Source organism: Triticum aestivum, chromosome 2B (assembly GCF_018294505.1).
Source record: "Triticum aestivum cultivar Chinese Spring chromosome 2B, IWGSC CS RefSeq v2.1, whole genome shotgun sequence".
In the NCBI taxonomy this organism is placed as follows: Eukaryota; Viridiplantae; Streptophyta; class Magnoliopsida; order Poales; family Poaceae; genus Triticum; species Triticum aestivum.
Window position 1 is genome coordinate 40,133,274 of NC_057798.1, and position 72,089 is coordinate 40,205,362.

Genomic DNA, 72,089 nt, shown 5'->3' on the forward strand with positions numbered 1-72,089 from the left:
AAAGATGGCATGATGTAGAGGGATAAACTCAAGCAATATGATATAAACCCCATCTGTTTATCCTCGATGGCAACAATACAATACATGCCTTGCAACCCTTTCTATCACTGGGTAAGGACACCGCAACATTGAACCCAAAGCTAAGCACTTCTCCCATGGCAAGGAAGATCAATCTAGTAGGCCAAACCAAACTGATAATTCGAAGAGACTTGCAAAGATAACTCAATCATACATAAATGAATTCAGAGAAGATTCAAATATTTCTCATAGATAAACTTGATCATAAACCCACAATTCATCGGATCTCGACAAACACACCGCAAAAAGAGTTTACATCGAATAGATCTCCACAAGAGAGGGGGAGGACATTGTATTGAGATCCAAAAAGAGAGAATAAACCATCTAGCTAATAACTATGGACCCGAAGGTCTGTGGTGAACTACTCACAACTCATCGGAGGGGCTATGGTGTTGATGTAGAAGCCCTCCATGGTCGATTCCCCCTCCGACGGAGCGCCGGCTAAGGCTCCAAGATGGGATCTCGCGGATATAGAAGGTTACGGCGGTGGAAATTGTGTTTCGGTGGCTCCCTGGATGTTTTCGGGGTACGTAGGTATATATAGGAGGAAGAAGTACGTCGGTGGCCGCTCGAGGGGCCTAGGAGACAGGGGCGCGCCCAGGAGAGGTGGGCGCACCATCCTATCTCCTGGCCGCCTCGATTGCTTCTTGACTTGCACTCCAAGTCATATGGATCGCGTTCGTTCCAAAAATCACACTCCCGAAGGTTTCATTCCGTTTGGACTCCGTTTGATAGTCCTTTTCTTCGAAATACCGAAATAGGCAAAAAAAATAGCAATACGGGTTGGGCCTCCGGTTAGTAGGTTAGTCCCAAAAATGATATAAATGTGTAAAATAAAGCCCATAAACATCCAAAAGGGGTAATATAATACATGGAACAATAAAAAATATAGATACGTTGGAGACGTATCAAGAAACCCCAAGCTTAATTCCTGCTCGTCCTCGAGTAGGTAAATGATAAAAACAGAATTTTTGATGTGGAATGCTACCTAGCATAATTTTCAATGTAATTTTCTTTATTGTGGCATGAATGTTCAGATCCAAATGATTCAAAATAAAAGTCATATTGATAAAAGAAATAGTTACACTTCAAGCATACTAATCAAAGCAATCATGTCTTCTCAAAATAACATGGCCACTAGTAGAAAAAGGCTCAAATGTGAAGCACATTAGTGCCGGTTCCAACGGCTAGGCGGGCGGACATCATTAGTACCGGTTCGTGGGCAACAATTAGTACCGGTTCATGCCACGAACCGGTACTAATGATGTTGTGTCAAGTTGTGGCCCCACGAACACCTTTAGTACCGGTTCATGGCATGAACCGGTACTAGAGTTTCTTATTAAGCTGATTTTTAGTCCCACCTCGCTAGGAGAGAGGCAGTAGGAGCGGTTTATAAGCCGTGAGTGCAGAGACAATGAAGTAGAGGCGCAATGCTCACCTGCAGGTTGCTTAGTTTCAAGCCTTTCGGAATAGAATAGATTGCACGGAGCTATGTGCAGTGTAGTCTAACCTATTCCGAAAGGCTTGAAGCTAATTAACGAGCATTGCGCCTTTTTTATTTTTAATAACTTATTAGAACTCCGGACTTCTTGTGGACAATCTCTTTCGAAGTATCAGGGCCGGTTTCGGATGATCAATGTATTTTTTATGTACTTCTCTGTAGCAGTAGCGCGTTTTGGCTGAAAGGCGGTACTGGTCAATGTAATTTTTTTGTTCAGTAGCATTTGGTCTTCCAACACGTTCTGACATCATTTGCTGTTTTTCAGTCACCGATTTGTTTAGATCAGAGCTAAATGACCGTGAAAATGAAAATCACTACAAAACAAACTCTAAAAATGTTGAAGGTATCATCATTTCACCCACATAGCATGTGCGAAAGAGTAGAGAGGGTCACGAAAAAAAAGAAAAAACTATATAAAAAGATTACTCAAAAATAAATGGAAGAAAACAAATAAAGCAGAAAAGAAAAAACTATATAAAAAATTACTCAAAAATTAATATAAGAAAATAAATAATGCAGAAAAGAAAAAAATTATATAAAGCAAAAATATTCACAAAGAAATTAAATACAGCAAAAAAATTACTCAAAAATAAATAGAAGAAAACAACTAAAGCAGAAAAGAAAAAACTATATAAAACAATTACTCAAAAATAAATACAAGAAAATAAATAATGCAGAAAATAAAAAAATTATATAAAACAAAAATATTCACAAAGAAACTAAATATAGCAAAAAAACTACTCAGAAATAAATAGAAGAAAACAAATAAAGCAGAAAAGAAAAAACTATATAAAAAATTACTCAAAAATAAATACAAGAAAATAAATAATGCAGAAAAGAAAAAATATAAAAAAATTGTTGGGGCGCTGCCCGATGGGCCTACCAGACCTAGGGTGTGCAAATTCAGGCCCATAAGGACCAGCAGGCTCACAGGGCAGCGCGCCGGAGTTAGGCCCAGAAGCCTGATATATAGAGGAGTTCGAAAGGGTAGCCGCGGCTGGGTTTAAAAATCAGTGCGGCTGCCCTTCGCTCGGCGGGTGGCAGCGCACGGCCTTTAGTACCGGTTGGTGGCTCCAACCAATACTAATGGAGGGGCCTTTAGTACCGGTTGGAGCCACCAACCGGTACTAAAGGCCCTCGTTTCCCGCCGCTTGGCCTGGCCAAAATTGGCCTTTAGTACCGGTGAATGGCTCCAACCGGTACTAAAGGCCCCTCTTATGTATATGGCACTTACGAAAAATCAGTTCCATCGACACTTCTTCTCCACTTCTCTCGCGCGATGACATCTATCGTCGACACCGCCACGCCGTCGCCCCCGCCGCCCTCGGTCGCCGCCCCCGCCGCCCTTGCCGCCCCCGCCGCTCGTCGTCGCCGTCCCCGTCGTCCCCGCCCCCGCCGCCCGTCGTCGCCGCCCCCGCGCCGCGCCCGCGTCGGCCCCGCCGCCGTTGTCACCGTGCCGCCGCCCCCGCCGCCCGTACGCCCGCTCGATCGTACCCACACACACACACACATACACACACACACACACACACACACACACACACACTATACACACACATGTACGTACACACATACACACACAGCCCGCCCGCTCGATCTTACTTATTTTTTGTTTTTAGATATATGAGATTATTTGAACTAGTTGAATTAATAGAACTAGTTTACTTTTAGTAAGAAAATTTAGGTATATGAGATTATTTGTACTAGTTAAATTAATAAAACTAGTTTATTTTTAGTAAGAAAATTTAGGTATATGAGATTATTTGAACTAGTTGAATTAATATAACTAGTTTATTTTTAGTAAGAAAATCTAGGTATATGAGATTATTTGAACTAGTTGAATTAATATAACTAGTTTATTTTTAGTAAGAAAATTTAGGTATATGAGATTATTTGAACTAGTTGAATTCATATAACTAGTTTATTTTTAGTAAATGCTTAGTTGAACTAGTTCAATTAATAGAACTAGTTTATTTTTAGTAAATGCTTAGTTGAACTAGTTGAATTAATAGAACTAGTTTATTTTTAGTAAGAAAATTTAGGTATATGAGATTATTTGAACTAGTTGAATTAATAGAACTAGTTTATTTTTAGTAAGAAAATTTAGGTATATGAGATTATTTGAACTAGTTGAATTAATAGAACTAGTTGAAAATTTAGTAAATGCTTAGTTGAATTAGTTGAATTAATTGAATTAGTAAGTGTTTAATGTTTCGCCTATATGAACATATATAGGAAATGTCGTCTGACGACGGGAAAAATTTCATTATGTGCGAATACTGTGAAGATCAGCGCGGCCTATGCGACAGAAATTTCCTTGTTGATGATAGGCGATTCAGCATCAAGCTGGATGAGACCTTAGAATTCGATACAGTAAGTCACAACAACAAGTCTGTTTTCGTAATTAAGCATGACTTATATATGCTTTATTTGCCTAACTTATAATTTTTGTCTTGGATAAGATAGGTTTCAATGATATGGAAACTATGGAGGTAAAGATAGTTTACCTGAAAACTGAGCATGGTTATACTTTGAACGTCATAGTATACAATGCAAAGACGTACACCTATTTTGAATGCAAAACTTGGCAAGCACTATGCAAGGCTTATGCATTTGAGCCTGATATGGTTATCACCTTTGATATTCGTCCGGAAGATGATATTGAAGGTAATAGAGACATATGGGTCGATGTGCAGACGCCTCCAGTTCTACCATTATGTGAGTTCTTGTCAACTATATTTTTGTCTTTGATATTGCTTATTCAAAAATAATTGACAACTAATTTCTCTTGACGGCTTATTTCCATTCAAGCAAACATGTCCGGCGCTTGGTAGACAGGACCTACTACTGTCCCGAAGCTGAACTTAACTGCGAGGAGATAAGTCATTATGTTTCATGGCTTGAGGATCTTCATACTGTCAAGACAAATTTTCTTCCTGGACTTAGAAATGTTAGTACTCAAAACGTGCGACCAATAGTGATCGTATTGAACTACGGTCACATCTATTTAGGAATGATGGTAAGATTTTTACTATTTGTCCCCAGTGCATCTTTTGCATACATAATTTCTTTGCTAAACTTTCATTGCTAAGTATATTAATTAATTATGTACTATATGATGTTCTTCAACAGGGACTCCCGATGACAGTTGTGCCTCAGGGGATCGAGACTAAAGGTCGTATGTCAATTGTTAGCTTATGACCAAGATATCCTGCATTGCACATGAGTGCATTCAGGATTTCTAGAAGCGATGAATCCTTAATAGTGAAAGATTGGAGGGAAATTGTTAACGATCGCAGAGAAGTACTAGGGGGCAGCTATGAGAAGCGCAGCCCATGATTAGGAGATAGGTTCATCTGCATGCTCCAGTATGATGAATCAGGAGAGCTATACATGTTCTATGCTATTTTACCTGAGAGAGAGCAGCAGGAGTGATTTAGCTAGTTCATGCTCTTAGTACTTGTCCTTTCATGCTCGTGTTCTTCGTTCTGAACTTAATCTCCAAGAGTGATTTGCTTTTGTGGTGTTATATATGAACGATTATAATATCATGGCAATCATGTTGAACTCGATGATATTTTTTCTTCTGGTACAAGTGAATATTTCTTCTTTAAGCTAGTGTTGGTGGTGATTATATAGCGGTAATGACTATGATGATTAAATAGTGATAATGACAACTACGATGATTGTTAGCTACCTAGCTAGAGTATATATATATGCCATATCCATATATATTATATATACTTGATCACCTAATTAGGTGATCAAGTATAATATGGATATGGATTTAACAACTCATTATAATGTAAAACAATCACTAAATTAAACTGATAACACAAAATTAAAGGAAAAATAAAAAAACCAAACATTTAGTACCGGTTGGTGTTACTAACCGGTACTAAAGCCCTACGCGCACCCGGGCCTGGCTCGTGCCACGTGTTTGCACTTTAGCGCCGGTTCGTGAGGAACTGGTACTAAAGGGGGGCCTTTAGTCCCCACTCTTTAGTGCCGGTTGGCGAACCGGCACTAAAGGACGTCACGAACCGGCACTAAAGGCCGGTTCTGCACTAGTGGGCTAAAGAAAGTTCATCCCTACAAAATCATATAGTTAGGCTATGCTTCATTTCGTCACACAAAGATGTTCCCAAATTCTACACCCCCGATGACATGCCAAGCAATTGTTTCATAGTTAAATAAACTCAAACTTTTTCAACCTTCACGCAATACATGAGCGTGAGCCATGGATATAGCACTATGGGTGGAATAGAATATGATAATGGGGATTGTGTGGAGAAGACAAAAAAAGAGAAAGTCTCACACTGACGAGGATAATCAACGGGCTATGGAGATGCCCATCAATTGATGTCAACATGAGGAGTAGGGATTGCCATACAACGGATGCACTAGAGCTATAAATGAATGCTCAACAAAAGAAAACTAGTGGGTGTGCATCCAACTTGCTTGCTCATGAAGACCTAGGGCATTTGAGGAAGCCCATCGTAGGAATATACAAGCCAAGTTCTATAATGAAAAATTCCCACTAGTATATGAAAGTGACAACATATGAGACTCACTATATGAAAAACATGGTGCTACTTTGAAGCACTAGATATGAGACTCACTACATGAAGAACATGGTGCTAATTTGAAGAACAAGTGTGGAAAAAGAGATAGTAACATTGCCCCTTTTATTTATTTTCTTTTTTCTTTTTTTTTCTTTGGCCTTTTTTTGGCCTTTCTTCTTTTTTTTCTTTTTTTTCTTTTTGGGCAATGCTCTAATAATGATGATCATCACACTTTCATTGATTACAACATATGAATTACAACTCGAAACTAGAACAAGATATGACTCTATATGAATGCCTCCGGCGGTGTACCGGGATGGTGCAATGAATCAAGAGTGACATGTATGAAAAATTATGCATGGTGGCTTTGCCACAAATACGATGTCAACCACATGATCATGCAATTGCAATATGACAAAAGTAAAGTATGTCATGATGATGAACGGAACGGTGGAAAGTTGCATGGCAATATATCTCGGAATGGCTATGGAAATGCCATAATAGGTAGGTATGGTGGCTGTTTTGAGGAAGATATAAGGAGGTTTATGTGTGATAGAGCGTATCGTATCACGGGGTTTGGATGCACCGGTGAAGTTTGCACCAACTCTCAAGGTGAGAAAGGGCAATGCACGGTACCGAAGAGGCTAGCAATGGTGGAAGGGTAAAAGTGCGTATAATCCATGGACTCAACATTAGTCATAAGAACTCATATACTTATTGAAAAAATTTAGAAGTCCTCAAAAATCAAGCACTACACGCATGCTCCTAGAGGGATAGATTGGTATGAAAAGACCATCACTCGTCCTCGACCGCCACTCATAAGGATGCACAAGCCAGGTACACTTCATGTTTCAAATTTGTTACACAACTTTAACCATACGTGCATGCTACGGGACTTGCTAACTTCAACACAAGCATTCTTTAAATTCATAATCATCCAACTAGCATGACTTTAATATCACTACCTCCATATCTCAAAACAGTTATCAAGTATCAAATTGGTCATAGCATCCAATTCACTTCCTATGATAGTTTTTATTATACCCAACTTGGATGCCTACCATTCTAGGACCAATTTTATAACCATAGCAAATACCATGCTGTTCTAAAAGACTCTCAAAATAATATAAGTGAAGCATGAGAGACTAGCAATTTCTACAAAATTAAGCCACCGTCGTGCTCTAAAAGATATAAGTGAAGCACTAGAGCAAAAGCTATCTAGCTCAAAAGATAAAAGTGAAGCACATAGCATATTCTAATAAATTCTAATCAAATAGGCTTCTCCCAAAAGGTGTGTACAGCAAGGATGATTGTGGTAAACTAAAAAGCAAATACTAATGTAATACATGACGCTCCAAGCAAAACACATATCATGTGGCGAATAAAAATATAGCTCCAAGTAAAGTTACCAATGAACGAAGACGAAAGAGGGGATGCCTTCCCGGGGCATCCACAAACTTAGGATTTTGGCTATTCTTGAATATCTTGGGGTGCCTTGGGCATCCCCAAGCTTAGGCTTTTGCCACTCCTTATTCCATAGTCCATCAAAGCTTTACCCAAAACTTGAAAACTTCACAACACAAAACTCAACAGGAAATCTCATAAGCTTCGTTGGTGAAAGAAAACAAAACCACCACATAAGGTACTGTAATGAACTCATTCTTTATTTATATTGGTGTTAAACCTACTGTATTCCAAGTTCTCTATGGTTCATACCACTTAATACTAGCCATAGATGCATCAAAATAAGCAAACACCACACAAAAAACAGAATATGTCAAAAACGGAACAGTTTGTAGCAATCTGTAACTAACGCAAACTTCTCGAACTCTACAAATCCTACCAAAATAGGAAGTCCTGGACAATTTTTTATTGATCAGCAGAAAAAAGAATCAACGCAAAAGCACGTTTCTGTGATTTATTGAAACTAATTTCGTGCGTGCAAAGTTTCTGTTTTTCAGCAGAATCAAATCAACTATCATCATAGGTTATCCTATAGGTTCTACTTGGGACAAACACTAATTAAAACATAAAAACACATCTAAACAGAAGGTAGATGCAAAATTTATTACTAAATAGGAACAAAAACAAAAAACACAAAGAAAATTGGGTTGCCTCCCAACTAGCGCTATCATTTAACGCCCCTAGCTAGGCATAAAACCGAAGATAGATCTAAGTAGTGCCATCTTTGGCACTTGATTCATAGGTAGCTCGCATGATATATTCATAAAGTAATTTGACTTTCTTTCTTGGAAATTGCTCCATGCCTTTCTTTAATCGAAATTGGAATCTAATATTCCCTTCCTTCATATCAATAATCGCACCAATCGTTCTAAGGAAAGGTCTACCAAGAATAATAGGGCAAGAAAGATTGCAATCTATATCAAGAACGATAAAATCTACGGGCACCAAATTTCTATTTGCAACAATGAGGGCATCATTGATCCTTCCCATTGGGTTTTTAATGGTGGAATCCGCAAGGTGCAAATTTAAAGAGCAATCATCAAGATCATGGAAACCTAGAATATCACATAAAGTTTTCAGAATCGTGGAAACACTAGCACCCAAATCACACAAAGCAAAACACTCATGATCTTTAATTTTAATCTTTATAGTAGGTTCCCACTCATCATTAAGTTTTCTAGGTATAGAAACTTCCAAATTAAGTTTTTCATCAAAAAATTGCATCAAGGCATCAACGATATGTTTGGTAAAAGCTTTATTTTGACTATAAGCATGAGGAGAATTAACAACGGATTGCAACAAGGAAATACAACTTTCTAAAGAATAATTATCATAATCAAATTCCTTGAAATCCGATATAGTGGATTCAATACTATTTAAAGTCATGACCTCTCCAATACCACTTTTACCAAATTTAGCATCAAGATCTAAAAACTCCGAATTGTTGGGACGCCTTCTAAATAAAGTTGACTCATCTCCAGTTCCAAAAATCAGGCTCCCGAAGGTTTCATTCCGTTTGGACTCCGTTTGATATTACTTTTCTTCGAAATACTGAAATAGGCAAAAAACAGTAATACGGGCTGGGCCTCCGGTTAGTAGGTTAGTCCCAAAAATGATATAAATGTGTAAAATAAAGCCCATAAACATCCAAAAGGGGTAATATAATAGCATGGAACAATAAAAAATTATAGATACATTGGAGGCGTATCACTCTCCACTGGCTACCATCTACAAGGTGTCTTAGCTTCCGATCATCTCCATCGTCGGGCTTATTCCTCTCCGCGTGCCAGCGCATGAACTTTGCTTCCTTAGGATCTACGAAATACTGCTACAGATGTGGAGTGATCGGAAAGTACCATACAACTTTATGAGGAGCTTTCTTTCCTGCCTTCTTGTATCGAGAAGCATTGCACATTGGACAGCTGGTTTTTTCCGCGTGCTCCCTGATAGATGATGCAATCGTTGATGCATGTGTGGTACCTAATATGCGGCAAATCAAAAGGGCAAACAATTTTCTTGGCCTCCTCGACACTAGTAGGACACATGTTCCCCGTAGGAAGAACTTTATTATGTAGATACTTCAAATACTCATCAAGGCTTTTGTCTGTCCATTTGTTTTTGGCCTTCGTCTTTAGAAGTTTGAGCATGAAACTCAAGCAAGTCACCTCGAGATCACAACCGTCATACAATGGAGTCTTCAATTCTACTTCAAGTTGCGCCGGCTTGGCCTCCTCTCTAGAAGCAGCTATCCCGCTAGTTGTACTCATGTGAAGGAGGTCTCGGGTCCTGCACGACTGCACTTAGTAGCATCAAAGACTGTGATGTGACCGCCGCCTCTTCCCCACCATGTACGGACTCTTCTTCGTGTGCCTGGAATTTTCTCCGCCGCTGTCATTTCTGGACCCTTCCCCGCCGCCATGTCCGGCGCCATCGTTTTCGCGTCGATCAGTCATCTCTTCATGTAGCCCCATGTTGTTATTCCCTGCCATGTGGACGTCCTCATCATCTTCTTCTTCTTCACTTATCCACCGAGTATAGCCATCCATGAAACCATTCATCAGCAGGTGCGCCTTCAAAGTGCCACGATCAAAAGGGTACAAAAGGACTCCTTCTTTGCATCTTGCACACGGACATCTAATCCTAGTCCGATTATTTTCATACTTGTCCATCACCGCGGATTGCATGTATCGCTCCATGTTCCATCCACTCACCTTCATGACCAACTGCACGGTATAACAAGCAAAAGGGTTATAAACAAAATGCATGCATGCATCAATGTCATATAAAAATTTGGCATGACCTTGCCTAAAAATAAGACATATCAAGTTTGCTCGAAATTCATCGAAGCGGACATAAATTGACACTTCGGAAAAACATAAGAAACTCGGGGGCATGTCATTCGCACAAATCTCTCCATATCCCAAACACACATATTCCCATTCACACACATATTCCCATTCTTGAAATGAACAGCTTTCTAATCACCTATATATCTCCTGAGAGAGACCGAGCATGGTTAGATGAGGCCTTTCGCTACCTATAGGGGTCGAAAGTGTGGATGGCTAAATAGCTAGCTAGATCTTGTTGTTGGGGAGGAAAGATGACTCTAGCTAATTAATGGAGAGGGAGTTATGGTGGAGGGGGCATTAATGGGGAGACAAGAGAGGTAGGAGGAAGAGAGAGATGAGAAGGCCATTTATGGAGGAGAGTTATGATGGAGGGGGACATTAATGGGGAGAGAAGAGGGTAGGAGAAAGAGAGAAGATGGGCAACAATGGCGGAGAGGGGGGAAAGGAGGGGAGAGAGGGCAAAGGGGGAGGAGGGGGAGGGGGTGAAAAGGTGGCACCAGCCGCAACTAACAGTAGCGCTGCTACCTAGAAAGCACTGCTGCTATGGTACTTAGCAGTAGCGCTTTCCAGGAAGAGCGCTACTATTAACTGGGTCCCATTAGCAGTACCGGTGCTGTAAAATAAAGCACTACTGCTAAAATCTTAGTAGTAGCACTGTTGTCTGGACAATGCTGTTACTACCGCTAGCGTCGGTGGGAGCATTGGGTCCCACTTAGTAGTAGCGCTTTTTCTGTTTCCAGCGCTACTGCTAAAGCATTACTTGTAGCGCTTCCCCGAAACAGCGCTACTTCTAATTAGCAGTAGCGCATGCTTTTTTCCAGCGCTACTACTGATGTCCTACCTATAAGCATTTCCCTAGTAGTGCTTGTGTAGTTGGTGCACCACTAAACCTAGACAAATCTTGAGGAAAATATAGCTTGGAGGTCGATCTTGGAGAGGAGAAACCTTAAGTGTGGCTCGGGCATTTCATCAAACACCTCAGGTGCACATGTAGGCAAAAAACAGAGTAGCACACACCTCCACCCTTCCACGGCCAAAACACAGAGGAGATGGGGGGGGCATGATGAATATATATAGGCAAAACTTTAATCCCAGTTTGTGTCTAAAACCGGGTCTCATGGCCTACCCTTTAGTACCGGTTCCTGACTCCAACTAGGAGTAAAGGGCAGCTAACCCTTTAGTCCCAGTTGGTGGCTGGAACTAGGACTAAAGGTCCCAGCCGACCCGGGACTGATGCCTGCCGAGGTCTGACCGTTGTCCTAGCCTCTCGAACCAGGACTGATGCTCCCATTAGTCCCGGATCGTAACACGACCAGGACTAATGCTCTGATCTGGCCATGACCAAAGCCCTGTTTTCTAATAGTGTTAAACCGTTTTACGGTGCAAAACTCGGCAAAAAATTAGATACCGTATTACAAACTGTATCCAAAATGATACAACAAGCAATCATTCCGCTTCGGTCAAACCCGTCCGGCTCCTTCCGCGCTCCCCACGGCTGCGCCGCACATCGGCCAAGCCCAGCCCGACCGCCACCCACCTCTGCTCGTCCAATCTCGGCCATGCACGCCCTAGCACGGCCGCGCCCTGTACCCGGCCATGCCCACCCCGACCACACGCCGCCGTCGTGCTCCGCCTAGGCCATGCCCTCTGCTATCGCACCTCCCGCGCCCCGACTGTGCCTCTCTCGCCCCTCTCCAGGTGCCGCCCGACTTGATTCGGGCTGGCGGCAGCCTTCTCCACCCCGCCTGTGGCCGGCCTCGCCTTGGCGGTGAAGGTTGAGTCGTCCACAATTTGGACCGGTAGAGAAAAATTCCGGCGTGCGGCGACCTTTTCCGATGTGCGGCAACGGATTCCCTTGGGTTTCAGGTTAATTCCAGCCAGTTCCGCGGCGGCACATCTGCTTCGACAAGGTTTGACCGTCTACGGGTTGAACTATATACTGCCTTCCAATCTGTACATATGGGGTTCTCGCAGATGGATTCCCGGTGCCCCTTCAAATTTTGATGGGTCGATCGAAGTTTACGGGATTTGCTAGGACTTTTTTTCATCCAAAACTGCAAATGCCTTTTTTATTAGTTTTACCGTCTTTACGAGGTCTGCCAGAGATGCTCTAAGGGCATCTCCAAGGCAACCCCACAAACCTCCCGTACTCGTCCGGACTGCGCTGTCCGGACCGCGGAAGCCATCATACACGGCCATAACCCGGTCCGCGAGGCGGTCCAAACATGATTTCTCCCGCAAAATAGAGACAAAATTGGGGGAGGTTGGCGGGAGTCCAGACACGCGAAACGTATGAATCCAACACCCCAGGCCCACCCAAAATCCTTCTCGGACCCCGCGACTCGATCCTTCACATTTTCTCTCATTCCTTCTTTCTCTTTTGATGTCGCCGCTGCTCCACCACCCCGGCCACCATGCACCACCCCTGCCAGAAATCTGCGTCTTCGCCACCTTCGGCCATCCAGTAGAGCTCCCCGTTACTTCTCCCTCGTCTTCATTCAACCCCCTGTCCTCCGACCGCCCCGCCAGGTAGCATCCTCTACCATGCCCGACAACTGTTCGATGAATCGCGGAAGCTGAAGACAGCTATTCAGAAAAAGGCTCACTTTGCCCAAAGACAAGAAGCAGCTAGAAAGGATGTCGAGAGGGCATTCGGAGATCTTCAGGCCTGTTTTGCAGTTGTTCGTGGACCTGCAAAACAATTTGATCTGAAGACATTGTGTGAGATGAATTTTTTTTCGAAACGGAGGCAAAAGATTTGCCTCATATATTAAATAAGGAGAAGATAGAGTTGTTACAAGAGCCGAACACACGGCATGACAATTATTCTCGCAATATAATGTCCCCTAGCTTTCTCGCACCCGTAGTGACCCAAAGCTTTGTCTCATCGATGACCATTTGAAGAAGGATGGTCGGTGGAGCACTCTTGTGGCGGAAGACTCTAGCATTCCTCTCGTTCCAAACGGACCAGGAGACGAGCATAGTGAGAGAGGACATTGCTCGTCTATTAGGATTCTGCAAGTTGGTTCGCTTCTCCCACCACTCCTTCATCGAGCCAGCAAGATGCCAAGTGGTGGTGTCCATGTGCACAAGTCCCAACTTGTCAATGAGCATCCTCCAAAGCCTAAGAGTGTAGCAGCACTTGAAGAAAAGATGGACGCCAGACTCTTGCTCCCTTTTGCAAAGTTGGCAAAGGCCGCAGTTGGGCCAGCCACGCCTGGCCAACCTGTCTACAGTCCAAATCCGGTCTTGTAGGGCCAGCCATGGGAAGAATTTAACTTTCGGTGGAGCCCAAGCTTTCCACACCATGAAATCCATAGGGGAGAGAATCAACCCAAGGAATTGAGCCTTGTAGGCAGAGGATGCCGAGTAAATCCCATCGCCGGAGTGCTTCCAGGTGATATCATCCTCGGCATGCTCGTCAAGGTGGACCTCATTCACGAGCACCCAAAGAGAGAAGAACTCGTGAACGTGGGCAGCGGTGACGGGCGTGTCAATCTTGATCTTCAGGATCCATGCATTCCCTTTAAGGGCCTCACGCACCTTCCAATTCTTTCTCCTAGAGGCACCGAAGATTAGCGGGGCAATGTCCCTGGGTTTGCGCCCAAGCAGCCAAGGAGAGTCCCAAAAAGGCGTTTTGTCAGATGATTACATCTTATGTGATCATGCACAACATGATCGTCAAGGATGAGGGTGATGATACTGCCGCAGCTCTGGAATTTAAGAACATGGGTGATCCTATCCGACTTTCGGACCAGAACCCGGCCATATTTGAGGAGTTTATTCAAATGCATCAACAAATTTATCACCGGCCAACAAATGAGCAGCTCAAGGATGATATGATTGAGTATTAGTGGACTGTGAAAGGGGGCAACAATGTTGGCGTGTAAAATATTTGAACTTTTTAAAATTTAAACTAGTGTTGCATGCGGCTATTTGAACTTCTATGCCCTGTGCATGCGGCTACTTGATCGTGCGGACAGAGATTTTTTTTTCCAAAAGGCTGGATGTATGCGGCTATGGTTGAATGACTGCCTTCTGCATCTGTGTCTATTGACTGGTCTTTTCTTATCCGGGGACGAATGCGGGAGGTTTTTGTGTGGGTTTAGATGTTTTATGTGGACAAGGAAATTGAAGCTGCATGTGACCATCCACCATCATTTTGTATGCCTGGTGCGGCCAGGAGAAAGCCATGTGCAGCCTCGTGTATGCACGCAGTCTCCGACAAGATTCACTGGAGCCTTGTGCGGCCAGGACAAAGCCATGTGAGCGGCACGTTCATCGCACGCGTCCAGCAAATGTAAGCAATCATTGAAGAGTGACGTTTTAGCTTCTAGGTGCATATGCATCTATTGTCGAAATACACATTTTGAAAAATTGAAAAATTCGAAACAAAAATTTCACATGTATATTCGGACATTTTATGTGCGTTCACAAAGTTTCGTTGAAAAACGATGTTTTTTGTGGCTTGTGTAAAAAAGATAAAGAAATGCCTCGTGAATAGTTAGAATGAAGCATTAGAGATTGTCTTTTTTACACAAACCACAAAAAATATCGTTTTTCACTGAAACCTTAGGCACGCACATAAAATGTTCGAATGTACATGTGGAATTTTTGTTTCGAATTTTTTAACTTTTCAAAATGCGTATTTCGATAATAGATGCATATGCACCTAGGAGCCAAAGGCAATTACCGCTCATCATATAGCCTTCTCTTTAGGGAAAAAGGTGTGTATATATCTATATATAAAATAAAATCAGGTAGTACGTTCCATCACCGCACCAACCGGCTGCTGCAGAAAATGTAAACAATATAGCCAGCCTCAACATCACCCTCCTACAAGCAAAGTAGCATACATTGGGCAAACTAGGCCAGCTTCGCCTCCCCTCCCACATCAGCCATGGCTGCTCAAGCAGTAGTAGCTCCATCCATGATGAGTGATCCAGAGAGTACTACTGCCAAGAGTTCAACAACACAAGAAGAAGAAGATGTCCTCCCACCCAAGGATTTCGTAGCCGCACTTCCAGTAAGAGAGGGGTGGTCTGAACCACTGGTTCAATACAAGAACTACTGGTTCAGGCCGAGGCTCCTGGAGCAGATCCTGCTCGTCCAGCACGCCTTCGTGCCCCGCGCCGACGACATCATCCTCGCCACGCAGCCCAAATGCGGCACCACCTGGCTCAAAGCCCTCGCCTTCACCATCGCCAACCGGTCCCGCTACGGCTTCAGCGACCACCCGCTCCGCACACGCCACCCACAGCATGTCGTGCCGTTCATCGAGATCCCGGGCGCCGGCCCGAACCACACCGACATCCATACACTTCCGCCTCCGAGGCTTCTCGCCACGCACATGCCCATGTCGTTGCTCCCGCCGGGCACGAGATCGGTCGGCTGCCGGGTCGTGTACCTGTGCCGGGACCCCAAAGACGCCCTCGTGTCAAGGCTGCATTTCGAGAACAAGGCGTTCCAGGGCACCAATCTGTCCATGGACAATGCTTTCAGCATGTTCTGCGAGGGGTTCTCGCCCTATGGCCCCTTCTGGGATCACTGCCTTGGGTACTGGAGGGAGAGCATAGCAAGGCCGGACAACATCCTCTTCTTGAAGTATGAAGAGATCAAGTCCGATCCTGTGCCCGTGGTGAGGAAGCTGGCGAAATTTCTCGGCATCCCGCTGACCGAGGAGGAGGAGAGCTCTGGTGTTGCTCAAGAGGTGGTGAAGTTGTGCAGCTTTGAGACGCTTACCAGCCTGCAAGTGAATCAGGTCGGCGGCGTTCGTCACGGTGATAAATTTTTCTTGAGTAACTCTGTGTTTTACAGAAAAGGAGAAGTAGGGGACTGGGCAAACCACATGAGCCACGTGATGGGGGAGGAGTTGGATCGCATCGTCCAACAAAAGCTTGAGGGATCTGGGCTTGTGTTTTGAGTTGTTGTTATCTGTTCATTTCTCCTTTCCTCACCATGTACGCGGTATTGCACATTCCAATAAGAGGAGTTGTTTTCTTTTAAGTCTATGTCCATTGTGGTTTAATTAACGAAAATGTACATGGCAAATTGAAAGATATTCATATAGGATGTTAAATTTAGTTTGCAAGCATGTCAAGTTCCTAACAAAAAATGAACGAAGCTGGATTTGCCATGCTCACCAACAATCAGATCACATCTTGATGTTGTGCGTAAAGCAATCAGATCACATTTTGATGTTGTGTGCGAAATGAAAAACTAGCGGTACCAGTTTCTGCCGGGTATCGCAGAGGCGTCGGATCCATCCGGCGATTCGTGCGTACAAATCATTCTTGTACCATAGTCAATGTATCAACAGTGGCAGATTGATTTTTTGTTGTGTGTATTCACACACATACAGTGGAGCCCACTCCCGTACTTAACTCATTGTGTCCATCTTCCCCCCCCCCCCCCCCCCCCCCCCCCCCCCCCTCGTTAATTAATGAAATTGAAGAGTGAGCTTTCTTTATAAAAAAGAACACAGGAATGAATCGTACTCGAATGAATAATTAGGCGGTAAATGGGCCAAACTGTGATTTATTGTGATATTTTTGTTGTTTTATAGTATATGTGTATTTCCCAAAATATATTAAAGATTCGGATTGATTGTCAACATAGTATATTACTCGAGTCCATAAAAAAACATATATTACTCGTGGATATGTTTTAGGTGGGCCATCCACCATCCTTTGCATGCGTCTCGTGCACGCACGCGGTCCTGTCGATGTCTCGTGCGGCCAGGAAAAGGCCATGAGAGTGTCACGTTCATCGCATGCATACATAAAACGTCAGCAATCATGCAGCCTTCTCTTTGGATAGAAAATGTTTATATATAAAAATAAACTCATGGTAGTACGTTCCATCACTGCACCAACAGGCTGCTGCAGAAAATGTAATCAGTATTTGGCCTTTATAGCCAGCCTCAACATCTCCCTCCTACAAGGAAAGTAGCATACATTGGGCAAATTAAGCCATCCTCGCCTCCCCTCCCACCTCAGCCATGGCTGCTCAACCAGTTGTAGCTCCATTGATGATGAGTGATCCAGAGAGGGCTACTACCGAGAGTTCAACAACACAAGAAGAAGATGTCTTACCCAAAGATTTGGTAGCCACGCTTCCAGCTAGAGAAGGGTGGTCTGAACCACTCGTTCAATACCACAACTACTGAATCATTTAGCGGCAACATGCTCAAACAGCTATAGCGGGGCTATAGCCGGCTATTTAAAACTATGGTTCAATACCACAACTACTGGTTCAGACCGTGGCACCTCAAGCGGATCCTGCTCGTGAAGCAGGCACCACCTGGCTCAAAGCCCTCGCCTTCACCATAACCAACCGATCCCGCTACGGCTTCAGCGACCACCCGCTCCTCACACACCACCCTCAGCATCTCGTGCCGTTCATCCAGATCCCTGGTGTGGGCCACACCGACATCGACCCCTTTGGGTTCCCGAGGCTTCTCGCGACGCACACGCCCATGTCGTTGCTCCCGCCAGGCATGAGATCACTCGGTTGCCGAGTCGTGTACCTGTGCCGGGACCCCAAGGACGCTCTTGTCTCAAGGCTGCACTTCGAGAACAAGGCGTTTCCGGGCACCGACCTATCCATGGACGGATGTTTCAGCATGTTCTGCAAGGGATTCTCGCCTTATGGCCCCTTCTGGGATCATTGCCTCGAGTACTGGAGGGAGAGCATGGCAAGGCCGGACAGCGTCCTCTTCCTTAAGTACGAAGAGATCAAGTCCGATCCAACGCTGGTTGTGAGGAAGCTGGCGAAATTCCTCGGCATCCCACTGACCGAGGAGGAGGAGAGGTCCGGTGTTGCTGAGGAGGTGGTGAGGCTGTGCAGCTTTGAGGCACTTACCAGCCTGCAAGTCAATCAGGTCGGCCGCGTTCATTTCAGTGATAACATTGTCATGAGTAACTCTGTGTTTTACAGAAAAGGAGAGGTAGGGGACTCGGTAAACCACATGAGCCAGGAGATGGGGGAGGAGTTGGACCGCATCGTCCAACACAAGCTTGAGGGATCTGGGCTTGTGTTTTGAGTTGTTATTATCTGTTCGCTTCTCCTCTCCTCACCATGTACGTTGCATTGCACATTTCAATAAGAGAAGTTTGTTCCTTTGAAGTCTATGTCCATTTTGATTTAATTGATGTTGGACATTTCATTAAGAGGAGCTTGTTTCTTTCAAGTCTACTATGTCAATTGTGTTTTAATTAACGAAAATGCTAAAATCTGATGTGTGAATTTTAGCCATGGCAAATCGAACGATTTTCATCGTAATTTATAGGATGGCAAATTTATTTGCAAGCACCTGAATTATGTGCAAAAAATTAAACCGAGGTGGATTTTTCATGGTCATCAACTAAACTTCTCTTCCTTGATGAACATAACTTGTCATTAAAAACGTTTAATTTGTCATGCCTAAAAATCTGACGTTCGATGGATATTTGAAGCGACAACCATGGCGGGGCGGCATGGCCAAGATGCGGCTACTGGTGCCATGAATGCCTACATCGGGATTCCCTTCCCCATAGATCAAGCAGGTCAGGCGACTCCTAGATTCTTGACGGCCGCAACGGTGCTCATGGCTGGGAGAGGAGGCAGCAATTTTCCTCCCCTTCTCTCGGTCTGGTGTAGTGTTGTGGGAGACGACGAGGTATGTGGTGACTCCACCTCCCATGGCGGCGACAATATAGAAGCTGCAGGTCTAGTGCTTGCCTAGGGGTGGGGAAGCACATTTTTTTCTATTGTAGATTCTGCACAGGCGACGAGGAGAGGGACCGGTTGCTCCGTGCTCCTTCGAACCTGCTGCTAGTGCGATGCCATGGAGGTTCTCTCGCCCCTCTAGCCTCTCCTCTCTTTCTCTATGTGATGTGTTGCGACAGATCCTGATCAATCTTTCCTCCCTCAAGAGGAAATCAACACCGTGGGCACCACTGCCATCAGCGCCAAAGCATCGAGCTTTTGCTTTGTAGCTCACCCTCCAGATTCAGATCTAGGTGCCGCCACTTCAAATGCCGGAGAGTGAGCCCAAGCCACCCGCCGGTACAACCCTCGCCACACAAATGACCAAGACCACAACCACAGTCACCACAACCGACATGGAGCCCGGAAAATTGGTAACCATGCGGACCGCCATCCAAGGAAGCCGCTCCGGCATCCATGTCCCTAGACACCGCAAGCCGTCCATATCACAACGCATCCACCATGATAGGAAGAGTGGAAGGCATCTCCTTCCACTCCTAGTCCAGTCTTAGCCATTGGATCTGAGTCAACGCCTTAGCGTCGCCCGCTGAACCTAGTCGGGCATGCCCGACACCATCGACACGGATTGCACCGCGGCCAAACCGCAGCAATCGGCCCACCCCATCACTGCCCTTAGGATCCCGAGCAACATCAGGCCCACCCTTCCCTAGATCTACACCGATCCGAGGTGCCCCACATGCACCGCTAAGCACCACCAAAATGGTAGATCGGGGAGGGGGGGAGGGGAGGTCGTCGCCGGCCGCCGTGGCTAACACCTGATGAGGCAAGCTTGCATCGACACGCAGCCCATTACACGCAACCCATCACCATCACGCGTCGGACTTGCCATTGCTCGCCTAACTGTGTGTCCAGCCGCCAGCCGAGAGCCCCACCTGACGTCGGCTAGCCCCTCCGCAGCCTTTGGCTGCGGCAGAGGAGGAGGTAGGCAGTAGCTATGGTTCCTCCCGTCTCCTTGCGGCGACGTCGCGGGAGGGGTGAGGGAGGGATGGGATTTTTTTCAGTTTCCTTGCTTTGCTTTCTCATGTTTTCCTCTTTTTTAACAAGACATTTGTTAATTAGAGAAATCGAAGAGTGAGCTTTCTTTATCAAACAGCAAAACATATATGAATTGTACTCGAATGAATAATTAGGTGGTAAATGGGCCAAACTTTGATTTATTGTGATATTTTTGTTGTTTTATATATGTGTGTGTGTGTTTCCCAAAGAATATATGGAAGATTCAGCTTGATTGTCATAGCTGACAACATATATTACTCGTGTCCATACAAAAATATTACTCGTGGATATGTTTTAGGTGGGAATGGAGCATTGGAGCTGCATGAGGCCATCCACCATCTCGTGCACGCACGCAGTCCTGTCGGTGTCTCGTGTGGCCAGGAAAAGGCCATGTGAGTGCCACGTTCATCGCATGCATACAGAAAATGTAAGCAATCACGCAGCCTTCACTTTGGATAGAAAATGTGTATATATGTATATAAAATAAAATCATGGTAGTACGTTCCGTCACCGCACCAACCGGCTGATGAAGAAAATGTATTCAATATGTTGCCTTCACAGCTAGCCTAAACATGCCCTTTTTACAAGGTAAGTAAGTAGCATACATTGGGCAAATTAAGCCATCTTCGCCTCCCCTCCCACCTCAGCCATGGCTGCTCAACCAGTAGTAGCTCCACTGATGATGAGTAATCCAGAGAGTGCTACTACCGAGAGTTCAACAGACACAAGAAGATGTCTTACCCAAAGATCCCGTAGCCACACCTCCAGCAAGAGAGGGGTGGTCTGAACCATTCGTTCAATACAATGTTTTAAATAGCGGGCTATAGCATATAGCGGTGACCATTAAAAACAGCTATAGCTGGGCTATAGCGGTAAATTGTACATGAAATCATTTAGCGGCAACATGCTCAAGCAGCTATAGCGGGGCTATAGCCGGCTATTTAAAACTATGGTTCAATACCACAACTACTGGTTCAGACCGTGGCACCTCGAGCGGATCCTGCCGGTGAAGCAGCCCTTCGTGCCCCGTGCCGATGACATCATCCTCGCCACGCAGCCCAAATGCGGCACCACCTGGATCAAGGCCCTCGCCTTCACCATCACCAACGTAACCAATCCCGCTACGGGTTCAGCGACCACCCACTCCTCAAACACCACCCTCAGCATCTCGTGCCGTTCATCCAGACCCCTGGTGCCGTCACGAGCCACACGGACATTCACCACCTTGCGTCTCCTAGGCTTCTCGCCACGCACAGGCCCATGTTGTTGCTCCCGCCAGGCATAGATCACTCGGTTGCCGAGTCGTGTACCTGTGGCGGGACCCCAAAGACGCTCTCGTGTCAAGGCTGCACTTCAAGAACAAGGCGTTTCCGGGCACCGACCTATCCATGGACGGATCTTTCAGCATGTTCTGCGAGAGGTTCTCGCCTTATGGCCCCTTCTGGGATCACTGCCTCGAGTACTGGAGGGAGAGTGTGGCAAGGCCGGACAGCGTCCTATTCTTGAAGTACGAAGAGATCATGTCCGATCTGGCGCAGGTCGTGAGGAAGCTGGTGAAATTCCTCCGCGTCCCGCCGACCGAAGAGGAGGAGAGCTCCGGCGTTGCTCAGGAGGTGGTGCGGCTGTGCAGCTTTGAAACGCTCACCAGCTTGCAGGTGAACCAGGTCGGTGGCATTCGTCACGGTGACAGCGGTTCCATTGGTAGTTCGGCGTTTTATAGAAAAGGAGAAGTCCAAGTGGGGGACTGGGCAAACCACATGAGCCACGAGATGGGGGACAAGTTCAACCGCATCGTCCAACACAAGCTTGAGGGGTCTGGGCTTGTGTTTTGACTTTTGAGTTGTTGTTATATGTTCCCTTGTCCTTTCGTCACCATGTACGTCGCGTTGCACATTTCAATAAGAGGAGTTTGTTTCTTTTACGTCTATATGTTCATTGTGGTTTAATTAATGTTGCACATTTCAATAAGAAGAGTTTGTTCTTTCAAGTCTATGTTCATTGTGGTTAAATTAATGTTGCACATTTCAGAAAGAGGAGTCTGTTTCTTTCAAAAAATTATGATCATTGTGGTTTAATTAACAAAAAAGCTAAATAAACGACATTAGATTTTCAGACATGGCAAATCGAATGATTTTCATGGCAATTTATAGGATGACAAATCTAGTTTGCAAGGATGTAAGTTTCCTGGCAAAAAAAGGCGAATTTGTCTTGCTCGCCAACTAAACTTGCCATGAAAAGACGTTCGATTTGTCATACTTCCAAAATCTGAGGTTTGCTGGATATCCGGAGCGACAACCATGGTACTATGGTAGGGCTCGCAGCTGCGGGGCGCGGGAGGGCCAAGATGCGCCTGCCAGTGCTATGGATGCCTACACCGGGATTCCCTTCCCAACAAGTCGAGCAGGCTAGGAAGATCCGCGTCAGCAGCAATGGTGATCATGGTAGGAGAGAAGGAAGGAACATTCCTCCCCTTCTCCCGATCAGGTGCAGTGTTTTGGGAGCCGAGAGATATGTGGCTACTCCGCCTCCTGCAATGGCAGCAAAAAGAGAGGAGTTGCAGGTCTAGTGCCTGCGTCGGGATGAGTGTAGAAGGAAATAGAGAGGAGGATGGTGAAATTCGGTGGATGTATTATTGAGTCTCGAGGTCGAATATATATTGAGTACAAGACTTGAATGGCAAGGCGCCTCCTAAAGATAAGATGAAAATAATTCTATCTAATTATATATATATATATATATATATATATATATATATATAGGTATATATATAGTAGCACTGTTCTAATCCTGGATGAGAATAGTTATTTGGATCACACCGCGCGTATATAGGCTCGATGGGGGTTTCCCGAACTTCCGAAAAAACAAACAACAACCGGCCCACCCGGCCATCTTCCACCTCCCGATCCCCACATACCCCACGGCCGCAGACCCACCCCGCGCCCCCACCCCCGGATTGCCGGCGAACCGCCGCCGCCGGCCCAGCACGCCTCCCGGCCGCCTCCACCCGCAACAGCCACGGCGCCTGCCTCCTCCCGCAACCGCAGCTCGGGCGCCTCCTTCGAGATCCCGCCGCCACCCTGTGCGCCGATGACCTTCGGGATCCCGCCCCCACCCTGCGCGCCGCCGGCCTCCCGGAACCCGCCGCCACCCCGTGCGCCGCCCTGTGTTGCCACCACGACCCGCTGATGCGCCATGGGTAGCTCCGTGCAGCGCTCCCTTTTCCTCCAACACACCATGGATGCAGCTTCCCCAAGCAAATGCGGTTGGTGTGCTACCTGCGGCCTGCCCCGCCACTGCAACCTGCACCATCCACAAGCCGTCAGCCCTTCCATTCGGTGCGGGCAGTCCGTCTCGTCGCTTGTGAGCAGTCCATGCGGACAACCATCTTTCCTCGCCGTTCTTTTTTCCATCGCGGTTGCCGTAGGTTCATCTACATCAAGGCCATCCTACCGCAGCAGATGCGTTTGAGGACGCCACCTCGTCAACATGGAGGTTTCCCACCAAGCCGAGCATGTCCGCTCCATCCTGCGTGATGATGTAGCAGGTCAGACTCTGAAGAAGTATGCAGGTCAACCTTTGAAGAAGTAGCAAGTCGACATATTCATCTTTCTCTAGGGGGGATGCAGGCCACCGCTCCATGGAGTACAGGGTGTACAAGGCCGAAGACCACGCCGTTGGTGCCCAGCGTCACCAAGCTACTCCCGAGCTGGTCTGACTATCTTCATCGGGCGACTGAACCAGATGTTAACCTGATCTTCTCTTTCTTGTGTTTCAACATTCAGTTAACTAGCTTCGTATGCATGGGCAGAGACACGTTACACTTAGGAGAGAGAGAGAGAACAAAAGAATAAACTTGTGGTTGTGGTTAGTTCTAGGAGGTAAGATGGAGAGATAAGGACCAAAACGTGTGGTGTAAAAACAAGCACAGCTTTGTGTATAAAAAGAATATTGTATTTGTTTGAAAAGAACATACGTGGTACTGCTAACTTGCATTAAAGTTTATTGACTGATGGGTGTTGATTTTACGAGAACAGTGTACTAGTTAAAAATTTCATTTGAACAGTTTAGTTAAAGGTTTTGGGCTGATGGGTGTTGATTTTAGGAGAGTTACTACCAAACCCAACTAGTCAGAAAAAGACATTACAAATTTCATGCATTTACGAAAAACATAGTTCAAAGGGCATTTAGTTAAAAAAAAACTATAGTTTGGAGACACGAAATATGGAAGTTTGGAAAAATTAGAACACTACAAAATATAAATAAGAAAGATGAAGTTCATTGTGAAAAAGCAGGGGAGGTCAAAAGCACTAAAATCTTCAAAAAAGAACCTCTGGAGACATGTAACATCGAAAGTAAAAAAATATCTTCAGTGAAGCTGGAATGAGCTTTGAATTGGAAAATGAGCAGAACAACTAATTTAAATGACGTGTGTATCTTAAAAAATAAACTAAAAACGGATTTTTCTCATTTCTAAAAAAAGATATAAGTTCAAATTGACATAACAGAGCGGTTCGGTATTTATTAAAAACATAGGATTTTTTCGTTACTAGAAGAAAATAAAACAAATAGGTACAAATTAAAAAGAGAACACTAAAGGATTATTAAAAAATGTCCAAAAAGATAACACTAAAGCATCATAAAAAAATGTTCTTTAGGCAATTTAAACAAACAGAGGGAATTCACCGAAGAAAAGTTCATTAAAAATGGAATATTTACATAAAAACTCAGATTTGTTCCCGTCACTACATGAATAAAAAGAAAGAAGTTCAAATTAAAACAACAAAGCAACTCGATGTTTATATACCAAGAAGAAAACATGCCTCACCCAAAAAATGTTAACTTTGAAATTTCAAATTGAATAAATTGGAGAGTTTGAAAAAAATATAAAGAAGCTTAATGTGCAAGATTTTAAATACAAAAAATCATAATTATAAAAAGGCGGATTTCTCATGTTTTTAAAATTAATCTAAGAAGTTCAGATTAAAATAACATGTTAGTCCAATGTTTATTAAAAAAAGTTTTTTCATTTCTAGAAAATTAAAACAAGAAGTTCAAATTCAAATAACAAAATGGTTTGATGTTTTTATTAAGAAAATGGATATTTCCTATTTCAAAAAAAACATTAAAACATGACATTCAAAAATTAAATAAGGGAATGGTTCAATGTTATTTACAGAAGTAGGGTCTTTTCCCGTTAATAAAAGAAATAAAACCAAGAAGTTCAAATTAAAGAAAAAGAGAAGTTTGATATTTATTAAAAACTCAGATTTTCTCGTTACCAAAGTATTAAAGCAACAAGATCAAATTAAAAAAGGGGGAAGCTTGATGTACAAAAAAAACTTAAATTCTCCCACTTTCTAGGCAAAATAAAAGTATGAAGTTGAGTTTCAAAAAAATGTTCTTCCATGTTTACTTACAAATCATTTTATTTCTAAGAATAAAATTAAGAAGTTCAAATTTAAAAAGCAGAGAGGTGCCGAGTTTATAAAAACCTAGGATTTACATGCCCAATTTTGACGAGTGCTTTACAAGGAAAAAACAGAGAGCTGTTCAAAAGTGATAACAACCAGAATTCCACGTACTACATGATGTGTGTTTTCATATGAGAAAAAAAAGAATAAAAAGGGGAAGTCCAAATTTTTGTTGCTAGAAGTTCAAGTGCTCGGCCCGAGAAAGTTCTAAATTTCTTGTGACAGAGGGTGAACAAAAATACGTGACAGAAGTTCAAGATGAAAACAGCAGGAAGTCCAACTACTACACGAAATGCGTTTCAGATAGGAATATAAGAATAGAAAACAAAAAGCTTAAAAGATTTTGTTGCTCGAAGTTCACGTGCTACTCCCGGTGAAGTTCGAGATCTCTAGTGTGAGACGTCCGACCTTCAGTTACATGTAAAAAACAGGCAAAAAGACGTTGTTTTACGCATTCAAAAATATATTTTGAACCGTTGCGAGTATGAAAAACTCATCAACACAAAAAAGTTGCGTGTTTTTAATAGCTTTCCATCGGTATATCATTTGCTCAATTATGGTAAGTGGTTTGAGAATTACGGGCGAAAAACATCACGTCAAAAAATAGAGTGAAGTTCAAACAGACATGCTCCAGAAGTTCAACTACTTCACGCATTGCATTTCCGTTCACGATGAACGCAGAAATCATGATTTCGCCATTTTCTAATTTACCTCGAAACGACGGTAATATCATTTGTGTAAGTTCAAGTCCTTGGTCGGAGAAAGTTAAAAAAATTATTGTGAGAGACGTTTGTACAAAAGGAATATTATTTGTGTAACACTTATGAATGGATGAGAAAATTACAAACAAAAATACGTCCCAGAAGTTCAACGTGAAAACAGCAGGAAGTTCAACTACTACGCTAAATGAATTTCAGATGAAACTTTCAAAATCGTCGCGAGTATGAAAAAGTGATCAACACAGGAAAGTTGCGTGTTTACAGCAGCTTTCCATCGGTATATCACCCGCTCAATTCCCGTGAGTGGGATGGAGAGCTACGAGCAGTGGATGGAGATCTACGAGCAAAAAAATCACGTGAAAAACAGAGTGAAGTTCAGGTACACGCACCGAGAAGTTCAGGTTCTTCACGCGGTGCATTTTCGAAGAATCTGTTTCACGGTAGAGGCAGAACGAATGATCCCGTCATTTTCGGAATTACTTGAAAACGGCTAGGAATCAGAGAAACCCATCAACATGAAAAAGTTTCGCATTTTCTGTAGCTTTTTAACGGTATATTATTTGCCCAATTCCGATAAAGTTTGTATAAATTACGGCAAAAATACGTTTTTCGCCATTTTCGAAACTGACTTAAAACCGTAAAGAATTGAGAGAAACAATACATACAAAAAAGTTTCGCATTTGTTCACACTTTCCAAGGCCATATCATTTGTTGCATTCGGACGCATGGTTAAAAAATTAGCTCGAAAATACGAACTCGGTAGGACTTGGACCATTTTCTAAATTACTCTTAAAGCATGCAAAATTAGAAAAAAAAACTTTCAAGATGAAAAAGTAGCGCATTTTCATAAGCTTTCCAACACCATATCATATGCCTCCATTGGATTAGCCGTTTAGATATGACATCGAAAAAACGAACTCAGCTGTTCGGTTTATGAAATTTTACGTTTTTTCAAAGTAGTTTTTAACCATAGGGAATTAGAAAAAACTTTCAACATGTGGAAGGAGCGGTTTTGCAGCAGCTTTCCAATGCCATATTATGTGCCTCATTCCGATAAACGGTTTAGAAATGCGATCGAAATTACGATTCACGTTTTTTGTGTGAAGAAAAAACGGTTTTCAAAACTGCTCTTAAACCGCTTACATTTTGCGAAAAAATTAATTTGAGTCATGATACTCGTGTTCATAGCTTTTCAACGGTATATAGCAAGCCCTATTTGGACAATGTTGCGGGAAGTTAACCTAGCACAGGGGGAAGTTCAGGTCGAACAACTCAGGCAGTAAAACCGCAAAAAACGCGAGTTCTTCATGACCCGAGTACAAAATCCACCTATGAGCGAGATTCCTATCTCAAACGAGTATTTAGTTGCTAAAAATTGTTTGAAGATTACACTTACATCACATGGAACACGACTAACTAGAAAAACTCGCGGTAGAAGGCACGGTTGCGAAGATAGCCCGAAGGTCGGGTTCGTACAGAGAAAAGTTCAGGCGTGTTACTCAGACAGTTCAGGTTGTGATCAGAATATTATTCTGATTCCGTGATCAGAATAGTGTTTATGTATGTATATATATTATGCTAAGTTTTATGTAGGGAATCACTATGAATGTAACTATTTGTATTCCAAATTTAATTTATTTAGAAAACGATTGTAAGATTACCTCGGGTGAAGAATAACTTATTCTGCACCCTGGATAATGAATAGTAACACTATATGTACGCCCCTCAGTTTCTTTGAAGTAAACCCGCAGTCCAAGTTAGAAAATATCTGGGCCAAAGCCAGTCGAGTGCCGCCCGTACGCCGCACCCGCAGCCACGCGCCCGAGGCCGAGCCCTCGAGCGCTCCGCCGCCTCGACCTCGCGACCCGCCGGCGACCGGATCCTCACCGGAGATGAGTGCCGCCGTGCCCTGCTCCCTCCTCTCTTCCTCTGTCTCCTCTCACCTCGCTCACCCCCAATCTCTTTGTCCCCAGAACGAACAGGAGCATGCCATGGCCTCGGATCCGTGCCGCCGTCGCCGGAGAACATCGTCCGCCACCGGTTCTTCGACCACAAGTACCGGATCAAGTTGCCCCGCCTCCGATCTACCGGTTCCCGGCCACCCTAACCTCGCCTCGTCGTCGGGCGCGCAGAGAGACGGCCATGGCCGCCTGATTCCCGACCGCCGCCGGCCAAGGTCTTGGAGGGGTGGTTCTGGAGCACAAGCTGCGGCGAGTTGTCGGCTATGTGACAGAGGAGACCACCGAGGTCTTGCAAGGGTGGTTCCGGAGCGAAGTGGGATGTTTGTCAGGTGAAGGACGCCCTTATGGCTAACGGCGTTGGGTGCTATCAGCTGGGAAGGCTTCGGACCGGACCATGGATGGTGCAGCGGGTGAGAGTTGAGGCAGACGGCGAGTGCGGTGGATGCCAATGCCGCCTAGGTTCTGTTGATATCAACATGGAGGATACATAGAGTTTGCTGACTCTATTCTGGGTTGGCCCTTGAGAGGGAAACCAAGGCAAAATTCAGCCAATTTCAGGTGCATATATATCTATCCCATGGGTTTGAGTCCCTAGCTAACTTGGAGCATTGCACGTATTGTTAAATATAGTTAGTTTCTTTAGTTTACTGGCAATAATTGTGATAAGCAGAGCACATACGTGCTTGGTTTTATTTTGATAAGTAGCTGGCATGATGTGATTTACTAAGTATTAATTTGGAAAAACTAGGCCCGGAGATAATATGCCTCCCCGTGTTTTGAGGATAGTGACTTGTGCCATGATCAAATTCAATAAGTTTATATGATAAGCTTCTTCATCTATGTTAATTTTTACCTTCGTTTATAGAACTTTGGTTGTGTTAACAGTTTGAGAAGGCCTTAAAGACCATGTGGTTGATTTCCATGTCTGCATCATAATTGCTTGCTGAAGTAACTGCTCCTTCAGCTGTACACTGTAGTTAGGGAAATCCATAATCTTCATATACTTAAAGCATGACATTTACCTGGAGATAGTGTGCCTCCCTTTTTTGTGCAACAACTGATTGTGGTGATATATTGTGGCCAAATTGAATGAGCTTATATGATTAACTTCTTCATCCACATTTTCAGTTTGGTTTATGGAAATTGAACTACTGTCGTGTTAAAACACTCAGCCAGGGCATTGATGCACTCTATCAGCCTCGTGGGGCTTGCAGGTTAAGTAGGTTGCGTCACTCCATCAGGATGTCCTCCGCCACTGTTAGTGTTAACTGATTAATCATGCACATCCATTGAAGCAAAGATTCTGACAAATGTTTGATTCACTATAATTAATCAATCAGTAAAAGACTAATTGTTTAATCCTACTAGATAGACACTCCATCCATCCAATCCAGCGAGTTTAAATTGATTAATCCTGCACATCCTTAAATTATGAAGAGTAATGAAAATATTTTGGTGTTGGAGGAGCTGCCAGCAAGTGCAGTTTGCAAACCAAATGCAGTTTCTATGGAGAACACTGATTTGTGACCTCAGCTCAGCCATATTGAACAGATTGATTACTTTATGAAATAGGAGTTAGCCCATAATAGTAATGCCACTCCAATATTGGAGGAAGTGTGGATTGAGCTGAGAAATTTACTTGACGATGAAAGGAACGGCTTGCTTCAAAATTTGCAAAATAACTTCACCAAGCTCTCAGTAGAGAAGCAATAATGTGACTCCCAGGTGCCACTTTGAGAGAAAAGCTGGAGATGCTTTGGCAATGGCAAAATAAAGGGAAGTAATTGCTACGGATGCCAACCAGGTATTCATCTGCCTATTTGATTACTGTTTTCTGCTCTTAATAATGCTACCGTTTTTCTTTTTTTTAGAACCCTTCTTTTGTACTCCTACAGATAGTTATTGGAGAGGGTCAATTGAGGAGATCGGAAGTACTTTATGTGCTCTCAAAAGTAGCTTTATTCAGTTTGAGTGGATTTTGTGGCCTAACTTCCAGCCTAGCACTTTGGAAGAAGTTAGAATTTCTGTTAATACGACTTTAGTTTAGCCTGACTGAAATAAGGGGCAATACTTAATTTTGTACTGTATGTATATGTGTACTTTGCTGTTTGCTCAAATCTACATCTTAATACCGCCCTATTTTCTGGGATTCAAATTTTCAGGTTGGAATCAACAAGCCCACATAATCTTCAGTCTTCCACAATTATGTTTTGCTTCATGTTCTATGATCAGGTTGTAATCTGCTGATGCGATTCTGCCCTACTTTGATTTGGGGATTCATCTGGGATCTAATTTTGACCGAACAAAGCTGGTTTGTTGGCTGCTGGCTGGTGTCACCCGATGGTACTGGGCTACGAAGAGAGATGTTTTTCCAGCAATAGAAGTGGCCAGTTAGTTAAGTTGAGGATTTGTGTGTCATCTTCTTCAGGCCTGTAGCTTGTGGTTTCAGTCGGATAGTTAAAGTTGCATTTTTAGTCAGACACATGTTTGTTGTTTTGCCTGCTTTTTTCTTGACTGTGCACTCTTGCTGTTCGTTGTCGGCAATGATGAAGTTGTTCATGCAGTGTGGTGGATGAAAGTGAGTACCATACTAGCATATTGGTTGTCCCTGTTTGGTGATTAAAAGCTTCGACTGAATATTGAATCACTAATGTTTCTTTTCAGCAATCCTTCTGCTATTGCCACTGCTTCTGATTCATCAAGATATCTGTCCATGCATATCTTCTTGATGAACAGACATAAAACCTTGGATGCCCATAAATATGTTAGGTAATCACTTGTGTTTACTGAGCATATGTGTATTTACATTTTTTAAACTTTTATATGCTTCAACTCCAGCTAACAATCTGCTGATGAGAAGTGGTCCCAATGGATTTTACACATTCAAAAAGAATTGTAACTTCATCAAACAAATTAGAGGACCAACAGTAGGTTTCATGGACGTGTGAATCAGCAGACAAGTCTAATTGTTTTTCTATATATGCGCCAAAGAAGAACTATATTCATCCACGGATATTCTTAGTCTCTTGCTTGGAGAACCTTTTTTTGCCCTATTGGTTGCATATAAACCTCAACCTCAAATTGTACTGTACTTTAAAAAACTGGTGTTACTTGAGAACTTAATGATGCCTTTGTTCGATGCAAAGAATTTCATTTTTAAGAAAAGGCTGGGACATCTAATGTTGTTTGTATCTTAGTGTTACAATGTAAATCATCTGTGGTAGCAAACATGTTAACCAGGGCGCAAGTATGTGATTCATGTTGTATTGTACTTAAATCAGTTTTTTATAATCCACATAACTAACTACATGCTTCATTTGGTTTTGCATTTTTTTTTCTTTTTTCTTTGTCATGGAGCTGAATGCAAGTTTCAATATGAGATATCTCAAGCCTGAAGTCCAAACTGTGCAACTTCTTCTTGGACTATGAAAATATGAGCTGTTTGGCTTCATTCCAATCGGTTGGTGCCTCAAAAAGGTTCAAATAGGGTGGAAGACGGATTTGTGCTTTGGTTTTGTTGGCAAATCGAGGGGAGGAGGACGAAGGAGAAACCAAGTTATGGAGAAAAATAATCGAGCCTAGACCCCATGGCCTTGAGTTGTGTGCATGTGCGGTGCGACAAATTGGCGCCCATTAGGCGGTGATTAGACATTAATTGATCATGTGGGGACACGTGGGGGACCCATCCTACCTCAGTGGAACAAATCCATGACACAAGTTCTCCCTCAGTGGAACAAGCCCATGAGATTTGATCTTCAATGGCGAGAGGTAGTATGATGAATGATGTATAGAACAGGTATAGGGCATAGTTTGAATCTTGAGCAATGGTTATTATTGGGCCAGGGGCTTGTGTTATTTTTTTCATTGCAACGCACAGGTATAGGGCATGTATGTATATTGCTCAATCGAGGTGATAGCCCTTTGTGCGGATGTCGATGTAGCCTAGAGCGTAGGGTGATGTTCTCGAGAGCACTCTTCCATGGGCTGTGAGCGCGCGTGCGCACGTCAAGTGATGTGATGAGTTCAGCCATCTCCACGTGTCACACGCGGGAGACACCCTGCAAGGTAGCCTTTTTTGGTTTTTTTTCTTGGTTTCGCTTGGTTTTTCTAATTTTTCTAAAAAAAACCTACTTTTTCGAGGGGTTTTGCGGAGCACACGTCTATGCTCTCCTCGTGAGCACAATTGTGCTTTGTGTGGAAGCACGAGTGTGCACCACGCGAAGTTTGTGCTTGGCTCAACGGAAGCACGAGTTAGTGTTATGTGGGAGCACGTGTTACTGTTATGTGGAAGCACGAGTTAATTTGTGATGGAAGTACATGTGTGCTTCATGTACAAGTGCGAGGAGCACAAGTTAGTTTTCTTTGAAACATGAGTTAGTACAGTATTAATTATTAACGCACGAGTTAGTTCAGTTAGAAAGCACATATGTGCTTCATGCGGGAGCATAAGGCCCCGCTTGGTTCGTCGTTTTGGAGGGATTTACACCGGCAAAATATGCAAGTGTAAAACAAAACGAGCAATGTTGAGTTATACGATTGGTTCGTCGGTTTTGGGTGGGTATTCTTTACACCGGTTTTGTCAAATACACCTGTATTCCACCGGTTTTCTGCCTCCGTACTCTCATTCTCTCCCAATCGTGGACGTGGGCACGCGCCGCCGGAGCAAGAAAGGGGTGAGGCACCAGTGGCAGAGGAGTGAGAGTGTGAGACGATGACCAGGAGGGGGTTTTTTGTGTCAAAAAAATTGTTCATAAACTTGAAAAATGTTGGTATTTTGAAAGAATTGTTTCTAAATTTGAAAAGTGATCATGTTTTCAATTTTGCTTCTGTTTTTTTAAATAAACCGCATTTTTCCAAAAATTGTTCGCAATTTGGAAAAATGTTCGCTCTTGTAAAAATGTTGACTTTTCAATTTTTCTTCACAAAATCAAAAGAGAAGTTCTTGTTTTCAATATTTGTTTGCAAACTCAAAAAATATTTCTGGAATTTTTAAAAATGTCACCTCTTTGAAAAAGTTCGTAATTTTTGAAAGACTTTCTGTTTTTTCTGTTTATCAGAAAAGGTTTGCATTGTCAAAAAACAAATTCGCAATTCCAAAAATTGTTCTCGTTTGCAATTTGTTTATATATTTTTTTAAAGAAAATATTAGGGATTCCCAAAATGTTCTGCTTTTTGAAAAAAAATCATAAACTAGTAATTGTTGTATTTTTCTAAAAATGTTCGTAATTTTAAAAATGATCTCGTTTACAATTTGTTACCCTTTTTTATTTAGCAATGTTTTTTGCACAAAATATTCTAGGTTTGAAATTTTTGTTCACAAATTATAAATTGGTAGCACTTCAAAAAGAAAGTCATGTATTTTTTAAATTGTCGTTACATGTTTTGACACCAATTCTTAGGAACTTTTGTTTATCATAATTTTGCGAACTCATATTTTAAGTTTTGTTGCTACCACTAGTTTATATAGTTTCGTGCTGCTAATTTGCCATTAGAGCTACACTTCGAAAAGAAAGCCACGTTGATCTATAAGTTTCAAGTATTCTTCTTATGATAGACTGAAGTCTCATCAGCGCGTGAAGGTTCTATGGATTGGTTGTGGTGAGCGCTGGGCGAAGGATTGTCAGTGTAAAGCTACTGTTCAACTCCATGTTGTTCAGGAAATGGTGGAATTATCGCGAAGTACTGCTGCAGGCTAGAATTTGCTACAAAGCCGGCTAACAGGGGTATTCCTGCGTATGAGAACATTGTAATGGAGAAGGTGATAGCCGAAATAGGATTCGTTTTGGCTAGAGCGCCCAAATCCGCTATATATTTGACACGGGTTTGCTGTAATGCTGGAATAGGAAAGATTGGGTTCGGTTCCCATTGCCATTAATCCTAGACTCACGGGCCTATTACAGGCTTTTACGTGATTTTATTCTAAACTAACCTCTCCCTGTTTTTCAGCGGGGGGTGGGACCTATGCTCCCTCTTCTCCAATCCCGATCGTCCACGTCTGCTATTCCGTAAATCGCATAATAGGCAGGTCCGTGCGTCTAGCATTACCGGCCAGCGTGCGCACTTTTTCTTCCTCTGGCGATTTTTCACCTCACGAACATGGCGCACCGGCCGGCCCAAGTTAGCTCCTCCTATGCGGAAAGCCGACTCCTTGCCGCAGCGAGCGGCGTATAGGAGCTCCCGCACAGGTCTGAAATAGAAACAGAAAGTTCTACAGAATCTGGGCTGGGTTGGGCTGGGCTGTCACTTAACCTTTGACCGCCCACACTTACCTTGGAATCGTTTCTAAAAAAAATAGATTTACCTTGGAATCTTTATCTAAAAAAACTTACCTTAGAATCTTTTCTCTCAAAAAAATAAAATACTTAACTCGGATTTTATGTGGTTTGTCAGCAGCACAAGTGTACTATCGATTCTGCGATGGAAAATTGTCAAAGGATGTTCATTATTCGTTGCTCCCTCCAATCCAAAATAAGTGTCGCAGTTTTGAACATAGTACGACGCAGCGCCCATACATATAATTGGAACTAGTTAGAACCAAGGGCTACAGAAAAATAGCGCCGACCTCAAAATATGCTATTAACGTGCTATATCGCGCTATAGCGTGTTATTAACGAGACGTGTACATCGATATATTTAGAAAGGCAATCCTTAATACGCAAACATTTTTTGAATTTTTTGAATTTCACTAACATTTTGTGAATTTGCGAATATTATTTGAATTCATGAACTTCTTTTGATTTCATGGAAAATAGCGGCGGTCATCGTGCTTGCAGAGAAGGGGCAGAGAGTTAGGCAGGAGGCGGTGGCACTGCATAGATCCCAAAAGCCTATTTGCTGCACGTTGCGTCAAAATGCGAAGGCTACGCATACGAGACCGACCGATCGTTCAGGCTGGGCCAGCATGTTATGCGCTTTCAGTTATCCGGGTTTTGGGAACCTTCCCGGAGGTTCCATCCGATTTTTTTCGATTGAAGGTTCCTAAATCGTTTTTTTCCTTTTTTTTTCTTCTATCTCCAATTTTCTTTTCTTGTTCCGTTTCTTTTTTTCCTTCTTATTTTATTTTCTTTAATTCTTATTTTTTCAAGTTTATTATCCTTTTTCAACAAATGTACAGAAATTAGATAAATGTTTAAATTTTCTAAATATGTTCATAATTTAGAAAAATATTCTTCTGTTTAAATTTTGTTCAAAAATTCCGAATTTTTTTATAATTTGTTTTTTTGCTTTCTTCAAGAAAGTTCGAAAATTCAAAAAAAAAATTGAACTTCAAAATGTCAAAAATGTTCGCTTTGCAATTTTGTTCAAAAAAATGTTCACAAATTTCGAAAAAGTTCCTATTTTGAAATTTGTTCACACATTCAAAAAATGTTCTTATTTTCGAAATTTGTTCATAACTAAAACTGATTGAGGAATTCCAAAAAAATGTTTTTGTGTCAAAAAAATTGTTCATAAACTTGAAAAATGTTGGTATTTTGAAAGAATTGTTTCTAAATTTGAAAAGTGATCATGTTTTCAATTTTGCTTCTGTTTTTTTAAATAAACCGCATTTTTCCAAAAAATGTTCGCAATTTGGAAAAATGTTCGCTTTTGTAAAAATGTTGACTTTTCAATTTTTCTTCACAAAATCAAAAGAGAAGTTCTTGTTTTCAATATTTGTTTGCAAACTCAAAAAATATTTCTGGAATTTTTAAAAATGTCACCTCTTTGAAAAAGTTCGTAATTTTTGAAAGACTTTCTGTTTTTTCTGTTTATCAGAAAAGGTTTGCATTGTCAAAAAACAAATTCGCAATTCCAAAAATTGTTCTCGTTTGCAATTTGTTTATATATTTTTTTAAAGAAAATATTAGGGATTCCCAAAATGTTCTGCTTTTTGAAAAAAAATCATAAACTAGTAATTGTTGTATTTTTCTAAAAATGTTCGTAATTTTAAAAATGATCTCGTTTACAATTTGTTACCCTTTTTTATTTAGCAATGTTTTTTGCACAAAATATTCTAGGTTTGAAATTTTTGTTCACAAATTATAAATTGGTAGCACTTCAAAAAGAAAGTCATGTATTTTTTAAATTGTCGTTACATGTTTTGACACCAATTCTTAGGAACTTTTGTTTATCATAATTTTGCGAACTCATATTTTAAGTTTTGTTGCTACCACTAGTTTATATAGTTTCGTGCTGCTAATTTGCCATTAGAGCTACACTTCGAAAAGAAAGCCACGTTGATCTATAAGTTTCAAGTATTCTTCTTATGATAGACTGAAGTCTCATCAGCGCGTGAAGGTTCTATGGATTGGTTGTGGTGAGCGCTGGGCGAAGGATTGTCAGTGTAAAGCTACTGTTCAACTCCATGTTGTTCAGGAAATGGTGGAATTATCGCGAAGTACTGCTGCAGGCTAGAATTTGCTACAAAGCCGGCTAACAGGGGTATTCCTGCGTATGAGAACATTGTAATGGAGAAGGTGATAGCCGAAATAGGATTCGTTTTGGCTAGAGCGCCCAAATCCGCTATATATTTGACACGGGTTTGCTGTAATGCTGGAATAGGAAAGATTGGGTTCGGTTCCCATTGCCATTAATCCTAGACTCACGGGCCTATTACAGGCTTTTACGTGATTTTATTCTAAACTAACCTCTCCCTGTTTTTCAGCGGGGGGTGGGACCTATGCTCCCTCTTCTCCAATCCCGATCGTCCACGTCTGCTATTCCGTAAATCGCATAATAGGCAGGTCCGTGCGTCTAGCATTACCGGCCAGCGTGCGCACTTTTTCTTCCTCTGGCGATTTTTCACCTCACGAACATGGCGCACCGGCCGGCCCAAGTTAGCTCCTCCTATGCGGAAAGCCGACTCCTTGCCGCAGCGAGCGGCGTATAGGAGCTCCCGCACAGGTCTGAAATAGAAACAGAAAGTTCTACAGAATCTGGGCTGGGTTGGGCTGGGCTGTCACTTAACCTTTGACCGCCCACACTTACCTTGGAATCGTTTCTAAAAAAAATAGATTTACCTTGGAATCTTTATCTAAAAAAACTTACCTTAGAATCTTTTCTCTCAAAAAAATAAAATACTTAACTCGGATTTTATGTGGTTTGTCAGCAGCACAAGTGTACTATCGATTCTGCGATGGAAAATTGTCAAAGGATGTTCATTATTCGTTGCTCCCTCCAATCCAAAATAAGTGTCGCAGTTTTGAACATAGTACGACGCAGCGCCCATACATATAATTGGAACTAGTTAGAACCAAGGGCTACAGAAAAATAGCGCCGACCTCAAAATATGCTATTAACGTACTATATCGCGCTATAGCGTGTTATTAACGAGACGTGTACATCGATATATTTAGCAAGGCAATCCTTAATACGCTATAGCGTGCACACTATTTTTTTCTCAGTGGTTAGAACTGCACCCGGGAGCAAAGTGTCTAATCTTTGAACTAGTAGTAACCTCGAACTCACAGTGGTGGTACAATGGCATCCCGTCAACAGGAGATCTCTCTAGATGGTGGAAAACAAAATTATCAACTTAACTACAACTGCCTTTCTAAATAACACTACAAACAGCACTGAGCAAACTCTCCAAACTTCTACTTTTATTTCTTGAGGTATTGCGTGGTATATACACTCGAGCAGTCGACCTATCAAAACGACTTGTATTTATTTCTTGATGTATATATATACGGTACCCGGGAGCAAGTGACTAGAGGTTGGACGAGCGGTCGGCATACTCCTGGACCATCGCCACGAAGAGGGATTCCGGTTGTTCGAGCAACCTCGATGGCGCATCGAATTCCTTCACCAGACCTGGACACAGATAGTGAGATTTTAGAATGCCATTCTGCAGGTGGAACAAGAAAGGATATGACTGACCGAACCAGGTGAAAAACAGGACTCGTTTCTCTGAACCAGATCTACCAAAAAGCACACATCTATCTAGGGAAAGGAAATGGTAAATATGGCTACAAAGCAGTAACACAAAAGAAACCTACCTGCGTCCAGCACCAAAACTCTATCACAGTCCATGACTGTCGGTATCCTGTGTGCGATGCTGATAATTGTACATGATGAGAATTGTTCTCGCGTGATCTTCTGAATCGTGGCGTCGGTTTGAGAATCGACCGAAGCAGTTGCCTCGTCCATAAACAATATTTGGTTCTGCTTCAGGATCACCCGGCCAAGGCATAGAAGCTGTCTTTGGCCTACACTCCAGTTCTCCCCGCTATCGGCCACTGTGAGAAAAGTAAAAGGAATGAATATATATTATTAACTGTCTAATAAAACAGAATATTTCGTGAAAGGGAAAGTAAATCATCGTTTATGCTACACAGGTTGTGTCTTTCTCTGACCATATATCATATACATATATAGTGTTCCCAAAGAAAATAGAAATTGATAGTGACCAGAAAAAGAAAAGAAAAAATTGGTCATCATGGGTTTGTTCTGTACAATCGCAAACTATTTTATGCACTTCTCGAAACTGATAGTTGTGGATTTAGGTCGTGTCATTTGAATTCAGGTACTAAGCTCTGTTTTCTCCCCCCAGATTGTCAGTGTTCATTTGACAACTATCATAGTTACATTAATTGTTTCCTGTACATGGTACCTATAACGTGATGAGGATTCCGCACCATGTATGTATGTAATGATGATATTGCCAACCGAAAGGTCTGCAAGTTATAAAAAGTTACTAGCTGCACTATTCAGTCCATTTATGTTTTGAAAAAGTGCGGTCGTTCAGAACTTTGGACTAGTAAATGACCTTACTTAACAACAAGCCAGCACTTCTTCACTCACAACTCCGGAAAACATAATTAATTAAGTGATTAAGCCCGAGTGGCAGATGCAACTTTAGCCGACAAAAAATACAACTGAAGCATACAAATGGCGAACCTAGGGCATCGAGCTTTTCAGCTTTTGAAGCTACCACATCTTTCAGTTGGCAACGCTCCAGAGCCTGCAAACATTTGACGTAATTCCCACGGCTAATTAGCACAGCGCATCATATCAAGGAGGAAGTCTGAAACAAACGCGTTACATACACCATACCAGCCATATTTCAGCGTCTGAATACTGCCCAACTGGATCAATGTTACTTCGAATCGTCCCTTCAAAGAGAACTGGCTCCTGGGGAATTATGCCGAAACGGGACCTAAGATCATGCAGACCCAATGCGCATAGGTCGACTCCATCAATGATCATCTTCCCCTCTGCAGGTTCTACAAGCCTGAACAGTGCTTGAATCAAAGTCGATTTTCCACTGCCTGTCCTTCCTACAACTCCTATCTTTTCACCACCTCTAATGCTCACATTAACGCCCTTCAGAATTAGAGGTGTGTTTGGTCGATACCTAACCTGAAAGGATAGAGCTCAGTTGGTTGAGAAAATCCCCAATGACAAAGAGAAATATTCGACACATTCAACACTTGATCCAGTGTAAGACAGACCAGTAGTTTCATCACATTTACGTGGAATAGATACAATGTAAATATAACAGCAAAGTATGAAACTGTGCATATTTAAGTACTTGGTCCTTCTGACCTTTAGATCGCTGATGTCAATATCTCCATGTGTGGGCCAATTCGGAGGAAGATGATCCTCTTTTCTCCATGCTGCCTCAGAAGGAAGAGTGCTGAACTGATTTACCCTCTCTACAGCAACCATATCATTTTCCAACATACAGCTGATCGATATTGCAAAGTACACCAGCGAATTGAGGGAAAGGCCATACGAAAGAGACATGCCAACAAATTCTGCAACAAGATAACATAAATCAGTTTATCCAGCCTATAAAAGGCTCATGATCTTAAATCTACAAAGAATAATACATTACTAGGTATGCCAGTTAAAATACATTATCTATCCCAAAAAGGATGCTAGAAAGTTACAGCTGGTTGATTAATTATGCAACAATTTGTTGAGAAAAATAATCATCTACGCCTTCATCCTGGAGTACCAAGATAACCCAAAATGCAGTACATTGTTCTTAGATTATTCATCTTTTATTACTGAAATGCTGCTGAACTTAATGAAGCAGAAACTAGTGTCATTCTGCTGATAACATGTTGCCGCTTGAGAAAGTTAAGATAAAATCCTTGTTTTTCAATTGGCACCTTTCTTAATAAAATTGCTGGGCAAGCTGATCATCAGGAAAGCAGTAATTGACAATACGAGTGTTCCAATCAGCTCTAGTCTGAACCCAAGCCACTCGTTTGCTGCATAATTGTGGAAGTACATGCGCAAACTAGAATTGATTTTGTCTAAATTCTCCTGGAAAAATTCATTTTCCTTCTTGAAACATCGTATGGTTGTAGCACCTACAACGGTCTCAGTAAAGTGATCGATAACCGGTGCCTTGGTTACTCCTTCAAGTCGAGTTAGCTCCCGAGAAGTTGCAAGATAGCGATTCTGCAGAAAAGAGGGAAATTGCAAGTTCAAATCAGCATTCTCTTCTTATGACCAGAATTAGCTATGGTCTTTGAGGTGAACTTTACAATAAAGGCATACCCTGTACCAAATGTTCAATAGCAGAAGCGGAATTACAGCTATAACTGATGGCCAGGCAACCTGACAAGTAACAACTATGGTGCTTAATACTGAAATGTACATTGAAATTGTCAGGCCAACGAAAAATGCCAGCACAACATCGATCGTTGTTTGGTCAGATGATGCCTGAAAAGACAAGGGGGAGATATCAAATCAGTACTTCAGTATAAAAAAATGTAACCCTCTATTCTGCCCTTGCAAAAAAATAATTAAACTTATTATTCCTTTTATGAATTTTAGAGTAGAAGTGCGCATGTCAGAAGGTCAAAACTAGAGTTGCTAGCACTTATTTGAGTTAATAGGAGAGGATCAGGAAATAAGGTATGCTGAGGTATAAATATACTCAACTTAGGCAAATGGGCAAGTTAATACTATCACCAAATAAAAGCCTACGAAGAGATTTACCCGACTAAGAATCCTTCCTGAAGGAGTGGTGTCAAAAAATGACATTGGGGCATGCAAAATGCTGTCAAACATCTTCCTGAAAAAGATCTGAGCTGTTTGAAGTCCCATGACCGTCTCAAGAAAAGTCTTGATTACTTGAAGTACCATTGAAACGCCAGCTATGGCAACATACACTCCGATAAACAGTGACGGATTGAACGGAGTGCCGCCTGATGTTTCATATGACAACCAATAGTCACTAGCCATATCAGAAGCTTGCCACACCAATGATAATCCAAATATGCCCACAACCCCCCACCATCCCCAAGCCTCCGTCATGTATAGCTTGTACACACGCCAACTTACTTGGCCACTCTCTCTTTCCTCTTCTTGTATGATCTTAGAAGTAGCTGCTTCTATTTCTGGTGAAACGATCACCTTCTCGCCCTTTCCGATGGATCTAGAGCGAAGAGACGGGATTCTGACTACTGCAGGCTGAGAATGTTCAGTCTTCTCTACTTGTCGACTCTGTTCCACCAGTTCCATTGAACTATCATGGGCAGCAACAAGAGCTGAAAAGCCTGAGCCTGCTTCTAGTAACTCATCAAACTTTCCTGACTGTGCAATCATGCCATCTTTCATGACCTGTTTATTTGCATGGTGAACATTATTTATTGAAGACTAAGTCAAGTACACAGCACACAAGTTCTAGCAGTGTTTCCTTCGTCAAGAAGAGAACCAAAAAGTAACTACCTTACAAGTCACATATAAACTCTTTTAGAGGGAATAGCTCATAATGTAACTACATGACAAAATCAAGCAAACCGCATGAAGGAAGTGTGGTAACATTTCAGTGATCAATCGTCTGTTTGCACATATACAGTTTCAACTATACAAAGACAACATGAGTGTTCTGTTATTTATGTTGATTGCTCAAGATAATAACTGAAATCTTGCTGGCTAGTACAAGGGTATGCTGAGAAGTAATCATACCAACAGACTTCAGGTATAATTGCATATAAGAATGACATGAAACTAAACATACTGCAGCAGTGCCAGATCTAGGCAGATGCTACAGCACTACTTGCTTTGGACGAAATCAAGAACAATTCAACTTTTGTTATGTTCATCAATGAACAGACTACGAACTTACAAATATGTTGTCCACATTATGCAAGAAATCCACTTGGTGAGTAACAAGCAAGATGGTCTTTCCCTTGAGCATGCCCCTTAGACATTCCTGCAGAGGATTCTTGTCAAGTTGTCATACCCACAAAATATGGTGACACATATATCAGTGATAGTGATAACATTGATTTGTTTAGCTGTCATAAGTATTGCCCTAGCTCTTGGACTCTTGGTTATTAGTTATTCAGTCGTTACATATTATAACAGTTATTATTTGTCACATACCAGCAACAAAGCAGCACATCAACGTATCATCTTACGATATTTTTGGAAGTGAAGCTAAATATCCTGAAAACATAAGATCTATTTATTTATTTTTGTGGGAAAAAGGGTTTCTTCCCTTAGTCTGTCTCCCCCCTCTTTCCAGCATTTGCTATGGAGCTAAAACTTACGTAATCATGGCACTAATGACAGAGATGAATAATTTTCCGCAACTCTCTCCACAAGCAGGCAGAAATCACTGCAGGGGTCAGGACTCAAGACACACTAACACAGCATAAAAAGCTGATCAACGTTGACATTTCAATAATGATTAATATCTGGTTGATCATTTTGAAATGAATGCAGATGAACATTAAACTGTATGAATAAAAAGATAAGAATTACCTTAAAGATATACGAACCAGTGTGCGCATCAACAGCACTGAAGACATCATCAAGGAGATATACATCGCAATTCTGATAAACTGCTCTGGCAAGCTGAATGCGCTGTTTCTGCCCGCCACTGAGATTGATCCCTCTCTCCCCTATTTCAGTCTGGTCACCAAATTCCATCATTTCCAAATCCTTTTGCAGACAGCAAGACCGTGTAACTTCTTTGTATCTTTCAGCATCCATTGGCTGCCCGAATAAGATATTCTCTTGAATGGTCCCATTTTGGATCCAAGCTGTCTGTGCAACATATGCAGTGCTACCACATACTGTTACCTGTTGAAAAATGTTACAGGGTTAAGCAAACAAGCATGACAGTCGGAACTACAGGGCAGCATATATGAGGTAGAATTTATATAGACAATGCTAAAGTGCTTCAGCAGAAAAAAGAAATACTGAAACGGCAGAGCAGAGCCTAGAGAGCATCATGAAGAATTCTGCTTTACTACCTCTCTAAATTTGTCAAAAGAACAGCGCAGAATGTCCAAGTACCATGCAAATACCAAGAAAAGACTACTTGAATTATATTTATAACAATGTCGTCAATGGAAGATATGCCACTCCTAGACAGGAATGTGATTCATCCACACAACCTATAATTCACACATCCACGAAATTGTAGTACACTGGCTTGGAACTAATGGTTGGACCAATGGCCATTTCATCAAAACATAAATCAGACACAGGGGGAGGCATTCCAACAAACATGTGGCAGGCTTAACTGGCACATCAATTACCAAAAGCAGAGTAGCAGAATTATTGGATTTGCAGCTAACTTGCTTTCTCCGCTAGCCTCCTTCTCTCTGACAGTTCGCACCGACAATCTCATTTACTACAATGATAGATCAGTACCAGGCAGGTAGGTTCCAGTTATTCGGGTGATTCCAAAATTCCCAGTCGATACTTGAAGAGCCTTCCCTACTAGTGAAAATGACCCGAGAGTTCAGCCATTACCCCTTAATTCAATAGAATTGCATTTCTCAGTTGTAGTATTTGACCTTGCTCCCAATTTGCACTCAACACGCCGATTTTAACCATTCCAAAAATAAACAGGGAAAATCCTCGCAGTTTAAGAGTGTCGCACGAATAGTTCTAAAAAAAAGGTTGCACCAAATGAACGAGCAAATGCACAGTATTTCGATAAGTAAGGATGTTTGTTTTGTATAAGTAACACACACTTACTTTGCCTGAGACCTTGTCCATCTCCCCCATAATGCAGGACAGCAGTGACGACTTGCCGGACCCGACCATTCCAACCACCGCCGCAAGCTCGCCTTTCCTCACCTTCATATTAATCCCCTTCAGAACTGTCTCTAGCGCTGGTGCCTCCTCCACAATTCTCTCATCCTCCTCACCGTCACTGTCATCATTTTCCTCTTCTTCCTTTTCATTATCCTTCTTGCCCCTCACGTCCCACGCGAACATGCCATCGTGCACCTCCACGACCACTCGGTCCAGGCCAGTATCAGCGTCAAGGACATGCTCCACCGTAGTGGCATCGAGCTCTGCATCAAGCAGGTACCTGTCAAGCCTTCCAAGGGACACGGTCGCCTGCGTCACAGCGGCGATCGCCTCCGGGAAGCTCTGCATAGGTCCATCGAGCATCCGAAAGAACGCGGTGGCCGTGAACACCTTGCCAGCGTCGAGCCTGACACCTGTCAGCACGCAGGTGCCGAACACGAGCACGGTCATGGCAAGCGGGCCGCTCCAGAGCACGATGGTGTTGGCGCACATGAAGTACATGGACTTGGCCAGCCACCCGAGCTCGGCCTCCCTGAGCTCACTAATCTTGGAACCAAACGTCTCCTCCCATGCCTGCAGCTTGATCACGCGCATGTAGCTGAGCAACTCGGTGATGGTCTTCATGCGCTCGTCTCGCTTGCCGAGGAACTTGAACTGGTACTCCATGTTGCGCCGGTTGGCGAGGGCCACGACCACGGTGACCACGGCGATCGCGGCGACCGCGGTGAGCACAGATGGGCCGAGGTGGGTGTAGAGCAGGGCGAGGGCCACGGCGATCTGCAGCGGCATCAGCCACAGGTTGTGGAGCTCGTGCGTGACATTGGACACCTCCTCGGCGTCCACCTCCATGTAGTTCACGATCGTGCCGGCGCCGTGCGCGCGCCGCGCGCCCGTGGACAGCCGCAGCGACTTGCGGTACACCACCGCGAGCAGAGCAGCATGGATGCGCATGCCCAGCTTCTGCCCCTGGAACTCGTAGTGGTGCGATGCGAGGGTCTCGGCGGCCTTGCCGGCGAGGAGGATGGCGACCAGGTGCAGCCCCTCCGTCATGTCTCCGCCGCGGCGAACGAACTGGACGAACCTGTCCACGAGCGACGGGCCGATGTACATGACCGACAGGTGCGCCACGCCCAGCGCGGCGGTGAGCAGGAACTGCGGCCAGAAGGAGCGCAGCAGCGCGGTGATCACCGGGTGCCCGGGCTTGGACCCCGGCGCGGGGGGCGCCGGCCAGTTGGACACGAACAGAGCGTACGCGGCCTCGGCGGTATCTCCCGGCGCCACCGGCGGGACGTCGTCGGCGCCGAGGGCCGCCCTGTAGCCCTTGGTGATGAGCGGGGTGATCCAGCCGAAGGTCGCCAGCGAGAGCCACGACGCCGTGGCGTAGGACGTCGCCGCCTCAGAGGCACCGCCTGGTTCCTCCTCCTCGGTAGTAGACGTCGCCGCCGCGGATTCAGCGAGGCCGCTGGAGCCGTCGACCGCGAAGTAGAGCAGAGGGAGCGAGAGGAGAAGCCCGGCGAACGCGATGGGGTCGTCGGGGAGGACGGGCTCGCCTGCGACGAAGCGCGCGGCCGCGGAGCCGGAGAAGAGCGTGGCGAGCAGTGCGGTGGCGAGCCAGAAGGCGCGGAGGTGCCGCGGGTGGGCGCGCGCCTTCTCCGCCGCGACGGTCCCCGCGGCGGCGAGGTGCGCGAGGAGGTGCGCCGCGAGGAAGGCGCGCTGGAGCGCGGCCCAGTCGGCCTCCCCGCTCGCGGGGAGGAGCAGGAAGGCGAGCGCGAGCAGGACGAAGGACGCGGCGGCGAGCGCGGAGGAGGCCCCGAGCGCGAGCCTGTGACTCACGCGGAAACGGAACCCCCTCCCGCGGGACCGGGCCGGCTTCGCGAGCAGGGGCTCCTCCTTGTCCTGCTGATCCTGGCGGGAGAGGAGGCGGGCGCGGAGGGCGAGGGCGAGGGCGGCGAGGAGGAAGAGGAGGTCGATAGCGGCGAGGAGCGCGCGCTGCGGGCACGGGGAGAGGAGGAGGAAGGCGAGGCGGTCGGTGAGGGAGGCGGAGGACAAGGGGGGCGGGGAGCAGGCCGTGGTGGCCAGCCACCACGGGACAGCAGAGGAGGAGGAGGGGCCCGGCATGGCGGCGGCGGCGGCGTCAGTGGTGTTGCGGAGGCGGAGGCGGGCGGCACATTTGGGCGGGGTCGTTGGTGCGCGCACGGGGGTTTCGTTCTTTTGCGGGGAGGGAACAAAAGTACTTCACAGACGACACAGGGAGAGGCCAAGCCAACATAAAGCTCTGTTCTCTCCCCTCTCTCCTTAAGTAAGTGAGGGGCAGGCACTGTTTCTCCCTCCCTCTCTTGGAGCAGTGGCGCCGCGCTTTCTCTGTTCTGCGTTTGTGTTTGTGTATGTGCATGCGTACACGACGCAGGGGAGGAGAGAGATTGATTTTCGGGGGGTGAATTATTTTGGGTGGTCTTTGGTGGGGGTTGACTGGGGGAGCCCGAGGGGGGGAGGGGGGAGAGACTGCAAGAGGAATGCTCTGATATAATGCCACTGTGCGCTTTATGGTACAATGCCAATAATAATAATAAAAGGTAAGGGGATTGGTACGGGCGACTTGTGCTGGTGCCACTGTGGCCTCTGCTGCGTCGGCAATTATTGCGCCGCGCCCCCGACCTTCTCTTTTCTTTCTTTCTCTTCTCTTCACTTCCTTCACAGAGCACAGCTGCACAGGCACGGCCCAGGATTGTACACATACATACGCTGACGTGATATGTTGCTGTTGTATCTCTGTAACGTTTTCAATTAGCTCCTACTGCTACTGCTACTGCTGCTTAAGTAGGTTCGTTCAAGCAGAAGTTTACTAGGTACTACTACTAGTACTGTGCTGTCTTCTCTTCTTTTGGATCGAGGACGACTCGTGAGGTTGGGAAATTCGGCAGACAAGGAAATCTCTCCAGGCCGCTTTCCGTTTTTTTTTGTTTCTTGGGTTATAGTGCAAAATGCAATTTATACTTTAGGCCAGGTGGAGTATATGGCGGTAAGTAAATCTCTCAACTTGCTTAACGCTTCTCTTTGCGGACTCAACTGGCTTAACACTACTCCTCGGCTTGCACAAGTCCGTGTAACCGGTTCGCACCCAAAAAAAAAAAGGGTGGTCCATCTGGGGCTTGGAAGTCAATATAGTAAGCCGTATCTCCGCCTAAATTATTTTCCAGCTGCTTAACCGTCTGCTGTACTGTCGGATCATATGTGGTTAGACATGCTCGGACCAGCTGCTTACGGCCTCTAGCTAGCATGATGGCCAAATTTCCAATTGTATATTAGGGTAGTCTACCCCCCCGTACAATCTAGACGCAGATGCTTATCTAATAAACTATACATATCAATTATACAGTAGTGATTTTTCTCAGCAGAAACTGTTGAGAGACCCTTGTGCTTGTCCTATACACAGTAGCACATGTTTGTATTAGGTGTAGTTGTCCCGTTTGTTTCCAAATATATACACTGTAATTACGATCATTGTTGTGGACGATACCATCCCTGTAAAAATTATATATGGGCACCCCATGATGTGAATACAGTTGTCTCGCACCAATTATCCTTCTACATGGTATCAGCCTCTCTCGATCCCCTGCCCGCGCCACATCCCCTCCCACGTCGTGCCGCACCCTACCCTGGCCGCCACCGCTACCATCTCCTCTGGCCGCCGCAAAAAAGACCAGCTGCATTGTATGTGGCACGCATGCTGGTGAAATGTCGTGTACCTGAGTAAGTAATTAGTGTCGGAAACAAGTATTCACAAGATACTTGCCTTGTTAACCTGGATTGGGACCAGAGGCATCCTTGGATACCACTTATCAGTTTCGAAGTATACTATGGGCAAGCATATACTCCCTCCGTTCCTCAATATAAGGTGTATTATTTTTTCAAAAAGTCAAACTTCTGTAAGTTTGACCAAGTTTATAGACAAAAATATCAATATCTAGAATACCAAATCATTATCACTAGATTCATCATGGACTATATTTTTACATTTTATATATTTAGTATTATAAATCTTTATATATTTTGCTGTAAAGTTGGTCAAACATAGACAATAGTTGACTTTTTGAAAAACTAATACACCTTATATTTAGGAACGGAGGGAGTAATGCGGTCACTCACTTATTTGTTTCTGTGGTGCTACCGACAAAGAGAGAGGGGCGGAAGGGAGCGACCGGAAATATCCCCATAACCCACCGGTGAGGGCGCGGATCCCGTCCCTCTGCTTCCTGCGTGTAGATAGGGCAGTGGTAGTTCCTGGCGGCGTCGATTTTGTGAGGGGTTTTTCGCCGTTCTGCCCTCTCCTTGCCGGCGCTGGTGGTGCTGGCATGTGAACGGCGTGCCTTTGAGTACCTCTGTCCCCTTCCCCTTCGTCGTGGCGTGCTCAAGTTTCCCAAGTCGGTTTTGGTGGTGTTGTACTGTTGTTTCGGCCGCTATCTGGTGCACTAATCTTACGAGACCGAGGGCTCCTTTGATTCAAAGGAATTATATAGGATTTCTGGAGGATTGAAATCCTTAAGAATTTTTCCTATGTTGGTCCTTTGATTCATAGGATTGCATCCCATAGGATTTTTTCTGTGGAATTTTTTGTTCTACATTTCATAGGAAATCTAACATCCACCCCAACCTCTTTTTAAATTCCTTTGCTTTTCCTGTGCCATCAAACACTTCATGCTAATCCTGTAGGATTCATTTGTGCATGCCACTCCAACCCTATACTTTTCCTATTCCTACATTTTGAAAATCCTATGAATCAAAGAGGGCCTGAAGATGGAGACTTCTCGTCCGTCAACACTCCCACTGCGAATCCAAGTTTCATGCTGGCTCCGGGAGGGAATGGCGGCGGCGGCACACCCTTATCTCGCACTGGTATTTGTGCTGATTCGGTACCCCCAGGGACTTTGGTGTAATTTCCTTTCTTTGTGGGGTGTGTTGCACCACTGCTTTAATTTCTATATAGATCTGAGGTCCTAATCGCAAAAAAAAGAAGGATTACACAGCTGAAAAAGTCATAGAAATATTCAGTAAAAGGAAAAACCGACACAATATGCCACTACCAAGTCTACCATGCAACCAAGTTTCGAATCCATGGTCACATTGAGAGTGAGGGAAAACCCGGTGACAGAAAGGACCGTTTGCATCGTGAATAGTTGCAATCAACGAACAGTCGCGCGTAGAAACCGAGCCACTGTTCATGGCTAGGTTTGTCTCAACTTTTCTAGTGTAGACCGAGCCATGTGTTTTACTCGACTTCTTGTAATCATCACATCATGTAGACGCGATACCGTATGCCGAGCCCCCCCCCCCCCCCTCCCGATCCGCTGTCGGTAATGGTAATGATACACCAACACCAGGGTAATCACACACGGGAATTAAGGTACGATCGCACTGTGTGGCCCTGTCAGACGATGCATATAAGAAAACGAAGGCTGTCGCGGCTCGACTCAGCTCCTGTTTGGGACGGGGGCTTGTGCGCCACACAACGCGATTGCGCCTCACGCCGCGCTCTCTGGAACCCCCCGCCGCTTACTGAAGAGCCATGTGCATTATTAACCTCGCCTAACCTATCTTTTCACGAATGATGCTTACCTGGCCAGTGTACTGGTGCCATTATCTAACGTGCGTAATCTTTTGATTTTGATTCAGACCCGCGGTAAAGAGCTAAGCTCGATCATCGACGGATTGATGACATGAATCAATGTAACTATTAAAGTAGTGATCTAAACGCTCTTATATTTCTTGACGGAGTGAGTAGCAGAAAAAAAAGAAAAAAACGGATGCAGATGGTGTAGTAGCAGCAAAGGTCTCTACCTAAATTCCCTAACTAATTAAGTACTCCTACTCCTACTACTACTAGTAGTAGCAGTAGTAGCGTTGCTACAAGCAGTACTCCTACTCCACCCGCTGTTTGCAGTACCAACTGTGCAATAATTGCCCGGCCATCGGGTCATATATATACCGAATAATCAACAGTGTAAAGCTTAGGGGGGTCGTACGCTTAGTTTAATCAACGTTCTGAAACAATGCCATTATGCTCTGAGGCCGAGCAGCGGGCGGCCATGATGTAGTTAATCAGTCGGGGTACGCATATGCATATGCATGATCGATCAACAGGAACAGGCGTGGCATGGCATGGCTGTGGTACGTACGTACGTACGTCGGGGGCGTGGTGCGGTGGTCGCGCTCTGCAGGGCGCACTACCCCTGCGTCGTCGTCCGGCCCGTCGGGCCCAAACCTGCACGGCCACGCTGGCCGACTCACTCTACCGTTGATGCTCTGTGTATGTAAGTAAAACAACCGTGTAGATAAGGGCATCTCCAACGCTCACCCGTAATCCACATCAGTCGACAGGGCAGGTCAATCCACGGACACAGATACTTGAGCTGGCTACCAAGTACATTTCATATCGGCTTTAAACTAGCCGGACAAATAGCATTCAAATTAGACGAGTCTTCATATAAACCGAACGAAATTCATTATATTCCGGACATATTTTAACTAAATTAGTCAACGAGCGATGGCGGCGGATCTCCATCCGATGACATGTCTTCCCTATGTCCGGCAGTCCGGTCATCGGACTGCCGAGAACCCTGGAGGGATATGCTTTAGTGAGACGAGAAGAATAACTTCCTCCACTTCGGTGAAGCACATATCAGGGTTGGTTTTTGGGCGGGTGAGGATAGTAGCCATGGTTCACGCTCCTTCTCACCGGGCAAGACACCGGCTGTGTAACCTAGCGATGCGGTGACGATGGCCTTCGTGGGACCCAAGCGGCGGCGGTCTCCCATGATATACTTTTCCTCACTGTCCGCGGTTGCCGCAGACGTGCCAGCCTCCGATGACATCACTTCTTTCCCCACCCGCGTGACGCGTTGCCACCCTTGCTCGTGGCGGATTTGCCAGGAGACGACGTTCTCCAGCCTGGATTTGGACATGCGAGAAGGGGGTGGCGATGGCGATGGTGGTGGCACCGGATTAGGTGGGTTTGCCGGCAAGCCAACTTGTATCGAGCTGGCTCGTCGGACAACTCAGGCAGCTGCAATGCCGGAGAACTCCTTATTTTGTTCTATGGAGGCCATAGCGGGTGTTGTACAAGGAGGAGATGGAGAGAGCGGAGATGAGGTGTGGTTCTTGCCCGGCGCATGGACACGTTTATATAACGCGTGGATGCCAGGAGCCAGCCGTAGTGGTGTTTAATACCGGCCACATAGGAACTGACGTGTGGCGCTCGGGGCGTCGGAGTAGGTTCCTCGGCACAGGCGCCGGTTTAATGGAGGTAGGCGACCAGCTGGTATCATTCAATGCGGAGAGAAGGCATTCGCAGCGTGCGAGCAGCGGATGGCGCTCTCGGCCGGCGAGCCGTGTCAATGCCGGCTCCAGTGAGTGATCGCGTCGCTCTGTGCCGACATGAATACGGGCAGCTGGCTTCAGATGGGAACGCACGTGGGCACGGGAGAGCGGTTTTTGATGCGCCCCATTAGTCAGACGAGGGCGTGTCAGCGATCCGGATGCTTGCAGAGCCCAAGTTTTGTCACCGGTTTGTTAGAAAAAGTGCATCCGGACCTTCGAACGGACTCATGCAGGACCGTATTGGATGTCAAATACGTTCGGATCGCGCGGCCGAGACTGTTGTAGGCGGTTTGAGGGTCGGTTGGAGATGTCCTAGGATTGTATACGTAGTAAATTATAAAACTGTAAGTAGTGTAATTATTGAGCAGAGGCAGAGTCGGTAGGAGTACATGGCATAAAGCGAGAACTGCTGCTAAGCTAGCTAGGCCTACACTACGTACGCACGTAGGCTATACGCTGCGGCAGCGGGGCCGACGGGAAATGATTGTACGTAGCCGCCTGTCACTTTACACGTAGAACGAGATGATGGATTAGGTAGGGTGTTTTCCTCCCCTCCTCTCCTCTCCTGTCTGCGTGTGCGTGCGTGCGTATGTCTTTCTGTCTGTCTCTCCGTGGAGGGGAGAGCAGCAGATCACTGGCGTATCCATCGATTGATTGATTGATATGTGTGTATATATGGCTCAAAGTCTTAAAGCGGGACGGAATAGTCTTTGCCCAGAGTGGTATCCGTACGCACCCCTGATGGCGAAGCATATTTTGGCTTTGCTTTCTTGTAGGAGTATTAGGTATAAAAATAGTCAGCAGATCGTAACCGACAGGGTATATATACTGCCGAAAACGATTAAAGCGTCGCACCCGGGATTTGATTAGTGTAGTGTAATCAGGATCCGGCTGCTGATTATCGCACGCTTTCTGCCCGATTTTCCTCTTGGAGATTATTAGTTGGCCGGCTTCATCGACGGCCTCTCCGCTACTTCCTCTCTCTTTCGCCCCCGGCCTCCGTGCAGAGGTTTTGAGGCGGTACGTCAGAATTGAAATTGGTTCGTTCTGAGGCTAACACTCAATGAACGGTCTACTCTTCCAAATTACCTCGCCCACCCAACTGCCTAGTGACATGGTCTTGCACATGGATGACCCTGGTTCGAATTCAAGGATCCTCCTTTTTTTTTTGCCTTCCCTTTCGACCATGATGACATTTTCTTCCCAAAAGTAGCATGTCAATTTATAAATTTTCCATTTTTTGTCACATAGCATTTTAAAACATGTTTTATAAATTAGGATGGCAATTTTATAAATATTTAGAGATGGCATTTTTTGTTTATTAAGAGATGACATTTTTTAATTATGATGAGATGGCATTTTAATATTAAGAGAGGCCATATTTATTGATATGGCATTTATTATTAGTGAGTGATGCCATTTTTATTAAAAGAGGACATTTTTTTATTTGATGGCATTTTTCGTTTATTAAGAGATGGCATTTTGAATGGATTTTTGCACAATGGACCAAAAAAAGCAAAAATATATATTTCATGGCATATTATTAAATTAACATGGCATTTTTTAAAAAAGTAGCATGGCATTTTGTTAAAGTAGCTAGTAAACTGGCCCTTTGGGTCACAGGTGGTCTCCCGACGAACGATCGGGAAGGGGTGCTTCATTCGCTGGGAGCAGCCTCCCCTAGCGAGCTAATTCTTTCGATCCACCCCTCCTTCCCAATGACTGATTGCTAGATATTGTCGTCCAATTATTTTTATATCGTGAAAAGGATAATTTTAATTGATTAATAGCGTTGTTCATGTGTTTGGGGCCGGCATCGGGCTTGAGATTTTTACTTCATGCCGGGCCCGAAACTCGGTCCAGGCCAGGATATGATAAGGTTTCGTTTGAACTAACTCACCACAAATTAATTCCCCCACATGTGAGCCCCCTCTAACTCTCCGTTTAGTAACCAAATTCATGTCTTTTTCTGAGAGGAGGCAAGATGCTACTTGTCTTTTTTTTCCACTAATATCTGAATTATGCTAATTTCAAATAGGGAATATACGTAGGATAGTTCATTTTGGTTATACATCAAAATTGATGCGCCTGTTGGTAGGGTTTAGACTGATGCTTATTTTGGTGTGCACCTTGGCTGGCTGGGCTGTGGTTGTGTTCCATTTTTTGTGCTGACAATACTTGCCCCGTGTGGCATCTTTATGCTGAAGGATGTTTTATCGTTCCAATTTGTTTCAGCTTTATTTCCTGTTCCTTGTTTAGTTTGAACTTTGTAAAACTTTGTAGCGGTTTCTTTGGTGAAAATCGACGAGGAGGCTCGTTGTGTCAAAAGAAAGTCATAATTGATGTAGTTTGACTAACCAAAATTTTCCCCGGACTGTAAATCTCTTATGCAATATTTTGCCAATGGTTACAAAATTATAATCATTCTAAATTGCTTTTGAATACAAATTTAATGGTGTCCATTTTGTCCAACACAATTCTTTTATTATTATTATTATTATTGTTGTTATTGTTGTTGTTGTTGTTGTTGTTGTTGTTGTTGTTGTTGTTTGCTTATTTTTTTACGGGGGAACACAAGTATACTATTGGACTAACTGATGGTCAAAGTACGAATCTAGAGAGTCAAACTATGCCATATTATATTTTGAAATGAAGATACCAAGTGAAAAAACCACGAGAGCATTCTCATACCTTATAAAATATGAGTATATGGTTAGACTAATTGGTCGGTTACATTCTCTTCCATCGCTATCTCCATGCATGCTTAATTTTCGATTTTGTCATTGACATATATACAGTATATAATAGGTACACCATGACGACTTGTCAAAAAATTGACACTCAGATGTTTTGCTTCTACCAGTTTTTCTTTTACCAGTTGAGTCATTCATGGATAATGTCATTCCCGCCTGCTCCTGTTCATGGTCCAAGTTTTGTTTGAGGCATGTTCATGGGCCAAGTGACATCCGGAGCAGGAGTATGCGTGGGCTCTGTACCCATAAGCAAACTTCGCTGCTGTTAAATTGGGCCTAGCCCAAATTCGTGAAATGGGCCCAGAAGGATTAGCGTTCAATGTTGTGTCTTGGTTCAATGCAAATATGCAATGCACAGTGTCCCCAAAAAAATGCAATGCACAGTGAGCCGAACAAAACATCTCTCGCTCATCCCTAAAAAAAACTCACTCTCTCTCTCTCTTAACGTCACATATGAGTACTTCGTAGAAGCGTATGCAGAAGCTACGAAAAGGCTATCAGAAAGAAAGAAAACATCGAGTTCTACACGCCATCATGATTCGAGGAATGGTAAATGGCATATCTGTACTAGTTCATTAGGCTTTGTCCCTAGATACGTTTTGCTCATTCTACTTCATATTAAATTAGTTAGTCTCCCTGCAATAATAAAGTACATAAAGGTTTACCCGCAAAAAAGTACATAAAGCTTCTCTTTTCTCCTTGGAAGTTGATAATGTGTTCTAGCACAAATGAACTAGAGTATTATATTTGTCAACACTTTTCACCGTTAAAGTTTGGTATTTTCAGTGAACACCATATTAACGTTTCTCTTCATTCCTTTTTGCAAGTAGCCTCATAATGGACTTGTACCGTGTTGGTTATAGAGTTACTCAGTTGCACTGGAGGCAGGGTACTGGTATAATTTGTGGATATATGTGTGTTAATGCTTTAATACGGCAGAGCCGTCGAGGGACGGTAATTTATTTGGTGGAAGCGAACGCACAGTGGATCAAAATGATGAGGCTTTGGATTAATATATATGCATTATGTCCGTGACAAATAGACCATTAAACTTACTGACGTCTACTACTATTACTCCACCCCAAGACCGCTATCCAGGATGCATTTTAAAGTATTAAGTTCATGACAAACAGAGTAATGCATTAAGCAAAAAGACATAATGTAGGAATAATAAGATCAAACAATATGCTCAAACCCAGTCATTTTATCCTTAGTAGAAACAATACAACACGTCCCTTGCAACTCCTACTGTCACAAAGAAAGGACACCGCAAGATTGAACCTACTACTATATGCCAGTCCCATTAAAGATCTAATCATTAACTTGACCAAATAAAACTCATAGATTGGAAAGCATACATAGCTATAAAATTACACAATCGTATGAAAAGACTCAAATAATGTCAATGAATAATTTGTCATAAACCCACAATTCATCATATCCCAACAAACGCATCAAAAAAGTTTACATCAGATTGATCTTAGACGAGACTATCGTATTGATGATCGAGAGAGAGAGAGAGAGAGAGAGAGAGAGAGAGAGAGAGAGAGAGAGAGAGAGCCATCTAGCTACTGCTATGGACCCATAGGTCTTGTGGGAACTACTCACACATCATCATGGAGGCATCAAGGTTGATGAAGATTGCCTCCCTAGTTGTTTCCCCCTACTGCAGAGTACCGATGAAGGCCTCCAGATGGGATTGCTTCAGAACAGAGGCTTGCGCAAGGAAAGAATTGTTTTGGGTCTCACTTCGGGGATTTCTGAATATTAAGGAATTTATAGGCCAGGAATTTGGGCAATCGGAGCCACAGGGCACCTGGCACGCCCTACCCTCCAGGGCGGGCCCCTTGCCTTGTGGCTCCCTCATGCATCGTCTGGTCTCCTCCCGAAGCTTCCAGGGTATCTTTATGTCCAAACTAATTATCAAAAAGTTCCGTCGTGTTTGGACTTCGGTTGGTATGGATTGCTGGAAAACCGAAAACATGCAGAAAATAGGAGCTCGCACTGGGCACTGAGTTGTCCATAAAAACAATATAAAGTGTCTTATAAAGTATACAAACGTGATATATAATAGTTTGACATAAAAAAATTATAGATACATTGGAGACGTATTACTGGCCATTATGGTCCTAAGCAAAGGCCTACCAAGAATTATAGGAGCAATGGGATCTTCAGGAATCTCAACTATAACAGGATCAATCATGAGTTGGATGCTGAAACCAAGGCCAAAACCTGAAAAGGACACTGTTAGTAACCTCGGAAGACATCGATCCCCTAATCGGCTTTGTCAATCCGATCAGGGTCTTGGGGGCTACTATGTATCCGCTCTCATTTATTTTTTTATCGTTCCTCACTAATATCCCCGAGTAAGATCTTTTTAATCTAACTCAGGGATCGGGGGCTTGATGTCGCTTGAAACTGCGTTGGTATTTCCCCAAAGAGGAAGAGATGATATAGTACATCTATGGTAGGTATTTCCTTCAGTTGTGAAACCAAGGTATCAATCCAGTAGGAGAACCAAGCAACAATATGTAAACAGAACCGCACAGAAAGAACAAATACTTGCAACCTGACGCGTATGAGGGGTTGTCAATCCCTCTTCGGGTAACGGCGTCAGAAATTGTCAAGTTGACGGGATAAATTTTGTGGTAGATTGGATAAATAGATCTCGATAAAATGCAACATAATAAATAATAAAAAAGTGCATCAAGGTATTTTTTTGGAATAATAGATCTGAAAACAAAAGCAAATAAAAATAGATCTCAAAGCAAATATGATAAAAAATAGACATCGGGGCCGTGATTTCACTAGTGGCTTCTCTCAAGAAATAGCACACGATGGGTAAACAAATTACTGTTGGGAAATTGATAGAAGATCGAATAATTATAATGATATCCAAGACAATGATCAATATATAGGCATCACATCCAAGACTAGTAGAGCGACGCCTGCCTGCATCTACTACTATTACTCCACACATCGATCGCTATCCAGCATGCATCTAGTGTATTAAGTACATGGAGAAACAGAGTAATGCAATAAGAACGATGACATGATGTATACGAGATCTATTCATGTAGGAATAACCCCCATCTTGTTATCCTTAATAGCAACGATACATGCGTGTCTTGCTGTCCCTTCTGTCACTGGGAAAGAACACCGCAAGACCGAACCCATCACAAAGCACCTCTTCCCATGGCAAGAAAAATCAATCTAGTTGGCCTAACTAAACCAAAGATTTGAAGAAGAAATACAAGGCTATAAATAATCATGCATATAAGATATCAAAAGAAGACTCAAATAATATTCATGGATATAGATCTAATCATAAACTCGAAGTTCATCAGATCCCAAAAAACACACCGCAAAAAGAGTTACATCAAATAGATCTCCAAGAGACCATTGTATTGAGAATCAAAAGAGAGGGATGAAGCCATCTAGCTACTCGCCCCCAGCCTCCTGCCTTGCCGGTGACTTGCCGTCCCCGGATGGCATGACTTTAGGAGGAGACACCGGACTAACAGGAGGTCAGGAGCCGCTCGCCCAACAGTGTCACCACTGCCCGGGCGCCGTCGTGCCTACCTTCCCAATCCGTTCAGGGCTCACGTGTGCAGCACCACTAAGCCAACCCGATTTATCCTGAGATACGTCCTCAACACTCAGCATCCACTCCTCATCACCCATTTTCTAATTGATTCATTACTCATTAGGAAGGACTGTCATTAGGGTTTGTTGTGTACTGAGTGCTACCTACACTTAATGGTTCAGATGTATTTCAATAATCTTTAGTACCTATAAAGTTCACATGGTTTCAAAATTCTGACCCTAGGAACAGACACTAGTCATTTTGGATTGTTGGTCATAGTGACATTGACCCAGATTACTACTGCAGGCTAGGTTTATTGACAATTTTACTTGTCTTTCTTACTCATTCGATATGATATCCAACTATTCACGTCGATTAGTTGCAAACAATAAGTGCTAGACCAACTTTTTGATTCAGATTTTGGATGGTCTCTTACTGCAGTTACAATTCTGCAGGCTTGTCCTAGTAAGCTCACAAGTAATGATTGATTCACTACATCTATGCTTGCCTTGTCATATTTGTTGTCAATATTGGTTTAGGGTGGACCACCCTGTTTCAAAATACTGGAACTGCAGACATGAGTGCATAGTATTTCTCTGTGTGATCTCTTCCATCATGTGTGGGCAACGAACACTGCATTGTATAGAAAGAAAGTGTCATTTCCACCTTTTACATAGACTACGATCTTTTACATGGAATACAATCTGCCTACTTGCTTTGTGTCACACTACCAACACTCCACCCTTGAAGCTAAACATTATGCCACTCATAATTCCTTAGTTTATTTGTTCAAATACGAATTTGATATGATTCTAATGTTCCTACTTCAGTTTTGAAATCTGTGTCTTCCTGTTATAGAGACATAAGAGGTTTGTATTTCTGTGTGTGGTCTGGTCAGCACGGTTGGGGGGGGGTGAACTTTGCATATGGAGGTGTTTATAGGGAGACACTCTTCGAGTTGAGTCTGCAATGCATTCCATAGATAATCTGACTACTTTTTATGTTTTCATGAATCTCAGATACTGAACAACATCATAATGATTATGAGCTTGCGCGCATGAAAAGAATAAAGCAAAACAATGCCATGGCTATTAAACTTGGCATTAAGGGACTGAAATCAAGTCTGGATGCAGTGCAATGCAAACGCTCTCCACCTACAGATTCATGCTTAGAATATGACCCTAAGTGATTCTGAGCTAGAGGGAGACCTAAGTCAATGTAGCTCCCTAGTGGAGGAGTCAGAGGCAGATGTCCTATCTTATTCACCCACCAAGGTGCTTGCTCTAACTTTCCAAGGTTATATTGGTCGCACATATCTTGCAACTAATGCTTTGCATTGCTTCTACTTTGTTGCACTGCCATTAGCTTAGTTTACACATTGTGTATGTGAATACGCCCCGCCTATCCATTTTCAGTACATATTCCATCTGTCATCATATCATATTTATCCATTCATATGTTGTTCTTGTGTATCAGACATTCAAAAGGAAGAGGGTGATTGCTGATCACGGAGGAGCACAAACAAAGTATTTGGAAATGGTAGTGACACCAAATAAATCAAATAGCCCATCAGGTGTAGTTGCAATATCACTAGACCCAGAAAACACGGCCACAACTCTAGCAGACTCTAGCCCTACTACATTGTCCATCTCCGATGCCCCAACTCAGTAGACCCCAACTGCCGCAAACAGTATGATGATGCCAATTGACGTAACACCACCTCTACATGCAAAACCCCCTTTCCAGCAAAGAGTACACCAAATCCAATTGCCAAATCCCTTTTCGAACGAGAGAGAGCCCCAATTGCAGCAAATAGGACTCCTGTTCCACTTCTTCCTAGTTTACAAGACGAAGCTTATATTGTTGTCAGGAACTTTGTGCGCATCTTTCCTTCATGGAAAGATTATACCACACACAAAGAACAATTTCTAATCTTCCTCCACAACTTACGCATAAGTAATGTACTAATGTTATCCATGGTAATTATTGCATATGTTTCTACTGACATAAGACACAAGATTTCATTCTTTTAAATAGGCGAGGACCAAACTGGATTGTCAAGACGAGCAAGGGTTGGTTGCGCTTTTCAAGCACTCGTTAATGAAGTATCGTTCCTACCTGAGGCAAGCACACTACAATGGCAAGCCTCTAAAATAAATTTCAGTAAAGTCTCCGGTGCTACATTTACCAGACAATGACTGGAGTAATATTGTTACACATTGGTCTTGTCTGCAGTGTAAGGTACTGTCTATGATATCACATCACAATTTGAACTACATTTTTGCATGTGCCTTAACTTCTCACTTGTATGAAAACTGTTTGCAGAAGAACATTCATTCTCAAGGGACCACATAATCTTGCAACTATACTGCACACTGCATTGCTCTTGTGAGTACCTCTTGCCTGTATGACCATACTTACTTTCATAGCCGGTTGATTATGTAGCATCACTGCACATGTTAGCCCCGTTATCGTTCATTTGGTGGACATTATAAGATTCGCATTAACTCTTACATAAATTTAGAATCAACCCAATGCTTTTGAAGAGGTTTAGCTTTGTAGTCCTCTTGTAAGGACTGAACATCGTCTATCACTGTACTCACATTAACAGCTAATCCCTCCGTCCCATAATATAAGAGCGTTTTGTACAGTACACCAGTGTTCAAAACACTTATATTATGGGAAGAGGGATTGGTTCATTGTGTAGAATTCTGCATCTTATCTCCCTCGCCCACCAGTTACTAAAAAATATATCATATCCATATTTAATCTTACCAAAGAGTTGAATACACAGACAATGCCAGTGCACAAGTGTAGCCCATTGCTCTTGTCAGTACATTTTGTCCTATAATGCTTGTACTTCCAGGGATTGGTAGTTGATTATGTAGCATCAATCTGCATCTTATGTTCATTATCCTCTATCCTTTCCATTATGATCATATCTATAATTACTCTCTATAGAATGTAGAGTACATGCAATGCTTATGAAGAAGATTCTGTGCTGAAATTCTTGAGTTATCCTTCCCTTGACATGAAGAAGGGCATTAAAAAGCCGGTGCTGACTGTTCATGTAAGTTAGTCCTTCTAAATCCTTTATCCTCAACTACTGTTTAATTTTCTCATACTCCCTATCGTTAACTGCTGTTTAGTTTGCTGTTTCAATCAAAATGCATGTTCACAACAACCGCAAGTTCCAAATTTTACTTGTAAAACCAAATTCCTTATTCGTACCATGCACATTAATCAATACTCCCTATATGTATGCTTGTTTTGTGGATCTATAATCGAGTGTGTGGTGAAGCAGCTCACGTTTGCACCTTGTCATCTCGTGTTTTATCTTACTGATGTTGCTGATGGTACGAACAACATGCCATGCACATTAACCAAAGTAGATATAATGATTGTCTTTGCCCTTCATCTATGCTTGTTATGTTGACATGGTAACCCAATAGTGTGGTGAAGCTCCCCGCATTATGAACAATGCCAAATTGTGCTATTGATAATTTGAACTTACTCTTTATTTTTCAATTTGAGATTGGATGGAATTAACGACACAGTTATCATCTTTGTTTATACACGTGCAAAACCTGTCATCTCTCTGCTTGTTTCAGGGTGATATACTTGATGGCATACACAAGTATACTGAAGGCTGTGAGACAAACCCAACATATATTGTAGCAAAGAAGGCAAAACAACTTGAAGATAGCGAGACAACCCCAAAGTCTTATCTTGATGTAGTGTTCAAGTTACTTGAGACTAGTAGTCAGACAAGCTCATAGAATTCGCTGTCTGAATCAGTTCGACTTCTTCAGTCCCATGTTCTAGAAGAAAGGCATTCTGCAACTCAACTTCGACTTGAAGTCCTATCTGTAAGAAAGATTGCAGAGAACACCAATGAGAACCTCATTGCTAAACAACTACACCTGGAAGCTATAACCGACATGCTAGGCCGATCTCACAGCCTTTCTCAGCAACTTGCGCAACAGTTCCCATGCAAGCCTAACCTTTCTTGAACTGTCTTGGGAGTGGTCTTGGTTCAGTATTATTTTCTTACACTGCAATGGAGCCCATTTTTTGCAATCTGCTTCTTCATTGCGCTTTATGATCACTGGTGGCGAACTTCGATGCCAAGTGGATGTAATATACCATAAATCCTTTATTGTATAGGGTAGGTTTATTCTAAGTTACTATGCCGTAATTTCTTTATTGTATAGAGTAGGTTTGTTCTTAATTCCTACTAGTTACTACCATCATTCGCTATTTGAAAAATGGAGAAAATTTGATGTAGTCGACCGGCCGAAACATTCGCCTCTAACTGGCCTATTTTTTAGCGGGCCACAATTGGGCCAGCCTGCAACTTTCTTGGGCCTTAAAGGCCATTGGGGCCTTCACACTTTGTGCCAGGCTCACAACTTACATGGGCCTATATTCGGCCAAAAGTTTAGTTGGGCCTTTAGTGGACCCAACGCTTAGTTGGGCCCATGTAGCTTTGGGCCATTAACAGGCTGAATATTCTACTAGCCTATTATGGCCCATAAGATACCATGGGCCTTTAGCAGGCCAAAATGCATGTTGGGACTCAATTTTCAGTAGCCATCGATGGGCCTTCAGTAGGCTGAAATATAGACCGGGCCTTTTTGGCCCAGTTATATGTCATGCCATTACCAGGCCGAAACATATATCGGGCCTTAGTTGTCCCACTGATATCATGGGTCTTTAAGAGGCCGAAAGCTTAGTAGAGGCATAAACTGGCCGAATTATATGACAGGCCTTTAACATGCCCAAAGTCTTGTTGGGCTGAATTGTTTCCACCTTTATCACGGGCCGTTAGAGGGCCAGATGTCGCGTCAGGCCATATATGGCCCATGGGCAGCACAAGTCATTCCCAGGACGAAAGACACACCGGGATGAAATGGGCCCATGTCTACATCGGGCCTCTAACAGGCCGTAATGTCACTGGGCCGTAATTGGTCCCAAATATTTGGTGAACAATTAATGGGCCAGATCTGGCTTCGGGCTGTAAATGGGCCATGTTTAAACATGTCGTTATTGGAATGGCCCACTAGTACCTGAGTAAATAATATGGGCCTTTGACTGGGTCGACCTTTTAAACCTATATATGGGCCTCGGTTGGGCCCTGCCACGTGTCGACGTATCATAGGCATGTCTCCTCCATTGGACAGATGACATTTGGCCCACCGAGGAGCCGACATGTGTTTCCTCCAGCCAATGATGATTTTACACGTGGAAAATCCCCATTGGTCCAGGCTGTTAACGGGTTATCGGATCCAAACCGGAACCCAATAGCATAACGACGACCCGTTATGGTGGATGCCACGTGTCGGTTACCCTTGAGGAAAGCACTTCCATGACGCGACATTTATCGTCATGGAACTGGACACTTCCGTGATGATAATTTTGGTATTGTCATGTAACACCTTCTATGACAACACAGGTATGACTATCTTGATTCTATCATAAAATCTTCATGGATGTACATGCGTGACAAAAAAACATGACCTACTGTGACAAACACGTATCATCACGGAAGTGTATTTTTTTTGTAGTGTGGACGTGCTCCTCAGGGACGACGCGAGGTTGCTCATATCATCAATAGAGCCCTGAAGGATGTTGAGGTCCGCATAGGTGGTGTAGTCTTTCTAGGGCTACTCTTCCTCCTCGTCGATGGTGAGTTCTTCTTTAGCTACTTGTTGGCCCTTCTTGGTCAAAAGTTGCATCTCCTTCCTATGGAACATAATGCAATTGTCCATTCTCAATGAAGAAACGGTTATGCATAGGTGTGGGTGATACATCTCCAATGTATCTATTTTTTATTGTTTCATGCTATTATATTATCAATCTTGGATGTTTTATATTCATTACTAACAACTTTATATCATTTTTTGGGACTAACCTGTTGACATAGTGCGCAATGCTAGTTGCTGTTTTTTTGTTTTTTACTTTGTAGAATATAAATATCAAATGAAGTCCAATTGCCACAAAACTTTTTGGAGATTTATTTCTATATAGAAGACACACAGGGAGCCAAACGAGCACATGGGAGGAGGCCCATGGGCTCACTAGGCACCAGGGCACGCCAAGGGTCCAGGCGCGCCATGGTGGGTAGTGGTGCCAACGGGAAGCTTCCTGACCGACTTCCAATGGGAAGCTGATTTTTTTGGCAGTGTGTTATCAGTGTAGTATGCATTTTTGGCCTGAATCCTTAACCCTGTCTAGGTATTGATTTTCTGCAATCAGTGAAGCACTCATGGTCATGCGTATTTGTTAGTCTACATTACTTACAGATTTAGTTGTTTTGATATGTATCCACTCGTCGGTTAGTTAACTGAAATTTGTTGGCAGTGGTTCTTTATGTTCTTTAACTATTATACATTAGCAGCGGACTGAAACATTTAAAAACAATCAGATCTTTATGAATTAACTAAAGACTTGATGGTTGCGTTATTATTATAGTATATACATTTTTGGGCCTGAATTACAAATCTTATTCAAATATCCTTGTTTTGTGTTATTATTATGGTATATGTTATCGAGCTTTGTTAATGTTTTTTTCCTTTCCTTCCTGAACTTCTGATACTCTCTGCAGTGATGAAATGTTTTTGCATGTCAGTTAAGTACCAGGGCAACCACAGATAATGTTCCTTCCTTTCATTGAGTTGCCTTACTGTTATGTCGTCCAACTTTTTGTTAATATACACACTCGACAACTTACTGTTATAACGTCCAACTTTTTGTTAATATACACACTTGATTCTGGAACCCATGAACTCTTTGTCTCTCCGAGGACATGTTTCACATCTACTCCTGTTTGTAGAAAAATATTATAGTCTATTATGTGCTATATAGGCAAAAAGTACATAATTGGTTCTCTTCTATGTGCTTTCCTTAATGAATACACTTGGTTCACAAAAGCCTTATCATAATTTGTTGAACAAGTTTTGCCTAATTTTATTTCTTGCATCTCCCCTGGTAAGTTTTATTTCTTGGTACTTGTAAATTGTTCAGATTACTTAGCTAGCTTCGTTCAACTGCTGTGTTGACTAAATCTACTGTGCCTATAAACATATGTGCTTGCCCGTGACCATGTCGGCTATGTTGTTATTCTTTCTTGAATTGGTAGGTTGAAACCAAGAGGGCATTGTAAACTTTGATGACACTTTGTGGGAAACCAATTACTTCATGGCCAGAGGTGATTTTGATATGGAGATTTCAGTTGAGAAGATATTCATTGAACAGAAAATGATGATCTACAAGTGCAACCTTGCTGGTGAGCCTGTTGACACAGCGATTGTAGGCACCATCCATTCCAATTGTCCATTGGTTTAACTTCAGTTTTTTATGTATAACTTATAGGCCGGACTGATTTTTTTACTTGCCCTGATGAAGCTATAGACTATACACATAAGTTGCTGATTTTGCATGCTATACTTGTGTAAATATTGTTCCACCTTCCCACTTTGTAATTTCATGGCCATTTCAGATGATCTAGACATTTAATGTATGGAATTTACATTGGCACTAAATAAGGAATATTGGAAGATAGTATGCCACAGTATCTGTTATGAGGTAAAAATAATAATTTTCTCACTTTAATATTTTAGTCATGACTTGTATTTTTATTTACTAACCTCTCTTCATAATTATTTTTGAATTATATTTAGCTTTTAGGAAAGTTGTAAATAATAGTTCTATTTTTTGTGGGTAGTCAATCAAATTATGGTTCTTGGTTGAAGCCCTCTTGATGAACGACACCCCATGAACTAGCGACAATGACCACATGGAAGAGATTAAGAACATCAGCAACATCTTGCGGTGTTCCTCCTCATCGTTGCTGTCACCAGCGAATAATGACGACCAGGTCATTAGACCGCTACTAGAGCATTTGAGCCTTCTTGAGAAGGCAACACACCTGAGATCGGGAGAGAGTGAGCGAGAGAGAGGGGGAGAGATCGAGGGGGGGGGGAGGGGGAATTGGGAGAGAGATCTTGCACACATTGGTAGGAAAAACATGTTCTGAAATAGAAATGAGATTTGATGGTAAGTCATCATTGTGTTTGTTCCCTATATGTCAGATACCATAACCTTAATGTCGGATGTGTTGTAGAAATATTTTTTTAATAAATATATTTTAAACCATTGATATTTTAGTATGATTGTAAATTTGTCCATCCACGTATCACCTTAAGGAACATTTTTAGTTGATGGATGGAAGAAAGAAAAAAAGAAGTCGCCAATGCAGCCCGTTGCAACGCACGGGCGTTCTACTAGTAGGCAATAAAACATCAATATGGGCTGGGCCTCCGGTTAATAGGTTAGTCCCAAAAGTAATATAAAAGTGTATAATAAAGCCCGTAATCATTCAAAACAGATAATAAAATAGCATGAATGCTTCATAAATTATAGATACGTTGGAGACATATCAGCATCCCCAAGCTTAATTCCTGCTCGTCCTCGAGTAGGTAAATGATAAAAGAAAGAATTTATGAAGTGTGAATGCTAGCAGGTGCACAAATTTGATCAAAGATAATTTCAATCACCTTTTCTAGCATGATTATATGTCATAACAATAGTTCATCTCATAAAACTTCTCACGAACAAGTAACAAGCAATTCACATGTTAAAGCATAGACCATAAACTTTCTTGAAAACTAGCAAACTTCATTCTCAGTCATCAAACAATTACAATTCATCTTATTTCCAGGAAGGGTCTATGTCAGAGCTTTGTTTAGCTAATTCCACATACTCAACTATCATATATGTTGGAAATATGCCCTAGAGGCAATAACAAAAGATTATTATTATATTTCCTTGTTCATGATAATTGTCTTTATTCATGCTATAATTGTATTATCCGGAAATCGTAATACACGTGTGAATACATAGACCATAATATGTCCCTAGTGAGCCTCTAGTTGACTAGCTCGTTGATCAACAAATAGTCATGGTTTCCTGACTATGGACATTAGATGTCGTTGATAACAGGATCACATCATTAGGAGAATGATGTGATGGACAAGACCCAATCCTAAGCATAGCACAAGATCGTGTAGTTCGTTTGCTAGAGCTTTTCCAATGTCAAGTATCTTCTCCTTAGACCATGAGATCGTGTAACTCCCGGATACTATAGGAGTGCTTTGGGGGTACCAAACGTCACAAAGTAACCGGGTGACTATAAAGGTGCACTACAGGTATCTCCGAAAGTGTCCGTTGGGTTGACACGGATCGAGACTGGGATTTGTCACTCCGTATGACGGAGAGGTATCTCTGGGCCCACTCGGTAATGCATCATCAATGAGCTCAAAGTGACCAAGTGTCTGGTCACGGGATCATGCATTATGGTACGAGTAAAGTGACTTGCCGGTAGCGAGACTGAACTAGGTATTGGGATACCGACGATCGAGTCTCGGGCAAGTAACGTACCGATTGACAAAGGGAATTGTATACGGGGTTGATTGAATCCTCGACATCGTGGTTCATCCGATGAGATCATCGAGGAGCATGTGGGAGCCAACATGGGTATCCAGATCCCGCTGTTGGTTATTGACCGGAGAGCCGTCTCGGTCATGTCTACGTGTCTCCCGAACCCGTAGGGTCTACACACTTAAGGTTCGGTGACGCTAGGGTTGTAGAGATATGAGTATGCAGCAAACCGAAAGTTGTTCGGAGTCCCGGATGAGATCCCGGACATCACGAGGAGTTCCGGAATGGTCCGGAGGTAAAGAATTATATATAGGAAGTGCAGTTTCGGCCATCGGGGGGTCACCGGTATTGTACCGGGACCACCGGAAGGGTCCCGGGGGTCCACCGGGTGGGGACACCTATCCCGGAGGGCCCCGTGGGCTGAAGTGGGGAGGGGACCAGCCCCTGGTGGGCTGGTGCGCCCCCCTTGGGCCCCCCTGCGCCTAGGGTTGGAAACCCTAGGCTGGGGGGGGGGGGCGCCTCCACTTGCCTTGGGGGGCACTCCACCCCCCTGGCCGCCGCCCCCTGGGAGATCTCATCTCCAGGGCCGCCCCCCCTGGGGGCCTATATAAAGGAGGGGGGAGGGAGGGCAGCCGCACCTGAAGTCTTGGCGCCTCCCTCTCCCCTGGCTACACCTCCTCCTCCCGTAGTCGCTTGGCGAAGCCCTGCCGGAACTCTGCTGCATCCACCACCACGCCGTCGTGCTGCTGGATCTTCATCAACCTCTCCTTCACCCTTGCTGGATCAAGAAGGAGGAGATGTCACGCTGACCGTACGTGTGTTGAACGCGGAGGTGCCGTCCGTTCGGCGCTAGGATCTCCGGTGATTTGGATCACGATGAGTACAACTCCCTCAACCTCGTTCTCTTGAACGCTTCCGCTCGCGATCTACAAGGGTATGTAGATGCACTCCCCTCTCTCGTTGCTAGATGAACTCATAGATTGATCTTGGTGAACGTAGGAATTTTTTTATTTTATGCAACGTTCCCCAACAGTAGCATCAGAGCTAGGTCTATGCGTAGTTCTCTATTGCACGAGTAGAACACAAATCTGTTGTGGGCGTAGATGTTGTCAACTTTCTTGCCGCTACTAGTCTTATTTTGCTTCAGCGGTATTGTGGGATGAAGCGGCCCGGACCGACCTTACACGTACGCTTACGTGAGACAGGTTCCACCGACTGACATGCACTAGTTGCATAAGGTGGCTAGCGGGTGTCTGTCTCTCCCACTTTAGTTGGAGTGGATTCGATGAAAAGGGTCCTTATGAAGGGTAAATAGAAGTTGACAAATCACGTTGTGGCCTTTTCGTAGGTAAGAAAACGTTCTTGCTAGAACCCTATTGCAGCCACGTAAAAGATGCAACAACAATTAGAGGACGTCTAACTTGTTTTTGCAGCAATTGCCTTGTGATGTGATATGGCCAAAAGTTGTGATGAATGATGAATGGTATATTGTGATGTATGAGATCATGTTCTTGTAATAGGAATCACGACTTGCATGTCGATGAGTATGACAACCGACAGGAGCCATAGGAGTTGTCTTAATTATTGTATGACTTGCGTGTCAATGATTTAACGCCATGTAATTACTTTACTTTATTGCTAAGCCGTTAGCCATAGTAGTAGAAGTAATAGTTGGCGAGAAACTTCATGGAGACACGATGATGGAGATCATGATGATGGAGATCATGGTGTCATGCCAGTGAAGAAGATGATCATGGAGCCCCGAAGATGGAGATCAAAGGAGCTATATGATATTGGCCATATCATGTCACTACTATATAATTGCATGTGATGTTTATTATGTTTATGCATCTTGTTTACTTAGAACGACGGTAGTAAATAAGATGATCCCTTATAATAATTTCAAGAAAGCGTTCTCCCTAACTGTGCGCCATTGCTAAAGTTCGTCGTTTCGAAGCACCACGTGATGATCGGGTGTGATAGATTCTACGTTCACATACAACGGGTGTAAGACAGTTTTACACATGCAAAACACTTAGGTTAAACTTGACGAGCCTAGCATGTACAGACATGGCCTCGGAACACAGAGACCGAAAGGTCGAACATGAGTCGTATGGAAGATACGATCAACATGGAGATGTTCACCGATGATGACTAGTCCGTCTCACGTGATGATCGGACACGGCCTAGTCGACTCGAATCGTGTAACACTTAGATGACTAGGGGGATGTCAAATCTGAGTGGGAGTTCATTAAATAATTTTGATTAGATGAACTTAATTATCATGAACTTGGTCTAAAACCTTTGCAAATATGTCTTGTAGATCAAATGGCCAACGCTCATGTCAACATGAACTTCAATGCGTTCCTAGAGAAAACCAAGCTGAAAGATGATGGCAGCAACTATACGGACTGGGTCCGGAACCTGAGGATCATCCTCATAGCTGCCAAGAAAGCATATGTCCTAGAAGGACCGCTAGGTGAAGCACCCATCCCAGAGAACCAAGACGTTATGAACGCTTGGCAGTCACGTGCTGATGATTAATCCCTCGTTCTGTGCGGCATGCTTTATAGGTTAGAACCGGGGCTCCAAAAGTGTTTTGAGCAACATGGAGCATATGAGATGTTCGAGGAGATGAAAATGGTTTTCCAAGCTCACGCCCGGGTCGAGAGATATGAAGTCTCCGACAAGTTCTATAGTTGTAAGATGGAGGAAAATAGTTCTGTCAGTGAGCACATACTCAAAATGTCTGGGTTGCACAACCGCCTGTCCCAGCTGGACATTAACCTCCCGGATGAGGCGGTCATTGACAGAATCCTTCAGTCGCTCCCACCAAGCTATAAGAGCTTTGTGATGAACTACAATATGCAGGGGATGGTGAAAACTATTCCTGAAGTATTTTCAATGCTGAAGTCAGCAGAGGTAGAAATCAAGAAAGAACATCAAGTGTTGATGGTCAATAAAACCACCAAGTTTAAGAAGCGCAAGGGTAAAAAGAACTTCAAGAAGGACGGCAAGGATGTTGCCGCACCCGGTAAGCCAGTTGCCGAGAAGAAGTCAAAGAATGGACCCAAGCCTGAGACTGAGTGCTTTTATTGCAAAGGGAAGGGTCACTGGAAGCGGAACTTCCCCAAATACTTAGCGGACAAGAAGGCCGACAACACTAAAGGTATATGTGATATACATGTAATTGATGTGTACCTTACCAGTAATCGTAGTAACTCCTGGGTATTTGATACCGGTGCTGTTGCTCATATTTGTAACTCACAGCAGGAGCTGCGGAATAAGCGGAGACTGGCGAAGGACGAGGTGACGATGCGCGTCGGGAATGATTCCAAGGTCGATGTGATCGCCGTCGGCACGCTGCCTCTACATTTATCCACGGGATTAGTTTTAAACCTCAATAATTGTTATTTAGTACCACATTTGAGCATGAACATTGTATCTGGATCTCGTTTAATACGAGATGGCTACTCATTTAAATCCGAGAATAATGGTTGTTCTATTTATATGAGAGATATGTTTTATGGTCATGCCCTGATGGTCAATGGTTTATTCTTAATGAATCTCGAACGTAATGTTACACATATTCATAGTGTGAATACCAAAATATGTAAAGTTGATAATGATAGTCCCACATACTTGTGGCACTGCCGCCTTGGTCACATTGGTGTCAAGCGCATGAAGAAGCTCCATGCTAATGGACTTTTAGAGTCTCTCGATTATGAATCATTTGACACATGCGAACCATGCCTCATGGGCAAAATGACCAAGACTCCATTCTCCAGAACAATGGAGCGAGCAACCAACTTATTGGAAATCATACATACCGATGTGTGCGGTCCAATGAGCGTTGTGGCTCGCGGAGGATATCATTATGTTCTCACTCTCACTGATGACTTGAGTAGATATGGGTATGTCTACTTGATGAAACACAAGTCTGAGACCTTTAAAAAGTTCAAGGAATTTTAGAATGTGGTAGAGAATCAACGTGACCAAAAGATAAAGTTCTTATGATCAGATCGTGGAGGAGAATATTTAAGTCACGAATTTGGTACGCACTTAAGGAAATGTGGAATCGTTTCACAACTCACGCCGCCTGGAACACCTCAGCGTAACGGTGTGTCCGAACATCGTAATCGCACTCTATTGGATATGGTGCGATCTATGATGTCTCTTACCAATTTACCGCTATCATTTTGGGGATACGCTCTAGAGACTGCTACATTCACTTTAAATAGGGCTCCGTCTAAATCCATTGAGACGACACCGTATGAATTATGGTTTGGGAAGAAACCTAAGCTGTTGTTTCTAAAAGTTTGGGGATGCGATGCTTATGTCAAGAAACTTCAACCTGAAAAGCTCAAACCCAAGTCGGAAAAATGTGTCTTCATAGGATACCCTAAGGAAACCATTGGGTATACCATCTACTTAAGATCTGAGGGCAAGATCTTTGTTGCCAAGAATGGATCCTTTCTGGAAAAAGAGTTTCTCTCAAAAGGAGTAAGTGGGAGAAAAGTAGAACTCTATGAAGTACTACCTCTTGAACCGGAAAGTAGTGCAGCT

At 43.5% G+C, this 72,089-nt stretch overlaps 2 protein-coding genes and 2 pseudogenes across 2 annotated transcripts; 3 read left to right on the forward strand and 1 right to left on the reverse strand.

Moving 5' to 3' along the window:
* Positions 1-15,244: 15,244 nt before the first annotated feature.
* Positions 15,245-16,463, forward strand: LOC123043348 (cytosolic sulfotransferase 17). The gene has a single exon (XM_044465762.1). The coding sequence runs from the start codon at positions 15,358-15,360 to the stop codon at positions 16,378-16,380; it is 1,023 nt and encodes a 340-aa protein (XP_044321697.1). The 5' UTR covers positions 15,245-15,357; the 3' UTR covers positions 16,381-16,463.
* A 964-nt stretch (positions 16,464-17,427) lies between these two features.
* LOC123043349 (cytosolic sulfotransferase 16-like) lies at positions 17,428-18,561 on the forward strand (annotated as a pseudogene).
* A 2,310-nt stretch (positions 18,562-20,871) lies between these two features.
* On the forward strand, positions 20,872-22,054 carry LOC123040246 (cytosolic sulfotransferase 16-like; annotated as a pseudogene).
* Positions 22,055-37,783: 15,729 nt separating this feature from the next.
* On the reverse strand, positions 37,784-46,640 carry LOC123043350 (ABC transporter C family member 14). Its single transcript, XM_044465764.1, has 11 exons — positions 44,310-46,640; positions 43,083-43,403; positions 42,442-42,528; positions 41,310-41,933; positions 40,866-41,030; positions 40,472-40,766; positions 39,900-40,111; positions 39,408-39,713; positions 39,252-39,315; positions 38,351-38,590; positions 37,784-38,165 (listed from the first exon to the last, which is right to left on the reverse strand). Exons 1-11 carry the CDS (start codon positions 46,485-46,487, stop codon positions 38,062-38,064), a joined length of 4,596 nt encoding a protein of 1,531 aa, XP_044321699.1. The 5' UTR covers positions 46,488-46,640; the 3' UTR covers positions 37,784-38,061.
* Positions 46,641-72,089: the final 25,449 nt, after the last annotated feature.

What these genes read in the sequence shown, in the direction of transcription:
- LOC123043348 (XM_044465762.1), top strand. Translation starts at nt 15,358, where the DNA reads ATGGCTGCTCAAGCAGTAGTAGCTCCATCCATGATGAGTGATCCAGAG.
- LOC123043350 (XM_044465764.1), bottom strand. Translation starts at nt 46,487, where the DNA reads ATGCCGGGCCCCTCCTCCTCCTCTGCTGTCCCGTGGTGGCTGGCCACC. An exon ending in CTGGTTCGTATATCTTTAAG is followed by an intron (nt 42,529 to 43,082) that starts GTAATTCTTATC and finishes AATCCTCTGCAG; the next exon opens with GAATGTCTAAGGGGCATGCT. An exon ending in ATAATGTGGACAACATATTT is followed by an intron (nt 41,934 to 42,441) that starts GTAAGTTCGTAG and finishes GCAAATAAACAG; the next exon opens with GTCATGAAAGATGGCATGAT.